Source organism: Rousettus aegyptiacus, unplaced genomic scaffold (genome assembly GCF_014176215.1).
Source record: "Rousettus aegyptiacus isolate mRouAeg1 unplaced genomic scaffold, mRouAeg1.p scaffold_m13_p_8, whole genome shotgun sequence".
NCBI lineage: Eukaryota > Metazoa > Chordata > Mammalia > Chiroptera > Pteropodidae > Rousettus > Rousettus aegyptiacus.
In genome coordinates, this window is record NW_023416311.1 from 87473939 (window position 1) to 87544854 (window position 70916).

General features: G+C 49.9%; 2 protein-coding genes and 3 long non-coding RNA genes across 6 annotated transcripts; 3 read left to right on the forward strand and 2 right to left on the reverse strand.

Annotated features, from left to right (window-relative positions):
- Positions 1–34471: 34471 nt before the first annotated feature.
- Positions 34472–36119, reverse strand: LOC118606770. The gene is made up of 2 exons (XR_004952607.1): positions 35458–36119; positions 34472–34862 (listed from the first exon to the last, which is right to left on the reverse strand). It is a non-coding gene; the product is annotated as an uncharacterized LOC118606770 (long non-coding RNA).
- A 4279-nt stretch (positions 36120–40398) lies between these two features.
- LOC118606911 (annexin-2 receptor-like) lies at positions 40399–40992 on the reverse strand. The gene has a single exon (XM_036226292.1). It carries the CDS (start codon positions 40990–40992, stop codon positions 40399–40401), a length of 594 nt encoding a protein of 197 aa, XP_036082185.1.
- Positions 40993–44226: 3234 nt separating this feature from the next.
- On the forward strand, positions 44227–44820 carry LOC118606912 (annexin-2 receptor-like). The gene has a single exon (XM_036226293.1). The coding sequence runs from the start codon at positions 44227–44229 to the stop codon at positions 44818–44820; it is 594 nt and encodes a 197-aa protein (XP_036082186.1).
- A 4291-nt stretch (positions 44821–49111) lies between these two features.
- LOC118606787 lies at positions 49112–50758 on the forward strand. Its single transcript, XR_004952620.1, has 2 exons — positions 49112–49773; positions 50369–50758. It is a non-coding gene; the product is annotated as an uncharacterized LOC118606787 (long non-coding RNA).
- A 3455-nt stretch (positions 50759–54213) lies between these two features.
- Positions 54214–56767, forward strand: LOC118606786. 2 transcript variants are annotated; one of them, XR_004952619.1, is made up of 3 exons: positions 54214–54255; positions 55591–55717; positions 55956–56767. It is a non-coding gene; the product is annotated as an uncharacterized LOC118606786 (long non-coding RNA). The 2 variants fall into 2 exon arrangements; XR_004952618.1 differs by lacking the exon at positions 54214–54255 and having other exon boundaries at positions 55373–55717.
- Positions 56768–70916: the final 14149 nt, after the last annotated feature.

Below are 70916 nucleotides of genomic sequence, written 5' to 3' on the forward strand. Positions count from 1 at the left end.
ACTCTGGCTCACTTACTTAGTCCAGGTCAAAACCCGAGTTATGCCTTAGCTCCTTCGGGACATGGCCAGGTGGACGCCTGAGGGGGTCTCCTCGCTAGAAAAGGCATCCACAGCTGTTTGTCTTTACGTCACCAACACAGGGTGGGATACACAGGGGGTGGGGCGGGGAGGGGGTAACAAGGGGTATGGGCTTGGGAGGTTGGCAATTAACCACTGATTTGGCTTAAGAATTGTGTCTCTCTCCAAAAGGTCCATTTAACATAGGGGCCCTCTGTTGAATTATTTTCTTGAAATTTTATGGTCTATTTTCCTCCTCCATTAGGAAGCTCCCTAGGGCACGTAGAGGGGAATGTTCCCCTGAACCAACTGTCTTGAATCGTATGTTGAAAATTTTTTAGAAAGGCTTCTCAGGGGGATTACAGGGTTAATTTGAGCCCAGGGAAATTCCATACCCTTTGTGAGCTTGAGTGGCCCACACCCAGAGTAGGATGCCCTTCGAAAGGTATCCTGGACCTCCCTGCTGTTAGAACTGTGTACTGAGGAGAAAACAAAGATTCTGTACTTCCTCAAGATAATTTCTGTGTTTTATGGTGCCTTAACCAGTTTTCTGAGACTTTTAGAGAATATACTAGCTATGGCCTGAAGTCTGAGGGCTGGAAACTCCTCTCTATACATTTCATAACTCGGTCTGCGCCCAATATTCAACGGAAGGTCCAAAAGTTGTGGCCTAGACCCAAAGCCCGCAGGCCGCCTTGATGCCAGAGGTCTTTAAGGTGTCTAAAACTGGGATGAGGCAGAGACAGAAGCAGAGTACAAAGAGGCACAAATGTTAGCTGCCAGAACACAGGGACCATCTCGAGGTGACTCTAGGCAATACAAAACTCGCAGGAATGGAGGGCCTCGATCTCGGTCGGCCACGATTGGCATCATCAGGACTGGGGCATGTTGCAAGCTCTAGGCCTAGAGCAATCCACCACAATCACAACAGTGGAGCCTCAGGACACCCTCGATATGGCAGGAAGGAAACACTGAATTTTTACTAGATGCTAGAGCTACTAGCTACTCTGTTCTGACCCATCCCATGGGCCTCTGTCCAACGCTGACTGCACCACACATAAGTGCAATCCCTCAGAACTGATTGTAACCCACCCGCTGAACTCCGTTGGAAGTCCAAGGAAGTACTAACCCTTGGCATTGACGGTTGGGGCCTATATCCCTTTGTTCAAATTCATATCAGAGGTCAAGTACTAGACCATCCACCTCGAGCCTTCCAGGTTGATAAGTCCGTCTCCGAGGAAGTAACTGAACCCCTCCCCCCACCACCACAATGGACTAAAACTTATTTCTCAAAATGGCTGAAGGAATAGCTCACTCCCTGAATGTCACTTCCTGTTATGTATGTGGGGGAACTCTGGTGTGGGATAACTAGTTCCCACCAAGACGATGCCAAACATAACGACCCCATGCCCCTGTGATGACAGTCAATGGATTTTAAAGCATACTATTAGAGGATGATACTGCACGGCTAGAGGTGGAGGAAATCTCACGGAGTCAGTCAGAAACTTAATTTGCCTCGGCCGACGGCATTATAATACCACCTCCAAACAGAGCGTGTGGTGGAGAAACAGGACAGAGAGAAATCCGTTAGCCAGATTCCCAGAGCTGACTGGAGCCTGGCGAGGCCCAGGCAGGGTCCGAGATTGGATCGTTCCACGTGAGCTTTACTGGATTTGTGGAAACAAGGCCACATCCACCTCCCCAGAATTGGGACAGGAGCTGTATAATTGGCGCGATAAGGACATCCTTCTTCCTCTTACCTCTGAAAACAGGGGAACTGCTTGTTTACCCAGCCCTTTAACCCTTACGACGGGTGAAAACAGAAGTCTCCATAGGGATGATGAGTGGCCCCCAGAGTGGGCAATCCAATACTATGGGCCTGCCAGTGGGCAGAAGATGGATCTTGGGTATACCATAGCCCCATTTACATGTTTGACCGCATTATCCGACTACAGGCAGTCTTAGAAATCATTACCAACGAGACTGGGAGAGCCCTGAGCCTCCTTGCACATCAACAGACTCAGATGAGATATGCCATCCAGCAAAACAGGTTGGCACTAGACTATCTGTTAGCAGCAGAGTGGGGCTTGTGTGGAAAATTGAATCTCACCAACTGTTGCCTACATATGGATCACTATGGCCAGGCAGTTGAGGACCCTGTCTAGAAGATGAGAAACATGGCACACGGACCTGTGCAAGTATGGCACAAGTGGAACCATAATAGCCTTTTTTGGGGATCGTTGTCAGCCTTCGGTGTGTTTAAAACTGTAATAGGAGCAGGTTTACTACTGCTAGGAATCTGCCCGATAGGGCCGTGTCTGCTGCCGCTGCTAATAAAATCTTACAGGGCACGGTGGAAGCCACAGTACAGCGGTGGGTATTTGACCCATCACTATCAGGAGATCCCCCAGAATGGTTTAGATGGAGAAGGTGAGACTCTAGCATAAAAACAAACAAACAAACAAACAAACAAACAAAAAGCAGAACGTCTAGAGTCTCAACGGGGAGAATAAGAGTGGAGAGGAAGCGTCTGAAAAATGCAAAGGGAAGGGCTCGCAGAAATGACTAACTCAGCCAGTTCTAGATTAACCACAACCTATAGATCTCTAAGCGGCCTTCTGGAAACTCTTGCCACACCAGTAAGACAAACGCTCTGTGAATAGATAGGACCAGTGGTCTGGGAATTCTTTTCCCCTTGCAGCCCCCACCCAAAACTCAGCAAGTGTGAGGAAAATTTCTATTATAACACCAGCAGAAAAATGCATCACATACATTTACTCGGTGTACTACTAACTGGTGTTTTAACATCTTAGATAATATGACCTTGAACTGCAGCTCCACTACTTCTGTAAGCTCTGCAAAGGCACATGTTAAATTACCTGCTGGATAGTTTCTCATTTATGGAAGAACTGTTTATTCTTACGTTCCCGCTAACAGTACTGGGGGACCTTGTTCCCTGGGAAGACTGACTGTATGTATGCCTCAAAAGTCTTCAACTAGGCACTGCGGGGAACTCACCCTCGCAGGAAATGATATGGGACATCTCTTGCGGAGTTCTTCATTTTTTTTAGTATACCTCGTTAACTTTTCTTCCCTCTTTTCTTTTCTTTGGGACAAAGGCCCTCTCCCCCAAAACCAGATAATCACCCTGAAACTGGTAACTCAGGATCATCATGAAAGAATGGCCCTAGGCCAGGCAGGGTCCTTACAGTCTGAGAGGGGAGGGGACTTTAGGCCAAAGGTCTTTTCACTCTTTAAGAAATATACAAACTGAGCCTATTTCCCTATACTTGCCGAATAGGCAGATCAATAATAGAAATGAACAGATACATGATTTGAACAATAGTTCGTATCTTCTCTTCCTTGTCTAGGGACTGAGGCAGCACTTCAGCAGAAAACCCAGGACCCCCGTCCTGATTAAGGCAGAAAGGGAAAGAGCTCCATGACACCCCAGTAGGCAGAGACTAAGACCATTCTCAGCAGGAAGCAGATAAGGAAGAAGAGATCTCCTGTCCCTCAACATCCATACTAATAACAAGGCGGTTCATGGCTCTTAGAAAAGCGTTCGGCAGGAAAATTAGAGGGGTTTCTGGGTCTGCCGGCAAAGACACTGAGGCCTTCCTATCTTAGAAGGGGTCCGTAGTAATCCATCAACAATTAGGTGAGTCGTGGAGATTCTGGTCCAGAATATGGTGTTGGGGATCCTCGGTCTCCCGCTTGCGGGTCCTGCCCTCAGTGCTCCTCATAGCTCTCTTATTCCCTCTGTCCCCCTCCACCCCCTTTATCCTGACCTGTCTTGTCAAATTTGTCTCCTCAGGCCTAGAATTCGTTAAGTTAAAAATGGTTGCTCTATCTGGACCATCCTCATGCCAGCCCCCTCCCCCCCCCGGTCAAGTGAATCAAGAGGTTGATGCCCTACAAGAATCTAAACGGGCATCAAAAGAGGGGAATGAAGAAGAATTTACAGTCAAAAGGCTAATTGGCTCTTTGTTCAGCTTCTGTAGATATGCTTGCTGCATCAGCAGTCTAGGAAATTAAGTAAAGGCTCATCTTCCCTCTTGCTTGTTCTGTCTAAGCAACAAATGGAACTGCTTACACCCGCTAGCAACTCCCGGGCTTGGCAACTCTTTGTAACTGCCTGCGACCCATAGCAACTGCCCAGATTCATAATCATTTATAATCATCTGAGGACAAATTAACCAATCAGCTCACGCCAAATAAGTTCTATATAAGGAATGTTGCCACTGAGCTCCTCGGGGACTGCCAGCGGCCAGCGGAAATAAGCCTGAGTTCTCCAACTCTCCGGGTGCTGCTTGGTTTCTCTCAGGTACGATTTCTGCAACTTTTCCGCAGCACTGGGACTATGAGACCATCCCGGGTTGGCACCCGTGTTAGGGCCGGGAGCAAAGACCAGGGCGGCTACCTAGACAACGACGTATGGCGACATTACGGTGCCCAAAAGAAATTTTAAAAAAGAAGACGAGACATGAAAGGAACAAAGCGAAAAGGAAGCAAGACAAAACACGAGGGCTCCCTGCTAATGCATAATTGCTGTGGGATCGCCGAGTCCGTGCACATCACGTCCTACGACCCCGAGAGTTCCGGCCCGGACCCTAACGGTGCTCGGATCCAGAAGGCCACGTAAGAGAACTCACAGACCCGGTCAACCCGAAACGTTCCCTCCTGCGTTAGGAGCAACGTCCCAGCAGCGAGACCGCTCAACAGGCTCTGCTGCTGCTGAAAGCGCTGATGAGAAACCGAGCAAAAGCTGATTCTGGGAAACGGCGGGATTGGAGGAGTAAACCGTCGCCACGGAGAAAAAACGTTGTTCTGGGAGACAGCAATCGCGCCAGCTGCGCGCAGCGAGCGAACGGGCTGAGCCGGGAAGTGCGGCTCGGCTCGGCGCCGGCCGCGTGGCGGTGGCCGCGGGACCGTTCTGCGAGAGCGGCGGTGCCGCGCCCGAGAAAACGCCCTTCGCCGCCACTCCGAGCTCCGATGACACAAACAGAGAAACGCACAAGGAAAGCAAAGAATACAGTCGCGATCGTCCCCAAGGCGAATTTGCTAAGGCATCGTCTGCTCGTTGTAGAGCACGGTTGGTTCTACGACCACGAGGACGCCTGCTAGGGAACCACCCGGGGCCGGGCCCAGAATGCGACATCGCAGAGAACGTGCGGACCCTGCCGCCCGTGAAACGATCTCCTGGGCGCCGGGAGGACGTCCACACCGAGTCGCCGGATGAATGTGCGCTGCTGGCGAAAGTGGCGATGAGAACACGAGACTCAGCCGGCTCTCGGAAACGCGCGCCGGGATCGAGTAGTGAACGGTGCTGCCGCCAAGGAAAACGCTCGGTACGCTGCCTGCGAACGTCCTTCTGGGACGGCAGCAGCACTAGATCCGCGCGACCAGCCGAAGCGCTGACTAGGGCAGCTGCGGCTGCGTGCTCTCATCGTTGCCCCGGGGAGGAACCAACGGTGCTGCGCCGCCCCACCCATCCGGGCACCCGAGAAAGCCGCTTTCGGTGCTATTTAGAGCTTTGAGTAAAAAAAAAAAAAAAAGGAGAAGAAGAAGTAGGAGGGGGAGGGAGGAGGAGGAGAGAAAGAAGAAGAAAGAAAAGAAAAGAAAAGAAAAACAAAAAGACGAACAAGCAATAGCAAACGAAACCAAAGAAAACTGGCGGGATCAGCGCTAATGCGAATTCGCTAAGGGCTCGCCCGGTGTTTGCAAAGCACGGTTCTTTCACCGCGGGACTATCCGTTGGGGGAACCGAATGGCGTCAGGAACCAGAAACGACACGACAGAGAACCTACAGACTTTGCCAACGGTCAACGTCCTATCTGGGTAAGCAGCAACGTCCTAACCTAGAAAACGCTGCATAGGCTCTGCGGGCCAAAGTGCTGGCGAGAAACCGAAAAACAGCTGGTTCGGAAACTCTGACGCCGGCTCCTCGAAGAAGCGCGAACGCTAACAAGGGGGAACCGGGGCTCCGTGCAGGCGCGGGATGCCGGACTGTGAGAGCAGTTCCAGGAAAACCGCCGTATGCGAACCCGGTCAGGAAAGGAGGACGTACGAGTTCTGCCACGGAGAGCTTCACTTGACCGAAACTACGAAGGAGAGATGAGGAACCGGCGGTTTCGTGCCACTAGCGCTGTTGCCCCGGAAGATGACGCGCCCGGAGCCAGTAGCGGCGAGGCCAGCGAGACACCGCCCAGCACCAGCGCGACCGGCGAGCGTAGCGTGCCAGCAGGCGCGTGGGCGATGCTCGCCAAACGCTGACGAATAGGCAGATGGAGCGGCACCACCTGACACCCATCCGAGACTCGCGCACAAAACGCTGTCCTCCGAGCTCTTAAAAGGACGGTTTGCCGCGAGCGCGGGTCAGAAGCAGCTAGCCATGCTGCAAGCGAGATGATTTCGCCTGAGAAAACGAGCCGCGGACAAACCGGTCAGGCGAGACGGAGATCACGGATAGATTTCGGGGTCCGAGGCTTCCCGGGGGAACGCGGAAACTGCCAGCAATAAGCGACCCGAAGGCAAAGAGAAACTCCAGGACAAAGAGAATCAAAAATCGACAAGGGACACCGACAGGACCCTTCACCTCTTTTGTAGTCCTTAAGGGAGTGAGTCGCTTTGCCCGGGAAAGTTCCCCAAAGACTCCCACTACCATCTCGGGGCTCTTCATCGCCAACGACGATCCGACGGCAGTCGCAGCTCAGGCAGTAGACAGCGCGACCGATCCACTGCCGGCAGCCTGAGAAGACACGGTGCTGGCGCCCCCACGCGGTCACCGGAGGTCCGCGGCGCTCCCAAGACAGCGCGGTCTCAAGGCTCGGTGGCCCTGCGATCCGATCGGTCTCGGTCGTCGGACCGCGAGGCCGCGGGAAGCTGCTGCCGGAACGCGGTCGCCTCTGCGGGCTCCGTCCCTCCTGCCGGTGCTTCAGGCGTCTTCTGCGTCCCCGGCCAGAGTCCCAGAGTCCCACTGCCCCCTAGCGCTCTGTGCCTGCAACCAACCGCATCGCGGAACAGAAACCTGAGTAATTAGCGGTGCAGAGACCGGTCAAGCACTGCTAGGAGGACTGCAGGCTCTTAATACGCAGCCATCCGCCGGTGGAGACATCTGCATGGACGAAACGATCCCCGGTGTTCCGAGACGCGCTGTGCCAGTACCGCGGGAAAAACCGCATTATCACTCCTCAGGTAATGCCAATATTTTTCTGAAACAATACAATTAATAAATGAGAACATGGAAATAAGAAATTTTAAAAATTTAAAAACGAGTCAATTTTTAAATATGAACAGTTAAACGTAAATGCTATTTTAAATTAAAATTTGGTAGCTCTTTTAATTTTTATTTTTACATATATAGTATATCGAATAATTATTAAACTACAAAATACTACAGTAATATAGAATTGATACACAACCGTATGTGATGCGTTACTGTTTTACAACAATGTATTTTAATGTTAATTTAACTTTAAGTTTTTATTTTTGTTTCATTCCATTATTGTTCTTTTTCAGTGTTTTAACATATGTCCGGAGACGCTGAAAGGTCAGAGGCACCGGCAGGAGAGACGGAGGCCACAGAGGCGACCGCGTTCCGGCAGCAGCTTGCCGCGGCCCCGCGGTCCGACGACCGAGACCGATCGGATCGCAGGACACCGAGCCTTGAGACCGCGCTGTCTTGAGAACGCCGCGGACCTCCGGTGACCGCGTGGGGGCGCCAGCACCGTGTCTTCTCAGGCTGCCGGCAGTGGATCGGTCGCGCTGTCTACTCCCTGAGCTGCGACTGCTGTCGTACATTCGTGTGCGAGGACGAGCCCGCCGGTCGCAGCGGCAGACTTTTGGAAAACCGCCCTTCCGTTTTAAATGTTTCGAGATTAACTGAACCCTGGGTTCAGTCAGTTTACATTTTCTTCTCTAATGTTTGATTTCTGTCAATTGCTGGCAGATAAAAATAAAACCTGGCATCGCCTCTATAGCGATCGTTGCGTCTTGCTTTCTTTCATGTCGTACAGAGATGGTGTTGCCTCGGCCGGGCCGCCTCTGGTCCTTTGGTCCACGGCTTTTGCCGCTGCAGGACCGCTACGTTGTGAGACCGAGGCGATAGCTCCCCTTCGGAAGCACGGTTGGCCATCGATTCCCCGTCCGTGAGCCGCTAAGGACTCCGGGTTTGCTGCAGCCATGTGGGCGGCGGCTCGGAGCTCGAGAGGGCGCCGGCGGGACGGCTGACTGCTCGCAGTGAGCGCCGCGCTGTCACCGCGGTCCCGGCACCGCCAGCCGCTGTCTGCGCTCTGCGGGGTTCGTACTGCAGAACTTGGGACAGCAGCGGCGGCCTTTTGGAAGTGTCCCCGGGCAAACACTCTCAGTTAAGCAATAAAAGTGCGTTAAAGTGTGTCCTCGCTGTCCCTTGTCGATGTTTGAGTATCTTTGTGCTGAAGTTTCTTCTTACAGTTCCGGTCGCTTAGTACTTGCCGTTTCCGCGATCAAATATGAGCTCTGGAAACTGCAACAGATCGGTGATCTCCGGCTCGCCCGGCGTTGGTCTGCATCGTCTTGTCAGTCGAACGCGTCTCGCCGGCAGCTCGGCTAGTGGCTTTCATGATTTTTACAGTCATTTACGAGAAATAAGTTAAGATTCGCTTTCGTGAGTCAGCTAGGGGGATTTTCAAGCCTGGTCTGCATTGTCCTTTAGTTCCTATTTCACTTTCTTGGAAGCCCTGCAGCTCGGGTCTTTCTCGGTGTCCGCTCTGCGTAATCCTCAGGGTCAGCAGTTTCTCGGCGGCCGCCCCCCGGCACGCGCCGAGCAGCCGTTTGCCTGTGGCCACAGCGCCGCCGTTGGCTCCGGGCCCGCGCGGCGTGCGGCCGGGCGCCGTCAGGCGTGCTCTCCGTGCCGGCCGCCAGGAAGCGCAGCCGCCGGCGTTTCTCGCTGAGCCGAGCTTGCGGCTCCTCGCTGCAGCGCGCCAGTGGTGCCGCCGAGACACGCGGCTTCTGGGTCGCAGCCGCGCTCCTCCCCCCCCCCCCAGCGCTGGCAGGCTGTGGCTGGCAGCAACGCTCCAGGGTGCCGGCTACGGGCTACTGGCCACACGCGTGGAGTCGATTTGGACTTGGCAAGTGCTGCTTTCGCTTGATTTCTCTCAGGTACAAATCCGCTACTCTGGGGAAAGCGGTTTTAGCGCTGCAAACCTTCCTGGTTAGCGGTGACAGTGATTTCTCAGTCCTAGAAGTCCCGGTTTAGGGCTAGCGACAGGCACCGGTTTCCACGTGACGGTGACAACCGAAGACCTGCACCCTCGGTGGTGTTCGCTGTTTCTTTCTGCAGGCGTAGCTTCACGGAATGGTTCGCTTTTTAAAGGCTAAGTCAGGCAGTTTAGGCTAATATGCCATCCAGGGCAATGGGAGCGGTGAGGGTCCTGGCGCTTCGAAGGGGAGGTGGACAATTTGCAGGCCAATAAGAACAGATACTGGTTCATTACTTGGCTGCCCTGCCAGTACAGATAGGTCACTCAGATAAAAAGGCATCTCTGGCAATGCCTCTCCTTTTTGAGCTAGGACCTTTATCTGAATTCTTTTAGGGAGATAAGGGAGAGGTCCGCTGGGACTTGCCTGCCTATGGCTCCAAATAGTCCACATGCAAAAGTGGTACATTCTGGGGAGGCTATTCAGACTCCATCGCTCCCCTGAGAAATGGCAAATGTTATCAAATTAATTGCTTAGCAAAAATACTGCTAAGCTCTGAGCTATTTTCAGGAGGTAAAAGGAGTACAGTGGCACCAAAGGTGGGAAACAAAGGAGTGGACACAGATGAACCTGTATGAAAGCTACCATGGCTCTCTTCCCCACTTCATGTCTTGGAAGGAGGTGTATATCTTAAAAGGAGTGGTTTCTTGCCATCGCGGCATAGTTTTCATTCCAGCCTTTTCCTCTCTCGGTGGTATAGAAAATCATGACGCATCTTGGCAATTAACTGCTTCTGAGATTGCAGGGATTATGATTCCAGACAACTGTTGAGGAAAAGCTGGTCTGTGTAGCTGTAGTGGCACATCTGGCTTAGCATCTCTCATGATCACTCAGAGTAATTCTAGAAGAAAGGGTCACGTTCTTTGAAAGAGGGGGAAAGGTATGTCTGGTCGTCGTCATAATGGAGAAATTAATTCCAGGAAAAAATGTGTAAAAAAGTGGAATAAATGTGAAAGAATTACAGATTAAAGACTCTGACCTCCAAAACAGCAGGATTGCTCAGGATTTAGATTGCCATATTAGCATGCCTGGTAGACCAAAAGACATGCAAACATCTCAAAACAGAACCCCTGGGGGTGGGGTGTTGAATCTGCATCCTAATGTCCTGCAAGTACTGTCTCAGGCAAGCCAAGGGAAACTCAGGTCACTGTCATTAACGTGCTTGTACTCCAATCTCTTTCCCTAAGCTCAGAGAGGAAAATGAGGAGAGGATGACAAGGGGTTCGGAATTGTAATCCAGGAGGATGACAGGAAGAATATGGTGGGAGGAGAAGTGGAGAAGAAAAATTTAGAATGTGATGGGGCAGAAAAGGAGGGCAGTGAAACACAGGACGTTCTAGTTTCCTGGCCTGTGATCAGTCTTCCCATTGGGCTTTCTCAGAGACACAGATGGTGAGAGCCCCTCCCACAGGCCCTCGGGACTCCTGTCTAGGTTCAGGATGCGGACATAAAGTTTGACACATTCCTCTGCCTTGGCCAGTCTAACTTACAGGACCCAGCTGGAGAACTTAAGAAGGGTAAAGGAGAAGATGGTTTTCTTCCTCCACATCATGAAAGGCTTGAAAAACTATGATACGTCTACCTGTATGTGTCCGAAGTGTGCTTGTTTGTGTAAAACAATGGCTACCTTTCAAAGTGAAATTTTGGACCCTTTAAAAATCTAAGTAAATGTAACAGTGACCGATACATCGATTTCCAGACCCCGTGCATTCCTGGGACGGTGCTTGGGAAGCAAGGTCCCAAGCTTCTAATGAGGACTTGGTCCTTTTGGTGACCAGATCTTCTCTGGGACTATACCGATTGTCACCTCATTAGAACAAAAGGTGCTCCTACGACTTAGGAAATGCCAAGGCACTTAGCAGCTCTGTGTGACACACTTGTATGACCCTGTCATTCAAAAATTACCAGGGTTTGGTCCCTCTATGTCAGGAACCTGGGGCAGAGACCAATGTATGTCTGTCTTAGTATTCCACAACAGAGATTTCTTCACAACTCAGTTACAATTCAAGGTCATCAGGCTCTTGGGTGCACTGCTACAAAAGCACCTTCCCAACGGACATGTCACACTTATTTTCAGATTCATTTCTACATGTGGAAATTACTGAAGAAGGGCTGTCTTTGCCTGGAAAAGAAAAAGAGCACCCAAGAGTTTCTAGGGAAGAGGAAGCCTTTTTTTAGCCAACCGATGGCATCTCATCCTGCCACTGGCTTAAATACAACCCAGGTAGAACACCCGCCTTGCAGGGCGTTTGCTGTTAAAGGAGGGCGTTGACTGGGAGCCAAGGGGATCCTGTAAACTGGGATGTGAACATATGGGAAGACCCTTAGGAAGTGGGGACATGGAGCCCCTAAGTTCCGATGAGCCATCTTTGCGGGGCGGAAGCAGCCTCCCGACCTGGAATGGACATTGACTCTGGATATGGATTTGCCTTTTAGGCGCCCAATGTTTCTTCCAGAATTATCATCTGTGTCCTTAAAAAATGCTTTACCCATGGTTATGGTATTCCACACAATATTCCTTCTGATCAAGGAGCTCCCATCACAAGAAAAGAAATGCAGAACAAGGGTCTTCTTAGCCTATCATCTCGAGCCAATTTTTCAAGAGAAATCTCTCTCTCTCTCTCTCTCTCTCTCTCTCTCTCTCTCTCTCTCTCTCTCTCTCTTCCTCCCCCTCCTTTTCTCGCTATATCCCTCCTTCTCCCTCCCTCCCCACCTCTCTTCCTCTCTCATTATTATTTTATTATTCTGTTGGTTCTCTGAAGGCACCTGGTGACCACTGAAGAACCAGATGAAGAAACCATCTGTGGAACTAGACAAAGCCTTAAATCAGGCAAACATACTGATAAACCACATGCCTGCATTTGACTTAACTTCTGAAAATTCAAGGCGCTGAATTTCGAACATGTACAGATAAGGACTTAAGTCAATTTCCTTCACCTTCAGTTATTGGTTGTGTGATACATAATCATGTTTCTCTAATAAATATATTACAGTATCCTTAATATGTAGATAGTACATTAGCAAGAGGTATAATCTCAATCTTAGGCTGTTTCCAGGTATGAAACTGCATAGTCATGCTGGACTAGAATACGCAGAAGTGCACTTTGCTCAGTGTAGTCCTAGAGGCATTGCAATATTTGACCCTCTACTTGGCTGTGGCAGGAAATTCTTTTCTGGATGAGATGGTGGTTGCCATCGCCTATAATCACACCTCGAGCAATGGGCTTTATGTGCTAGACTTTTAGGTCCCGAAGCTTGTGCAAGTGCGTAAGTCACCAGATAAGGTTTTCTTCTGAAAGAATTGTCTTCTGTGACATGGCTCCATCCAGAGGATGGACGGTATCTCCACTCATTAAGATCATCTTGTATGACATAAGTTAGGATTTTAATATTTACCCCACAGTATCACTTCCTAGATACAGGATAGAAACCTAATATATGTCAAATATAATGCACATCTCATTACAGGCATGTGTAACCCTCATAAATCCTGAGACTCAAACATATTAACATGTTTTCTCCATATGAAACTCAAAAACCACACAGCTACCAACTGTTAGAGGCATGGGGAAAAAAACTCAGATAGAAGCTAAATAGAGTAGTTGGTGAAAATAGAAAAATATTTTTTATTTATGTTTCTTGGGGTAACACTGGTTAATACGATTATATGAGAATATAAAAATATTTCAGGAAAGGGTTCACAAAACAGTAATTGGATGTTGCAACTAGTGCATTTTGGCCCAACATTTGCATTTACATTAAAAGTTGAATGCAGTTCTAGTCCATAAAAATAAAAATAAAAAAATCTTACCGTTTGTGACTACCTGGATAGTCCTAGAGAGACAGTATTACGCTAGGGTGAAATAAGTCAGGCAGAGAAAGACAAGTACCATATCATCTCGTTTACATGTAGAATCTGAAGAAGAAAATCAATGAACAAATGAAACAGAAAGAGACTCAGAGCTGCCGAGAACAAACGCACGATTGCAAGATGGGAGGGAGGATGGGGGCCGGGTGTCAAAGGTGAAGGGATTAAGAAGTACAGATTGGTACTTACAAAATAGTCACGGGAATGTGAAGTACAGTCAGCCTATTGTACTTCAATAATATTGTGATAACCAGGGATAATGCCGGGTGGGTTCTAGGCTCACTGGCGGCAGGTCACATTGTAAATTACATAAGTATTGAACCGCTGTGCCGTATACCTGAAAATAATATAAAATAACAATGAAGGTCGAGTGTAATTGAAAAATAAAAATACAAGAAATTCTTTAAGTAAAACAAATGTTGAATGTAATTCAAATTTCAGTTAGCTGTTCTCTCACTCTCACGTACAGTTTGTAGGGAATAAGACCCTATGACATCTAAACAGAATCCAAAGCAAGGAAAATTTAGTTACAGAACATATATTGAAAGCATGACAGGAATAATGTAGCATGAACGTCTTTTAAAATAGAATAAATCGATGCTCAAATTCTCACTAAATTAGAAAGTGAAACATTTTAAATCATACACACACATACATACACACAAGACCTAGCATGTTCAAAACAGATTTTAGTCAATTACACTAGTACTCATCCTATCGGAAGGCAGTATATCTTTTCATAAGATGCAAGTAAGACTACATTTGGTATTGTAATTTCAAGGGAAATTTAAAGATATCAATTGAGTTCATAATGTACATATTTTCAAAACCCAAAATTTAATGTGTTATATGCAGAAACAAAAATCCCAAAATGTTGAAGACGATCATAACCAAAACACAGATGTTTGGAAATATCTACCAATGAGATATTAGAAATAAACATTTTGATCCAAAAAGTCCTTATACTGGTAGACACAAGATTTAAGTGAAAACCAGCTCGTTACATAATATGTACATTATAATTCCATTTCCGTTTGACATCTCTATGGAACTAGAAAAGTTACAGAGGCACGAAATCTTCTCAGGAATTATGAGGACCAGATGTCAGTTGGAATTTAGAATGTGGGATATCATGAAGTGATAACAGGTACTTGCCCTAAAAGAGTGTAACCCTGCCTGTGAGGTGCTGGGGGTCTGTGAATACTTACGCTACTGGAAGTAGAATACACTCTGGCTCACTTTACTTAGTCCAGGTCAAAACCCGAGTTATGCCTTAGCTCCTTTGGGACATGGCCAGGTGGACACCTGAGGGGGTCTCCTCTCTAGAAAAGGCATCCACACCTGTTTGTCTTTACGTCACCGACACAGGGTGGGATACACAGGGGGGGGGGGGGGGGGGGGGGTAACAAGGGGTATGGGCTTGGGAGGTTGGCAATTAACCACTGATTTGGCTTAAGAATTGTGTCTCTCTCCAAAAGGTCCATTTAACATAGGGGCCCTCTGTTGAATTATTTTCTTGAAATTTTATGGTCTATTTTCCTCCTCCATCAGGAAGCTCCCTAGGGCACGTAGAGGGGAATGTTCCCCTGAACCAACTGTCTTGAATCGTATGTTGAAAATTTTTTAGAAAGGCTTCTCAGGGGGATTACAGGGTTAATTTGAGCCCAGGGAAATTCCATACCCTTTGTGAGCTTGAGTGGCCCACACCCAGAGTAGGATGCCCTTCGAAAGGTATCCTGGACCTCCCTGCTGTTAGAACTGTGTACTGAGGAGAAAACAAAGATTCTGTACTTCCTCAAGATAATTTCTGTGTTTTATGGTGCCTTAACCAGTTTTCTGAGACTTTTAGAGAATATACTAGCTATGGCCTGAAGTCTGAGGGCTGGAAACTCCTCTCTATACATTTCATAACTCGGTCCTGCGCCCAATATTCAACGGAAGGTCCAAAAGTTGTGGCCTAGACCCAAAGCCCGCAGGCCGCCTTGATGCCAGAGGTCTTAAAGGTGTCTAAAACTGGGATGAGGCAGAGACAGAAGCAGAGTACAAAGAGGCACAAATGTTAGCTGCCAGAACACAGGGACCATCTCGAGGTGACTCTAGGCAATACAAAACTTGCAGGAATGGAGGGCCTCGATCTCGGTCGGCCACGATTGGCATCATCAGGACTGGGGCATGTTGCAAGCTCTAGGCCTAGAGCAATCCACCACAATCACAACAGTGGAGCCTCAGGACACCCTCGATATGGCAGGAAGGAAACACAGAATTTTTACTAGATGCTAGAGCTACTAGCTACTCTGTCCTGACCCATCCCATGGGCCTCTCTCCAACGCTGACTGCACCACACATAAGTGCAATCCCTCAGAACTGATTGTAACCCACCCGCTGAACTCCGTTGGAAGTCCAAGGAAGTACTAACCCTTGGCATTGACGGTTGGGGGCCTATATCCCTTTGTTCAAATTCATATCAGAGGTCAAGTACTAGACCATCCACCTCGAGCCTTCCAGGTTGATAAGTCCGTCTCCGAGGAAGTAACTGAACCCCTCCCCCCACCACCACAATGGACTAAAACTTATTTCTCAAAATGGCTGAAGGAATAGCTCACTCCCTGAATGTCACTTCCTGTTATGTATGTGGGGGAACTCTGGTGTGGGATAACTAGTTCCCACCAAGACGATGCCAAACATAACGACCCCATGCCCCTGTGATGACAGTCAATGGATTTTAAAGCATACTATTAGAGGATGATACTGCACGGCTAGAGGTGGAGGAAAGCTCACAGAGTCAGTCAGAAACTTAATTTGCCTCGGCCGACGGCATTATAATACCACCTCCAAACAGAGCGTGTGGTGGAGAAACAGGACAGAGAGAAATCCGTTAGCCAGATTCCCAGAGCTGACTGGAGCCTGGCGAGGCCCAGGCAGGGTCCGAGATTGGATCGTTCCACGTGAGCTTTACTGGATTTGTGGAAACAAGGCCACATCCACCTCCCCAGAATTGGGACAGGAGCTGTATAATTGGCGCGATAAGGACCATCCTTCTTCCTCTTACCTCTGAAAACAGGGGAACTGCTTGTTTACCCAGCCCTTTAACCCTTACGACGGGTGAAAACAGAAGTCTCCATAGGGATGATGAGTGGCCCCCAGAGTGGGCAATCCAATACTATGGGCCTGCCAGTGGGCAGAAGATGGATCTTGGGTATACCATAGCCCCATTTACATGTTTGACCGCATTATCCGACTACAGGCAGTCTTAGAAATCATTACCAACGAGACTGGGAGAGCCCTGAGCCTCCTTGCACATCAACAGACTCAGATGAGATATGCCATCCAGCAAAACAGGTTGGCACTAGACTATCTGTTAGCAGCAGAGTGGGGCTTGTGTGGAAAATTGAATCTCACCAACTGTTGCCTACATATGGATCACTATGGCCAGGCAGTTGAGGACCCTGTCTAGAAGATGAGAAACATGGCACACGGACCTGTGCAAGTATGGCACAAGTGGAACCATAATAGCCTTTTTTGGGGATCGTCGTCAGCCTTCGGTGTGTTTAAAAACTGTAATAGGAGCAGGTTTACTACTGCTAGGAATCTGCCCGATAGGGCCGTGTCTGCTGCCGCTGCTAATAAAATCTTACAAGGGCACGGTGGAAGCCACAGTACAGCGGTGGGTATTTGACCCATCACTATCAGGAGATCCCCCAGAATGGTTTAGATGGAGAAGGTGAGACTCTAGCATAAAAACGAACAAACAAACAAACAAACAAACAAACAAAAAGCAGAACGTCTAGAGTCTCAACGGGGAGAATAAGAGTGGAGAGGAAGCGTCTGAAAAATGCAAAGGGAAGGGCTCGCAGAAATGACTAACTCAGCCAGTTCTAGATTAACCACAACCTATAGATCTCTAAGCGGCCTTCTGGAAACTCTTGCCACACCAGTAAGACAAACGCTCTGTGAATAGATAGGACCAGTGGTCTGGGAATTCTTTTCCCCTTGCAGCCCCCACCCAAAACTCAGCAAGTGTGAGGAAAATTTCTATTATAACACCAGCAGAAAAATGCATCACATACATTTACTCGGTGTACTACTAACTGGTGTTTTAACATCTTAGATAATATGACCTTGAACTGCAGCTCCACTACTTCTGTAAGCTCTGCAAAGGCACATGTTAAATTACCTGCTGGATAGTTTCTCATTTATGGAAGAACTGTTTATTCTTACGTTCCCGCTAACAGTACTGGGGGACCTTGTTCCCTGGGAAGACTGACTGTATGTATGCCTCAAAAGTCTTCAACTAGGCACTGCGGGGAACTCACCCTCGCAGGAAATGATATGGGACATCTCTTGCGGAGTTCTTCATTTTTTTTAGTATACCTCGTTAACTTTTCTTCCCTCTTTTCTTTTCTTTGGGACAAAGGCCCTCTCCCCCAAAACCAGATAATCACCCTGAAACTGGTAACTCAGGATCATCATGAAAGAATGGCCCTAGGCCAGGCAGGGTCCTTACAGTCTGAGAGGGGAGGGGACTTTAGGCCAAAGGTCTTTTCACTCTTTAAGAAATATACAAACTGAGCCTATTTCCCTATACTTGCTGAATAGGCAGATCAATAATAGAAATGAACAGATACATGATTTGAACAATAGTTCGTATCTTCTCTTCCTTGTCTAGGGACTGAGGCAGCACTTCAGCAGAAAACCCAGGACCCCGTCCTGATTAAGGCAGAAAGGGAAAGAGCTCCATGACACCCCAGTAGGCAGAGACTAAGACCATTCTCAGCAGGAAGCAGATAAGGAAGAAGAGATCTCCTGTCCCTCAACATCCATACTAATAACAAGGCGGTTCATGGCTCTTAGAAAAGCGTTCGGCAGGAAAATTAGAGGGGTTTCTGGGTCTGCCGGCAAAGACACTGAGGCCTTCCTATCTTAGAAGGGGTCCGTAGTAATCCATCAACAATTAGGTGAGTCGTGGGGATTCTGGTTCAGAATATGGTGTTGGGGATCCTCGGTCTCCCGCTTGCGGGTCCTGCCCTCATGCTCCTCATAGCTCTCTTATTCCCTCTGTCCCCCTCCACCCCCTTTATCCTGACCTGTCTTGTCAAATTTGTCTCCTCAGGCCTAGAATTCGTTAAGTTAAAAATGGTTGCTCTATCTGGACCATCCTCATGCCAGCCCCCTCCCCCCCCAGGTCAAGTGAATCAAGAGGTTGATGCCCTACAAGAATCTAAACGGGCATCAAAAGAGGGGAATGAAGAAGAATTTACAGTCAAAAGGCTAATGGGCTCTTTGTTCAGCTTCTGTAGATATGCTTGCTGCATCAGCAGTCTAGGAAATTAAGTAAAGGCTCATCTTCCCTCTTGCTTGTTCTGTCTAAGCAACAAATGGAACTGCTTACACCCGCTAGCAACTCCCGGGCTTGGCAACTCTTTGTAACTGCCTGCGACCCATAGCAACTGCCCAGATTCATAATCATTTATAATCATCTGAGGACAAATTAACCAATCAGCTCACGCCAAATAAGTTCTATATAAGGAATGTTGCCACTGAGCTCCTCGGGGACTGCCAGCGGCCAGCGGAAATAAGCCTGAGTTCTCCAACTCTCCGGGTGCTGCTTGGTTTCTCTCAGGTACGATTTCTGCAACTTTTCCGCAGCACTGGGACTATGAGACCATCCCGGGTTGGCACCCGTGTTAGGGCCGGGAGCAAAGACCAGGGCAGCTACCTAGACAACGACGTATGGCGACATTACGGTGCCCAAAAGAAATTTTAAAAAAGAAGATGAGACAGGAAAGGAACAAAGCCAAAAGGAAGCAAGACAAAACACGAGGGCTCCCTGCTAATGCATAATTGCTGTGGGATCGCCGAGTCCGTGTACATCACGTCCTACGACCCCGAGAGTTCCGGCCCGGACCCTAACGGTGCTCGGATCCAGAAGGCCACGTAAGAGAACTCACAGACCCGGTCAACCCGAAACGTTCCCTCCTGCGTTAGGAGCAACGTCCCAGCAGCGAGACCGCTCAACAGGCTCTGCTGCTGCTGAAAGCGCTGATGAGAAACCGAGCAAAAGCTGATTCTGGGAAACGGCGGGATTGGAGGAGTAAACCGTCGCCACGGAGAAAAACGTTGTTCTGGGAGACAGCAATCGCGCCAGCTGCGCGCAGCGAAGCGAACGTGCTGAGCCGGGAAGTGCGGCTCGGCTCGGCGCCGGCCGCGTGGCGGTGGCCGCGGGACCGTCCTGCGAGAGCGGCGGTGCCGCGCCCGAGAAAACGCCCTTCGCCGCCACTCCGAGCTCCGATGACACAAACAGAGAAACGCACAAGGAAAGCAAAGAATACAGTCGCGATCGTCCCCAAGGCGAATTTGCTAAGGCATCGTCTGCTCGTTGTAGAGCACGGTTGGTTCTACGACCACGAGGACGCCTGCTAGGGAACCACCCGGGGCCGGGCCCAGAATGCGACATCGCAGAGAACGTGCGGACCCTGCCGACCGTGAAACGATCTCCTGGGCGCCGGGAGGACGTCCACACCGAGTCGCCGGATGAATGTGCGCTGCTGGCGAAAGTGGCGATGAGAACACGAGACTCAGCCGGCTCTCGGAAACGCGCGCCGGGATCGAGTAGTGAACGGTGCTGCCGCCAAGGAAAACGCTCGGTACGCTGCCTGCGAACGTCCTTCTGGGACGGCAGCAGCACTAGATCCGCGCGACCAGCCGAAGCGCTGACAAGGGCAGCTGCGGCTGCGTGCTCTCATCGTTGCCCCGGGGAGGAACCAACGGTGCTGCGCCGCCCCACCCATCCGGGCACCCGAGAAAGCCGCTTTCGGTGCTATTTAGAGCTTTGAGTAAAAAAAAAAAAAAAAAAAAAAAGGAGAAGAAGAAGTAGGAGGGGGGGCGGAGGAGCAGGAGAAAAAGAAGAAGAAAGAAAAGAAAAGAAAAACAAAAAGACGAACAAGCAATAGCAAACGAAACCAAAGAAAACTGGCGGGATCAGCGCTAATGCGAATTCGCTAAGGGCTCGCCCGGTGTTTGCAAAGCACGGTTCTTTCACCGCGGGACTATCCGTTGGGGGAACCGAAATGGCGTCAGGAACCAGAAACGACACAACAGGGAACCTACAGACTTTGCCAACGGTCAACGTCCTGTCTGGGTAAGCAGCAACGTCCTAACCTAGAAAACGCTGAATAGGCTCTGCGGGCCAAAGTGCTGGCGAGAAACCGAAAAACAGCTGGTTCGGAAACTCTGACGCCGGCTCCTCGAAGAAGCGCGAACGCTAACAAGGGGGAACCGGGGCTCCGTGCAGGCGCGGGATGCCGGACTGTGAGAGCAGTTCCAGGAAAACCGCCGTATGCGAACCCGGTCAGGAAAGGAGGACGTACGAGTTCTGCCACGGAGAGCTTCACTTGACCGAAACTACGAAGGAGAGATGAGGAACCGGCGGTTTCGTGCCACTAGCGCTGTTGCCCCGGAAGATGACGCGCCCGGAGCCAGTAGCGGCGAGGCCAGCGAGACACCGCCCAGCACCAGCGCGACCGGCGAGCGTAGCGTGCCAGCAGGCGCGTGGGCGATGCTCGCCAAACGCTGACGAATAGGCAGATGGAGCGGCACCACCTGACACCCATCCGAGACTCGCGCACAAAACGCTGTCCTCCGAGCTCTTAAAAGGACGGTTTGCCGCGAGCGCGGGTCAGAAGCAGCCAGCCATGCTGCAAGCGAGATGATTTCGGCTGAGAAAACGAGCCGCGGACAAACGGTCAGGCGAGACGGAGATCACGGATAGATTTCGGGGTCCGAGGCTTCCCGGGGGAACGCGGAAACTGCCAGCAATAAGCGACCCGAAGGCAAAGAGAAACTCCAGGACAAAGAGAATCAAAAATCGACAAGGGACACCGACAGGACCCTTCACCTCTTTTGTAGTCCTTAAGGGAGTGAGTCGCTTTGCCCGGGAAAGTTCCCCAAAGACTCCCACTACCATCTCGGGGCTCTTCATCGCCAACGACGATCCGACGGCAGTCGCAGCTCAGGCAGTAGACAGCGCGACCGATCCACTGCCGGCAGCCTGAGAAGACACGGTGCTGGCGCCCCCACGCGGTCACCGGAGGTCCGCGGCGTTCCCAAGACAGCGCGGTCTCAAGGCTCGGTGGCCCGCGATCCGATCGGTCTCGGTCGTCGGACCGCGAGGCCGCGGGAAGCTGCTGCCGGAACGCGGTCGCCTCTGCGGGCTCCGTCCCTCCTGCCGGTGCTTCAGGCGTCTTCTGCGTCCCCGGCCAGAGTCCCAGAGTCCCACTGCCCCCTAGCGCTCTGTGCCTGCAACCAACCGCATCGCGGAACAGAAACCTGAGTAATTAGCGGTGCAGAGACCGGTCAAGCACTGCTAGGAGGACTGCAGGCTCTTAATACGCAGCCATCCGCCGGTGGAGACATCTGCATGGACGAAACGATCCCCGGTGTTCCGAGACGCGCTGTGCCAGTACCGCGGGAAAAACCGCATTATCACTCCTCAGGTAATGCCAATATTTTTCTGAAACAATACAATTAATAAATGAGAACATGGAAATAAGAAATTTTAAAAATTTAAAAACGAGTCAATTTTTAAATATGAACAGTTAAACGTAAATGCTATTTTAAATTAAAATTTGGTAGCTCTTTTAATTTTATTTTTACATATATAGTATATCGAATAATTATTAAACTACAAAATACTACAGTAATATAGAATTGATACACAACCGTATGTGATGCGTTACTGTTTTACAACAATGTATTTTAATGTTAATTTAACTTTAAGTTTTTATTTTTGTTTCATTCCATTATTGTTCTTTTTCAGTGTTTTAACATATGTCCGGAGACGCTGAAAGGTCAGAGGCACCGGCAGGAGAGACGGAGGCCACAGAGGCGACCGCGTTCCGGCAGCAGCTTGCCCGCGGCCCCGCGGTCCGACGACCGAGACCGATCGGATCGCAGGACACCGAGCCTTGAGACCGCGCTGTCTTGAGAGCGCCGCGGACCTCCGGTGACCGCGTGGGGGCGCCAGCACCGTGTCTTCTCAGGCTGCCGGCAGTGGATCGGTCGCGCTGTCTACTCCCTGAGCTGCGACTGCTGTCGTACATTCGTGTGCGAGGACGAGCCCGCCGGTCGCAGCGGCAGACTTTTGGAAAACCGCCCTTCCGTTTTAAATGTTTCGAGATTAACTGAACCCTGGGTTCAGTTAGTTTACATTTTCTTCTCTAATGTTTGATTTCTGTCAATTGCTGGCAGATAAAAATAAAACCTGGCATCGCCTCTATAGCGATCGTTGCGTTTTGCTTTCTTTCATGTCGTACAGAGATGGTGTTGCCTCGGCCGGGCCGCCTCTGGTCCTTTGGTCCACGGCTTTTGCCGCTGCAGGACCGCTACGTTGTAAGACCGAGGCGATAGCTCCCCTTCGTAAGCACGGTTGGCCATCGATTCCCCGTCCGTGAGCCGCTAAGGACTCCGGGTTTGCTGCAGCCATGCGGGCGGCGGCTCGGAGCTCTAGAGGGCGCCGGCGGGACGGCTGACTGCTCGCAGTGAGCGCCGCGCTGTCACCGCGGTCCCGGCACCGCCAGCCGCTGTCTGCGCTCTGCGGGGTTCGTACTGCAGAACTTGGGACAGCAGCGGCGGCCTTTTGGAAGTGTCCCCGGGCAAACACTCTCAGTTAAGCAATAAAAGTGCGTTAAAGTGTGTCCTCGCTGTCCCTTGTCGATGTTTGAGTATCTTCGTCCTGAAGTTTCTTCTTACAGTTCCGGTCGCTTAGTACTTGCCGTTTCCGCGATCAAATATGAGCTCTGGAAACTGCAACAGATCGGTGATGTCCGGCTCGCCCGGCGTTGGTCTGCATCGTCTTGTCAGTCGCAGCTCGGCTAGTGGCTTTCATGATTTTTACAGTCATTTACGAGAAATAAGTTAAGATTCGCTTTCGTGAGTCAGCTAGGGGGATTTTCAAGCCTGGTCTGCATTGTCCTTTAGTTCCTATTTCACTTTCTTGGAAGCCCTGCAGCTCGGGTCTTTCTCGGTGTCCGCTCTGCGTAATCCTCAGGGTCAGCAGTTTGTCGGCGGCCGCCCCCCGGCACGCGCCGAGCAGCCGTTTGCCTGTGGCCACAGCGCCGCCGTTGGCTCCGGGCCCGCGCGGCGTGCGGCCGGGCGCCGTCAGGCGTGTTCTCCGTGCCGGCCGCCAGGAAGCGCAGCCGCCGGCGTTTCTCGCTGAGCCGAGCTTGCGGCTCCTCGCTGCAGCGCGCCAGTGGTGCCGCCGAGACACGCGGCTTCTGGGTCGCAGCCGCGCTGCCTCCCCCAGCGCTGGCAGGCTGTGGCTGGCAGCAACGCTCCAGGGTGCCGGCTACGGGCTACTGGCCACACGCGTGGAGTCGATTTGGACTGGGTAAGTGCTGCTCTCGCTTGATTTCTCTCAGGTACAAATCCGCTACTCTGGGGAAAGCGGTTTTAGCGCTGCAAACCTTCCTGGTTAGCGGTGACAGTGATTTCTCAGTCCTAGAAGTCCCGGTTTAGGGCTAGCGACAGGCACCGGTTTCCACGTGACGGTGACAACCGAAGACCTGCACCCTCGGTGGTGTTCGCTGTTTCTTTCTGCAGGCGTAGCTTCACGGCATTCCTTTTTAAAGGCTAAGTCAGGCAGTTTAGGCTAATATGCCATCCAGGGCTATGGGAGCGGTGAGGGTCCTGGCGCTTAGAAGTGGAGGTGGACAATTTGCGGGCCAATAAGAACAGATACTGGTTGATTACGTGGCTGCCCTGCCAGTACAGATAGGTCTCTCAGATAAAAAGGCATCTCTGCAATGCCTCTCCTTTTTGAGCTAGGACCTTTATCTGAATTCGTTTAGGGAGATAAGGGAGAGGTCCTCTGGGACTTGCCTGCCTATGGCTCCAAATAGTCCACATGCAAAAGTGGTACATTCTCTGGAGGGTCTTCGGACTCCATCGCTCCCCTGAGAAATGGCAAATGTTATCAAATTAATTGCTTAGCAAAAATACTGGTAAGCTCTGAGCTATTTTCAGGAGGTAACAGAGTACAGTGGCACCAAAGGTGGGAAACAAAGGAGTGGACACAGATGAACCTGTATGAAAGCTACCATGGCTCTCTTCCCCACTTCATGTCTTGGAAGGAGGTGTATATCTTAAAAGGAGTGGTTTCTTGCCATCGCGGCATAGTTCTCATTCCAGTCTTTTCCTCTCTCGGTGGTATAGAAAATCATGACGCATCTTGGCAATTAACTGCTGAGATTGCAGGGATTATGATTCCAGACAACTGTTGAGGAAAAGCTGGTCTGTGTAGCTGTAGTGGGACATCTGGCTTAGCATCTCTCATGATCACTCAGAGTAATTCTAGAAGAAAGGGTCACGTTCTTTGAAAGAGGGGGAAAGGTATGTCTGGTCGTCGTCATAATGGAGAAATTAATTCCAAGATAAAATGTGTAAAAAAGTGGAATAAATGTGAAAGAATTACAGATAAAGACTCTGACCTCCAAAACAGCAGGATTGCTCAGGATTTAGATTGCCATATTAGCATGCCTGGTAGACCAAAAGACATGCAAACATCTCAAAACAGAACCCCTGGGGGTGGGGTGTTGAATCTGCATCCTAATGTCCTGCAAGTACTGTCTCAGGCAAGCCAAGGGAAACTCAGGTCACTGTCATTAACGTGCTTGTACTCCAATCTCTTTCCCTAAGCTCAGAGAGGAAAATGAGGAGAGGATGACAAGGGGTTCGGAATTGTAATCCAGGAGGATGACAGGAAGAATATGGTGGGAGGAGAAGTGGAGAAGAAAAATTTAGAATGTGATGGGGCAGAAAAGGAGGGCAGTGAAACACAGGACGTTCTAGTTTCCTGGCCTGTGATCAGTCTTCCCATTGGGCTTTCTAAGAGACACAGATGGTGAGAGCCCTTCCCACAGGCCCTCGGGACTCCTGTCTAGGTTCAGGATGCGGACATAAAGTTTGACACATTCCTCTGCCTTGGCCAGTCTAACTTACAGGACCCAGCTGGAGAACTTAAGAAGGGTAAAGGAGAAGATGGTTTTCTTCCTCCACATCATGAAAGGCTTGAAAAACTATGATACGTCTACCTGTATGTGTCCGAAGTGTGCTTGTTTGTGTAAAACAATGGCTACCTTTCAAAGTGAAATTTTGGACCCTTTAAAAATCTAAGTAAATGTAACAGTGACCGATAAATCGATTTCCAGACCCCGTGCATTCCTGGGACGGTGCTTGGGAAGCAAGGTCCCAAGCTTCTAATGAGGACTTGGTCCTTTTGGTGACCAGATCTTCTCTGGGACTGTACCGATTGTCACCTCATTAGAACAAAAGGTGCTCCTACGACTTAGGAAATGCCAAGGCACTTAGCAGCTCTGTGTGACACACTTGTATGACCCTGTCATTCAAAAATTACCAGGGTTTGGTCCCTCTGTGTCAGGAACCTGGGGCAGAGACCAACGTATGTATGTCTTAGTATTCCACAACAGAGATTTCTTCACAACTCAGTTACAATTCAAGGTCATCAGGCTCTTGGGTGCACTGCTACAAAAGCAGCTTCCCAATGGACATGTCACACTTATTTTCAGATTCATTTCTACATGTGGAAATTACTGAAGAAGGGCTGTCTTTGACTGGAAAAGAAAAAGAGCACCCAAGAGTTTCTAGGAAAGAGGAAGGCTTTTTTTCTAGCCAACCGATGGCATCTCATCCCGCAACTGGCTTAACTACAACCCAGGTAGAACACCCCACCTTGCAAGGCGTTTACTGTTAAAGGAGGGCGTTGACTGGGAGCCAAGGGGATCCTGTAAACTGGGATGTGAACATATGGGAAGACCCTTAGGAAGTTGGGACATGGAGCCCCTAAGTTCCGATGAGCCTTCTTTGCGGGGCGGAAGCAGCCTCCAGACCCTCCATTCTGTGTGCTACTCTCTCCACCTCCCCCTGAGGGTGGAAAATATAATGAGGCGGTTGGCCTGCGAGACAATGTTGAGTCCCCTCAGGACTCACCCCACCACCCGTCTTTGCTTGGAGAACTTTCACTGGACTCCAGTTCCAGCAAGCCCCGGCCTAAAGATGACACCCCAAGTGGGACCACGAGGAGGTGCACTGCTGTCCAGAAGAACTGTTTTGTGTTTCTAACTTACACAGTCAGAAATTCGTGAATGGATACTAAGGGTGTGGAATACTGGGGGAAGGAACATAAAGTTGGAGCAGGCCGAATTTATTGACATGGGCTCGCAAAACAGAGATTCTGCGCTTCGCGTTGAAATGAAGGGAGTTAGAAAGGGCTCTGGCAGCCTGTGTGGTTGCTGAAACCCAGACCCAAAGAAGGCCCTCAGGGAGCAAAGTAGAAATGCCAAACCTGCCTTGATGTAGAGGAAGGGATGCAGCCTGAGGAGACTGGAAACGTAGAGTGTACTTGTCATTTAAGACCTACTCACCCACACTGGGGAGGGCAGGAGGAGGAGAAGCGAGAAAACGTCCCTTTCACCAGTGCTATGAGACCCAAATTTGGGAGCTCTGGCACCCTTAAAGAGCTCTGTGATTACTCTTCTCTGTAGGCCAGCTACTGCACTGGGATCTGCAGTCGCGCAACAGGGAAACCTAAATGCGATGGAGTCACTGAATCTCAGGGTGGCAGGGGCCAAGTGATGGCACCCAACTGCCAAATCAAGGTGGGCATTGCCATCGTTACGGACAGCAGAGTCCGGACCGCAATCGGAGTGGTCTGACCCGCACAGAACTGTGGCACCGGCTAGTTGATTGCTGTGTTCCTAGAAGCCTACTACATTCGTAATTGATCTGTATAAGCAGTGACGTTCCAGGTCAAGTGAACAGAAGTTTAGCATGAATCATAAAAACAGAGTCGTGGCCCTTCAGTCAATGCCCAGGCATGAGCCACTTTCCAGATCCTAAATGCCCTCAGAGAACAAGAATCTGGGTCCTCTTGGGGAAGGACTCTAGTAACTCCCCAAACTTATACCGTTTATATTTCGTTCAGACGTTTCTAAAGGGACCTTCGGCCTTTTGCCGGGGCCAAAGGATATGATGTGGCGATTCTCAATTCCTATCCCGTTAACTCTATCTGGCCTATGCAGAAGACAGAGGGATCTTGGAGAATGACTGTAAATTATCATAAGCTTACTGGGTGCTAGCTCCAATTACAGCCGCTGTGCCGATGTGGTTTCACTGCTTGAGCAAAGTAACACTATCTGCTGGGACCTGGTTTGCAGGTTTGGATCAGGCAAACACTTTTTGTCTTCATCCCTGTTAGGAAAGGCCAGTGGAAGCAGTTCGCTTTCAGCTGACAAGGCCAGCAATACTCCTTCACAGTCCCACCTCAAGGGTATTGATCAGCTCTCCAGCCCTATGTCATAACTGGGGTCACCGAGATCTTGGTCACCCTCTATCTACTACACATCATAATAGTTCATTGCACTGATGATATCATGCTCCTCACACCTAATCGGTAGGAAACCCTAATCAATAAGAAGTAGCGACTGCTCTAGACTTATTGCTGAGGCATGTGCATGTCCGAGGGTAGGATTAAGACCCTTGACAAAAATTCAAGGGTCTTCTATTGGTGAAATTTCTAGGGGTTCAGTGGTGTGGACATGCTATGATATCCCTTCTAAGGTGAAGGCTATGTTGTTACGTCTGCCCTCAATACCCCGAACAGAGGAGAGTCATGAGGCCTAGTGGGCCGCTCCAGGTCTTGGGGGCAACACATTTCCTTTTGGGGTGTGTTACTCTGGCCCACTTTCTCAGTGAAAAGAATAGCTGCTGGGCTTGCGTGGACATCAGAAGAAGAGAAGGTTCTGCAAAATATTCAGCCTGCTGTGTAAACTCGTCTGCCACTTGGGCCATATGATCCAGCGGACCCAAGGTACTTAAAGTGGCAGCGGCAGATAGGGATGCCGTTTGGAGCCCTCCACAGATCATCGTGAGTAGGTGGCAGCACAGGCCCTTAGCGCTTTGGAGCGGGGCCCTGCCATCCTCCTCAGACAACTATACTTCTTTCGAGAGACAGCTTTTGACCTGCTGCCGGGCCTTAAGAGTGATTAAACACTTAGCCATGGGCCACCAAGTTACTGTGCTACTGCCGCGACCTGCATGGCTAAGTGTTGATGTACTTGATGGGGGGGGGCAGGCAGAGGATGAAGAAAAGCACAAGGACATAATACAGAAAAAGCTGGGGCCAGGTGGGACGCCTCACTCTGATGGACACACGGTGACCCCGACTCAAGCCCAGCGCGTTTATTATATACAGCTAAGGTTAAGGAGGGGATGGGAGTCTTCTCAGAGCTTGAAACTTGCTGGCAACAGCAATCTCCCGAAGGCCGGTTTGTACCCAGACATCTGTGCTAAATTACAAGCAGCCATGTGCTCTTTATTTGCTTCTCTGCCCTTGGCAGATTGCGACTCAGACAACCGTGGCTTGGCCGATGCTTTCCACTATAGGGCCTGCCTCAGGTTTGGCCACGAGTCCGGGTCAGATCCAGCTCTCTCCTCTACAGGAGCTGCACATCGTCAACTGGGCAGCTATCTGACCCACCGAGCCAGAAAACTCGGTCTTCACAACTGCACTTCATCATCAAGTGCAAGGGGTATACAGTGATCGTGCCTAAGCAGGTCCTCAAGGCACGGGTAAGTTTCATGAAGATTTGGTCCAGATGTCCATAGTCCCCAGTCCTGCTACATTGTCTTCTTTCTCCCAGCCTGCACCTATGGCGTCACGGGCAGTTCCCTAAGTTCAATTCACAGAGGAAGGGAAAACGCGGGCTTCACTTAAAATGGTTCTGCACAATGCGCACGCACCACCAGCACATGGACAGCTGAAGCGATACAGCCCCTCACTCGGTCAGCCCTGAATGACCGCGGTGAGGGGAAATCTTCCCAGTGAGCAGAACTTCCGGCGGTGCTCCTGGCTGTTTGCTTTGCCTCAAAGGAGAAATAGCCAGATGTGCGATCACGTACTGGTTTATGGGCCTCGGACAATGGTTTGGCCAGTTGGTCAGCGACTTGGAAGGCACATGATAGGCACGTCGTCCTCACTGAATGAGCAAGAAATGCAAAGATATTAATTAGTGTCTCATGTGAATGCTCCCCAAAGAGTAACATCAGAAGAGGAGGGTTTTATTAATGAAGTGGATAGAAGGACCTGTTCTGTCAAGTCTCTTTCCTCAGCCATCCCTGTCAACCAATGACTCATGGACAAAGAGGCCATGGTGACAGGAATGAAGGTTATGCATTACTCAGCAATATGGATTTCCACTCACCAAGGTCGACCTACCTAAGGCTGGGGCTGAGTGCCCAGTCTTCCACCGGCAGACACTGACACTGACTTCCACAGATGACGCCACTCTCCAGGGCGATCTGGAGAGTGGCAGAGCTACCTCAGAGAAGGGGCAGCTTTTTATTCTTCCTGGAATAGACATTGACTCTGGATGTGGATTTTCCTTTTAGGCACCCGATGTTTCTTCCAGAATTATCATCTGTGTCCTTAAAGAATGCTTAACCATGGTTATGGTATTCCACACAATATTCCTTCTGATCGAGGAACTCCCATCACAAGAAAAGAAGTGCAGAACAAGGGACTTCTTAGCCTAAAATCATGAGCCAATTTCTCACCAGATATCTCTCCTCCACCCTCTCTCTCTCTCTCTCCCTCTTTCCCTGTATCTCTCCCTCTCCCTCCCTCCCCACCTCTCTTCCTCTCTCATTATTATTTTATTATTCTATTGGTTCTCTGAAGGCACCTGATGACCACTGAAGGACCAGATGAAGAAACCATCTGTGGAACTAGACAAAGCCTTAAATCAGGCAAACATACTGATAAACCACATGCCTGTATTTGACTTAACTTCTGAAAATTCAAGGTGCTGAATTTTGAACATGTACAGATAAGGACTTAAGTCAATTTCCTTCACCTTCAGTTATTGGTCGTGTGATACCTAATCATGTTTCTCTAATAAATATATTACAGTATCTTTAATATGTAGATAGTACATTAGCAAGAGGTATAATCTCAATCTTAGGCTGTTTCCAGGTAGGAAACTGCATAGTTATGCTGGACTAGAATACGCAGAAGTGCACTTTGCTCAGTGTAGTCCTAGAGGCATTGCAATATTTGACCCTCCAATTGGCTGTGGCAGGAAATTCTTTTCTGGATGAGATGGTGGTTGCCATCGCCTATAATCACACCTCGAGCAATGGGCTTTATGTGCTAGACTTTTAGGTCCCGAAGCTTGTGCAAGTGCGTAAGCCACCAGATAAGGTTTTCTTCTGAAAGAATTGTCTTCTATGACATGGCCCCATCCAGAGGATGGAAGGTATCTCCATTTATTAAGATCATCTTGTATGACATAAGTTAGGATTTTAATATTTATCCCACAGTATCACTTCCTAGATACAGGATAGAAACCTAATATATGCCAAATATAATGCAAGACACATTACAGACATGTGTAACCCTCATAAACCCTGGGTCTCATACATATTACCATCTTTTCTCCACATGAACCTCAAAACCACGCAGGTACCAACTGTTCAGGGGCCCGGAAGAATACCCAGATAGAAGCAAAATATAGTGGTGGGTGAGAATATAAAAATATTTTTTAATTAAGTTTCTTGGAGTAACATTGGTTAATACAATTATATGAGAATATAAAAATATTTGAGGAAAGCGTTCACAAAACAGTAATTGGATGTTGTAACTAGTGGATTTTGGCCCAACATTTGCATTGACATTAAAAGTTGAATGCAGTTCTAGCCCATAAAAATAAAAAAAAAGAAATCTTACCATTTGTGACAACATGGATGGTCCTAGACAGACAGTATTCCGCTAAATGAAATAAGTCAGGCAGACAAAGACAAATACCGTATCATCTTGCTTACATGTAGAATCTGAAGAACAAAATCAATGAACAAATGAAACAGAGAGAGACTCAGAGCTGCCGAGAACAAACGCACGATTGCAAGATGGGAGGGAGGATGGGGGCCGGGTGTCAAAGGTGAAGGGTTTAAGAAGTACAGATTGGTACTTACAAAATAGTCACGGGAATGTGAAGTACAGCAAAATGTACTTCAGTAATATTGTATAACCGGGCATAATGCCAGGTGAGTACTAGACTCGTTGGGGAGGATCACACTGTAAATTACATAAGTATCGAACCACTGTGCTGGATACCTAAAACTAATATACAATAACATTGAAGGTCAACTGTAATTGAAAAATAAAAATACGATAAATTCTTTAAGTAAAATAAAAGTCGAATGTAATTCACATTTCAGTTAGCCGTTCTCTCACTCTCACCTACAGTTTGTAGGGAATAGCACCCTATGACATCTAAACAGAATCCAGAAAAGCAAGGAAAATTTAGTTACAGAACATATATTGAAAGCCTGATAGGAATAATGTAGCATGAACGTCTTTTAAAATAGAATAAATCGATGTTCGAATTCTCACCAAATAAGAAAGTGAAAAATTTTGAATGACACGCACACACAAGGCCTAGCATGTTCAACACAGATTTTAGTTGATTACACCAGAAATCATCCCATCACAGGGCAATACACACTTTCATATACTGCAAGTAAGACTACATTTGGTACGGTAATTTCAAGGGAAATTTAAAGATATCAATTAAGTTCATAATATACATACTGTACATAGTCTCAAAACCCAAAAGTTAACTTTTGGTCAATGTGTTATACACAGAAACAAAAATCCCACAAGTTGAAGATGCTCATAGATAAAACACAGATGTTCGGAAATATCTAAGAATGAGATATTAGAAATAAACATTTTGAATCCAAAATGTACTATATAGACTTAACAATGAAAGTCCTTATACGGTAGACACAAGATTTTAAGTGAAAACAAGCTAGTTATATAATATATACATTATGATTCCATTTCTGTCTGACATTTCTATGTAACTAGAAACATTACAGATGCACGAAATCTTCTCAGGAATTATGAGGACCAGATGTCAGTTAGAATTTAGAACGTGGGAGATTACGGAGTGATAACAGGCACTTGCCTTGAAAGAAAGTAACCCTGCCTGAGGGGTGTAGGTGGGTCTGTGAACACTTACGCTAACTGGATACAGGGTACGCTCTAGCTCACCTTACTTAGTCCAGGTCAAAACCCGAGTTCTGCCTAAGCTCCTTCGGGACATGGCCAGATGGGCGCCTGAGGGGTCTCCTCTCTAGAGGAGGCACCCATCCTTGTTTGTCTTTATGTCACCAACACAGGTTGGGATACCCGGGGGGGGGGGGGGTTTGAGGAGGGGTGGGGGTTGGGGGGTTGGCAATTAACCACTGATTCGGCTTAAGAATTGTCTCTCCAAATGGCTCTTTTGACATAGGAGCCCTCTGTCCAATTATTTTCTTGAAATTTTAAGGTCTATGTTCCTCCTCCATTAGGAAGCTCCCTAAGGCAAATATAGGGAAAGGTCCCCTGAGCCAAATGTCTTAAATCGTATGTTGAAAAATTTTAAGAATGGCTTCTCACGGCATTCCAGAGTCAAGTTGACCCCAGGGAAACTCGATACTCTTTGTGAGCTTGAGCGGCCCACCTCCAGGGTAGGATGCCCTTCGAAAGGATCCTGGACCTCCCCTCTGTTAGAACTGTGTATAGGGGAGTGACAGGGTCCCCTAGACACACAGCACAGTCTCCATCCATAGACACAAATCCTACTGTAGTGCCCCCTTGGGCCCGTATCTGTGCAAAGAGGCGGGGACAGGATAAGGTACTTGTGGCCCGACCGACTCTGGGAAAGAACGAGGAATACAAAAGCCATGAACTGTGAGAAGCTTAGAACCGTTACTCAAGAAAAAGATGAGAACCTAGTAGCTTTTGCAGCTGGCCGGAAGAATCCTTTAGGCGGCATACTAATGGAGACCTTACTTCCATTGCAGAGTAAGCTTTGTTAGGCCGGCATTTCATTAGCCAGTCAGCCCCCGATATGAGACGCAAGCTTCAAAAACTGCAAATGGGGCCACAGACTAACCAAAATCAATTACTACATATGGCCTTCATGGTCTGTAACACTTGAGATCCTGAAGAGGTGAAAGGAGAACATAATTAAAAAAGAAAATGACAATCCAGGATTATGGCTGTTGCAATTGGCCAGGCCCTTGGTACCCAACAAGCGTCCCTTAAGAGACTGGGGAATGAGAAATACATACACTGGCCACTGCCCCAGGTTCCTGATACAGAGGGACCAAACCCTGCTATTTTTTCTGAACGATGGGGTGATACTAGCGTCTTACACAGAGCTGCCAAGTGACTTGGCATTTCCTAAGTTGTAGGAGCACCTTTTGATCTAATGAGGTGACAATCGGTAGACTCCTGGATGAGATCTTGTCACCAAAAGGACCAAGTCCTGATTAGAAGCTCGGGACCTTGCTTCCCAAGCACCCTCCCAGGAATGCACAGGGTCTGGAGATGGATTTCATTGTCCAGCATGCCTATGCGGTGAAGCCATCAACTGCCAGTCTCAGGGAGCTTCTAGGCTGGTCGGTGAACCCCTGCAGCTGCTGAGGTTGGCACACCCGAAACAGCTCCCTGCCCCTTCCCGATCCCTTGCCTTACGCATCCCTTCCATTTGGCTCTTCCTGAGTTGTATCCTTCACAGTGAACCGGTATTTGTACAAATAAAGTGCCATCCTGCATTCTGCGAACCATCCTTGCAAACCGTTGAGGCTGAGGTTGCCTTGTGGAATGCCTGATTAACAGGCATCCACTAGGAAATGTGGAACTCTGCAACTTGGGACTGGCATCTGACGTGGGGGCAGTCTGGTGAGAATGAGCCTTCAATTCGTGGGGTCTGATGCTAACTCTGGATGTACGGTGACAGAATCGAGTGGAATTATAGGACACCGGTTGACGTCCAGAACACCGGAGAATCGTTTGGTGTGGAAAATGCAGACATCTGGTATCAGAAGTGTTTGGAGTAGGGTAAAACAAGTTGCTTTCTTTTATCCGTAAGACAGGCCTGAATGAAAGCAGCTATGGTTTTTACTGTTCTCATGTCTGCAGAATGATCTGAAGAGGAATACTTGTTATCATGGGGAAGTGTCTTTACACAAAATCATCGACTCCTTCAAGGAGGCAGCATAAAATCTTAAGACCGGGTGACAATTATTGAGTCCTTTACCTTTTTGCTCAGCTCAGAAACTGTGGAAGCTGTGGTGGGGGGCAGGAACTGATTTCCTATTTTCCACCTCTTGAGATAGAGCCCCAAGTGCTGTCCCCAGGAATCAATGAGAGAACAAGCGGCACTGACTTTCGTGCCGGGCAAAATGCCTAGGGCCCCACTATACTCTTCAGGACCCAGAAAATTATTTTAACATCTTTTTGATCACCAGAGGAAAATCAAATCCTAGGTCAAAGAAATGGTTTCGTGTATAATAATGATAGATTGCCTTGAAATCAAAACAGTCACACGACTTTTTTTTTTTTTTTTTTTTTTATGTAACAAGGTGCTCACGAAGACCAAGTGTGCCTAGGGGTAATAAAGGGTATAACATAGTCATGCTAAGGGTGGAGACACTGTTCAACATCCTTACCTCGGAACTGCTAGGACACCAGAGGCCCAGGACAGGAGGGAGCCAAGGGCTTGAGTGTGAGCCGGCCCCATTCAGAAGACATCAGAGGGAGGAGCAGGACCTTTGCCTGTGCCCCTGCTGCCCGCTTAAGCCACGGTGTGGAGGAAAGAGTGAAGGTAGGAAATATGTCAATCGAAAGCATGTGAACCGCGCTGCTCAAATTGCTAACATAACGAAGGTCAGGGCATAAGAAAGGCTCCTCTTTGTGGCACTAGCCTGGAAACTGAAAAGTTTGAACTTTCCAGTCCTGTATCAATGCCCGGATATACATCTGGACATGGATCAAAATTCCAGAGAACCCGCCGATTACTCCCGTGAGGGCTCACGTCTCCAGTCCACCTGATGTCCACCCGGCACCCATTATCCAGACCACCGGACATGACCAGACCTCCTGGCGTCCATCTTCTGGACCACCGGGCATCTGTTGTCCTGAGTGCCTGACATCATCCTGAGCTGGTCCGAGGGCTCACCATGTAGGACTGATGCTTCTCAAGAGTGTACTTTTCACTATAAAAACACTTCACTCTTCTTTCTTCTTTGGAACACTTCTGGGTTTTTTTCTAGCTGTGTCCCGAGATGGTCAATTCTAAGACCCTTGAATAAATCTTTATCATTTATTTCTAGCAAAGCCTCCAACACTGTCTGAGTTCAGCAGAGAATATCAGACCTAGACTTAATACCTGGCTTAACTGCAGTTTTGACCTTCACCAGAAATGTAATCTTAATCAACCAGTCGGGAATTTTCTTGTCCACACCAATGAAGTAATCTATCCGGTGGGCCCTCTGCATCCCCCACTGGCGCGCTGCAGAGAGAAACCGCAAGCTCCGCTCTGTTGCCAAGGCCGGCAGCTGCGCTTCCTGGCCGCCGGCACAGAGGACACGCCTAACGGCGCCCCGCCCCAAGCAGAGCGGGCCCGGAGCAAACAGCGGCGCTGTGGCCACAGGCAAACGGCTGCTGTGGCCACAGGCAAACGGCTGCCTGAAGGGTCCCCGGGGGCTGCCGCCCAGAAACTACTGACGCGGAGAATTGCATCGAGCTAACACTGAGACAGACCCGAGCTACAGGGCTTAAAATGAAATAGGGGAAGAAAAGTACAGTGTAGAGCAGGCTTGGAAATCCCCCTAGCTGACTAACGGAAGTGAAACTTAACTTATTTCTCCTAAATGACGTTGAGAATCATGAAAGAAACTGAAGCGGTCTTCCTTAAATGGCATGAATCAGTCACTTTGCACCAGTCCCCTGCCTTCTGGAAATCCGCGCTGCAGTAGCCAGGTCCTCCTTTTCTCTTGACAAGCTGCTCTGCACTGTGGAGCCTCCGCGCTTCAGACTCCTTTCCAGTTATCAGTCTCCCTGTTTGCCAACGGGTAGTTTCTCTCTCGGTAGCATATTGCTGTCAAGGAAGGCTCTCGGAAAGTTCTCGAAACGGTTATTGTCTCCAGAAGTGGGATGCGAAGGAGACTCCTGATGAAACCCGGAGCTGCTGAGAAACTAACTGGTGCTGGTCGCCACTGAGCCCGTTGCACTGGCTGCTTTCCGTGGGGAATCCTGGACGTCCAAGGTAAATCTCAGGTCAGAGCTCAACTCCCTTTGTTTGGGGCTCTCTGATTTTATTGAGCCATCTTTGTTGAGGCTTTTCTGGTAAGTCCCCCTATTCTGTTGAAAATGAGGGACATGCAGGATTCCCTACGTGTTGGAAGAGATGTTGAAAAAAGAGGTCCCTCAGAGTTTAGCTGCTTTAGAAAATCTCAAGGTACCGATGGGCCAAAACTGGGACCAGAATATCATGCCATCTGGGAAAATGGGTGAACGTTTGGATAATTTGGAATGTATTCTCCACTATGAGGAACCCTTAACTCACATAAGATAGTCCACCTTAAGGGTGCCCCTAAAAAAGAGAGGATCCGTGATCTTCTGGGGGGCAAGAGGGTGTACTACTTTAATTGGTGCGATGAAACTTTTAAAAGATAAAATGACTCCAAAAAAGCTTCTCTAAAAGAATCCTATGGTGCATAAATAACAACAACAACCACAACGAATTCTTTAATGGACAGCTTTAACCACCTGAGCAGGTAACCTTAGCTAACTCCCTCTCCCAGAAACCCACTTTGACTCCAGCTTTTCTTTTGAGCTTTGTATTACTACTGTACCTGGCACTGGCTGACCTTTTTATTTTATTCTTTTTTTCTTTTTTTAAATATAGTCTATTGGGGGTAACATTGGTTAATACAATTATATAATTTCAGGTGTACATTAGTATTTGACATCTGTATATTCTATTGTGTGTTTACCACCCAAAGTCCAGTTTTCTTCAGCTACCATATATTGGATCCCCTTTACCCACTTCACCCTCCCCCTACCCCCCTATATTTGACCTTCTTTACTCTGCCTATCTCCCCCCTCCTCCCCCAACCCTCTGGTAACCACTAGTCCATTCTCCATGTCCATGTCCTGTTCATTTGTTGCTTTCAGGGTTATATCCCACATATAAGTGATATCATGTGACTTTCAACCTTTTCTGTCTGGCTTATTTCACTTAGCATGATTATCTCGAGGTCCATCGATGTTGTCCCAAATGGCAGTATTTCATCTCTTCTCATGGCTGAGTAATATTCCATCGTATATATGTGCCGCAGCTTCTTTAGCCAATCGTCTATCGTAGGGACACTTCGGTTGCTTCCATGTCCTGGCTACTGTGAATAATGCCGCTATGAACATCGGTGTGCAAATATCTTTTCGGCTATGGGTTTTTTAAGTCTTTGGGGTAAATACCCAGTAGAGGGATTGGTGGATCATCTAGTAGATCACTTCTGTTTTCCATCCTGGCTGTACCAATTTGCAGTCCCACCAGCAGTGTCTGAGGGTTCCTTTTCCTCTGCAACCTCTCCAACACTTGTTATATAGTTGTCCTATTATACGAGATGGTATCTCATTGTGGTTCTGGTTTGCACTTCCCTAATAGCTAGCAACGTGGAGCCGCTTTTCATATATTTGTTGGCCATTTGTATGTCCTCTGGGGAGAAGTGTCTGTTCGGGCCCTCTGCCCATTTTTTGATTGGATTGTTTGGGTTTTGTTGTTACTGAGTCATAAGAGTTCTTTGTCTATTTTGGATATTAGACCCTTATTGGAGAGGTTGCTTGCAAATATAGTTTCCCATTCGATTGGTTGTGTTTTTGCCTTGTCGACGTTTTCTTTGGCTGAGCAGAAGCTTTGTAGTTTGATGTAGTCCCATTTATTTATTTTTGCTTTTACTCCCCTTGCCTTGGAGGTCAAATTCATAAAATCCTCTTGAAGTCCAAGGTCCTTGAGTTTAGTTTCTGTGTTTTAATCTATGCATTTTTCTTATTTCAGGTCTTATATTCAGGTCCTTACTCCATTTTGAGTTAATTTTGGTGTGTGGTGATAGACAACAGTCTAGTTTGATTCTTCTGCAGGTGGCTTTCCAGTTTTCCAGCACTATTTATTAAAGAGGCTTTCCTTTCTCCACTGTATGTTTTTGACGTTTTTGTAGAAAATTATTTGCCATATAAACATGGGTTTGCTTTTGGACTCTCGATTCTGTTCCACTTCTCTGTGTGTCTGTTTTGCTGCCAATACCATGCCATTTTGATTACTGTCGCTTTGAAGTTGGGCAGAGTGATGCCTCCAGCCTCATTCTTTTTTCTCAGGACGGCTTTGGCAATTCGGGGTCTTTGGCTTCCATACGGAGCTGATGATTTTTTTGTTCTATGTCTTTAAAACATGGTGATGGGGTTTCGATGAGGGTTGCATTAAACCTGTGTAATGCTTTAGATAATATGGTCTTTTTTAACTATGTCGATGCCTCCAATCCAAGACCACGGAATATTTTTCCATTTCCTTGTATCTTCTTCAATTTCTTTTGGTAGGGTCATGTAGTTTTCGTTAGATAAGTCCTTCACGTGTTCTGTTAAATTTATTCCTAGGCATTTTATTTATTTTTGTTGCAATAGCAAAAGGAATGATTTTTTCTACTTCTCTTTCTGACACTTCATTATTAGATTATAGGAACGCTATGGATTTTTGAACATCGCTTTTGTATCCAGAAACTTTACTGTATTTGCGTATTGCTTTTAGTAGCGGTCTTTTGTAGTCTTCGGGGTATTCTATATAGAGAATCATTTCATCCGCAAATAGTGACAGTTTGACTTCTTCATTTCGTACTTGGATGTCATCCGAGCTCCGACCGACCAAACCCTGACTCCGAAAACGCGAAAACGCCGTGTTGCCGGGTCCAAGCGGGGCCGGAAAAGGGGCGAAGGGTGGCGCGGGGCTGGAGAAACGGTCCGCTCTGAGAATGCGTGTTTTAGAGGAGCGAACGGTGTTGTCACTGAGAAAACGCCCCAGGCTGAAAGCAAACGCTGTTCCCCGACACCAATAGCGCCAGCCCCACTCACAAATCCAAGTGCCACACCCGCAGCAGGGGCCCGGCGCCCGCAGCGCTGCTGGGCATTTGAGACCAGTCCCGGGAAACCAGCGGTATGCGGACCCTGTTAGGACCGGAGAACCTAGGGGTTCTCCACTGGGAGCTTTGCCTTGACCCGCACTGTGAAGGAGAGATGAGGAACCCGCGGTTTCGTGCCACTAGCGCTGTTGCTCTGGAAAATGTCTCACCCCGAGCAAGTAGCCGCGAGTCCAGTGAGAAACCGCTCCGCACCGGCGCGACCAAGAAACGCAGCGTTCGACCCAACGCGTGGGCTGGGCCCCCGACGCTGGCGGTCAGGCGGAGAGCCGGCCGAAACTTACACCCATCAGAGACACACGACAAAATGCAGTCCTCCTAGCTCTAGAAGGAACGAATTCAACAAATGCAGTCAAGGGCAACTAGCCAAGCTGCCGGCGAGACACGTTCGGGTGACAAAACGATCCAGAAAAACGCCGGGCGAGACGGAGATCACGGATCTACTGCAGCGTCCAGAGCTCATATTTGAACGCGGAAACGGCAAGTACTAAGCGACGGGAACTGTAAGAAGAAACTTCAGGTCAAAGATACCCGAACATCGACAAAGAACTCCGAGGACACACTAAAGCACTTTTATGACTTAACTGAGAGTGTTTGCCCGGGGATACGTCCAAAAGGCCGCCGCTGCTGTCCCAGGGTTGCAAAATGAACCCTGCAGAGCGCAGGGAGCGGCTGGCGGCGCTGGGACCGCGACGACAGCGCGGCGCTCACTGCGAGCAGTCAGCCGTCCCTCCAGCGCCCTCTAGAGCTCCGAGCCGCCGCCCACATGACTGTAGCAAATCCGGACTCGTTGACGCACACGGACCGGGCAAGCGCCCGAACGCGGTCAAGGGCGCTGCACCTGCTCCGTTGACTGGCGGCCGGCCGTGCTTCCGAAGCGGAGCTCACTCCCGGCTCTTAAAACGTAGCGGTGCTGCTGCAGACAGGCCGTGGACCTGGGGAACGAAGGCGCCCGAGCCGAGGCAACGCCATCTCCGTACGACATGAAAAACGCAGAAGGCAACGATCGCTATGGAGGCGATGCCAAATTTTATTTTTATATACCACAAACTGATAGAAATCAAACATTAGAGAAGAAAATTCAAACTAACTGAACCCGATTAGTTAAATCTCCAAACATTTAAAAATGGATGAGCGGTCGTCTAAAAGTCTGCCGCTGCGATCCGCGGGGCTCGTCCTCGCGCACGGAGGTCCGACAGCAGCAGCCGCAACGTGTGGACGGCGCGACCAATCCACTGCAGGCAGCCTGCGAAGACACGGTGCTGGCGCCCCGACGCGGTCACCGGAGGTCCGCCGGGCTCTGAAGCGTGCGCGCGGTCCCAAGGCTCGGTGTCCTGCCGTCCGTCTCGGTCGTCGGACCGCGTGGCCGCGGGAAGCTGCTGCAGGAACGCCGTTTCCTCTGCGGGCTCCGTCTCTCCCGCCGGTGCCTCTGGCGTCTTCTGCGTCCGCGGCCAGAGGCTCGGACTGCCCTGGGCTGGGCTTGGTTCCCCAGTGCTCAGGTCTGCCATCAATAATCTGTATCGCTCATAGACCGAGGGCAGCTGCCAGCAAGGACTGGAAAGCAGATTCCCGTCGTAGTCACCGCGGTGGCACGAGAATTCTCCCAGGACCGGGTACAGAGGGAGCGGCCACGGCCCCGAATCGTCGGAGGTCAGGATCGACGGAGGCCGGGCCTCTGGCGCCACGTCTGCGGAGTCCCAAGCCTTCTTCGCAGCGTCGAGAGAACACTGCTCCATCGCGGACACCTCGGACCAGCAGGACAGCAGCGATCGCACTGATGCCGGAGGCAAAGTGTGCAGCAGGACCAGCAACCGGCGTATATATGCCGTCCCCGGGCATGGGCGGATGCCACCAGAGGCCTCAAACGGGCTGATTCAAAAACGGAGTTCCCCGCCCACAACGGCGCCCAGAGCGGGGCTCCCAGGAACACGATAGAGGAAATCGTCAGGCGCGACGAAATACGGAAACTCCTCGAGACCGAGACCGAGACCGAGACCGAGACCGAAACCGTAGCGCACCGGATACCCTTCCGGATACACACACGTAGCGGGGACAAACAAGCCGACGAGCAACCGGACGTTCAGCGAACCGCGTAGAGCGCGAACGCTGCAGAGCGCAGGGAGCGGCTGGCGGTGCCGGGACCGCGCCGACAGCGCGGCGCTCACTGCGAGCAGTCAGCCGTCCCGCCGGCGCCCTCTCGACCTCTGACCCGCCGCCCACATTGCTGTAGCAAATCCGGACTCGTTGCCGCACACGGACCGGGCAAGCGCCCGAACGCGGTCAAGGGCGCTGCACCTGCTCCGTTTGCGGGCGGCCGGCCGTGCTTCCGAAGCGGAGCTCACTCCCGGCTCTTAAAACGTAGCGGTGCTGCTGCGGACAGGCCGTGGACCTGGGGAACGAAGGCGCCCGAGCCGAGGCAACGCCATCTCCGTACGACATGAAAAACGCAGAAGGCAACGATCGCTTCAGCGGCGAGAGAAACGTGGCCCGCAGAGGACACCGCGTACTGGCTCGTTCTCGCGCACGCAGGTCCGACAGCCGCCGCAGCAACGTGTGGACGGCGGGACCAAACTGCGGGCCGCCCGAGAAGACACGGCGCTGGCGTCCCCACGCGTTCACCTCAGGTAGGGTCCGCCGCGCTGACGAGTGCGTGCGGTCCCAAAGCTGGTGTCCTGCCGTCCTTCTGGATCGTCGGACCGAGTGACCGTGGGAAGCTGCTGCAAGAACGGCGTTTCCTCTGCGGAGTCTGTCTCTCCCGCATCGCCTGCCTCTATAACGAACGTTGCGTTTTGCGGTTTTCATGTCGTACGGAGATGGCGTTGCCTCGGCTCGGGCGCCTTCGTTCCCCAGGTCCACGGCCTGTCCGCAGCAGCACCGCTACGTTTTAAGAGCCGGGAGTGAGCTCCGCTTCGGAAGCACGGCCGGCCGCCCGCAAACGGAGCAGGTGCAGCGCCCTTGACCGCGTTCGGGCGCTTGCCCGGTCCGTGTGCGGCAACGAGTCCGGATTTGCTACAGCAATGTGGGCGGCGGGTCAGAGGTCGAGAGGGCGCCGGCGGGACGGCTGACTGCTCGCAGTGAGCGCCGCGCTGTCGGCGCGGTCCCGGCACCGCCAGCCGCTCCCTGCGCTCTGCAGCGTTCGCGCTCTACGCGGTTCGCTGAACGTTCGGTTGCTCGTCGGCTTGTTTGTCCCCGCTACGTGTGTGTATCCGGAAGGGTATCCGGTGCGCTACGGTTTCGGTCTCGGTCTCGGTCTCGGTCTCGGTCTCGGTCTCGAGGAGTTTCCGTATTTCGTCGCGCCTGACGATTTCCTCTATCGTGTTCCTGGGAGCCCCGCTCTGGGCGCCGTTGTGGGCGGGGAACTCCGTTTTTGAATCAGCCCGTTTGAGGCCTCTGGTGGCATCCGCCCATGCCCGGGGACGGCATATATACGCCGGTTGCTGGTCCTGCTGCACACTTTGCCTCCGGCATCAGTGCGATCGCTGCTGTCCTGCTGGTCCGAGGTGTCCGCGATGGAGCAGTGTTCTCTCGACGCTGCGAAGAAGGCTTGGGACTCCGCAGACGTGGCGCCAGAGGCCCGGCCTCCGTCGATCCTGACCTCCGACGATTCGGGGCCGTGGCCGCTCCCTCTGTACCCTGTCCTGGGAGAATTCTCGTGCCACCGCGGTGACTATGACGGGAAACTGCTTTCCACTCCTGGCTGGCGGCTGCCCTCGGTCTATTGAGCGATACAGATTATTGATGGCAGACCTGAGCACTGGGGAACCAAGCCCAGCCCAGGGCAGTCCGAGCCTCTGGCCGCGGACGCAGAAGACGCCAGAGGCACCGGCGGGAGAGACGGAGCCCGCAGAGGAAACGGCGTTCCTGCAGCAGCTTCCCGCGGCCACGCGGTCCGACGACCGAGACGGACGGCAGGACACCGAGCCTTGGGACCGCGCGCACGCTTCAGAGCCCGGCGGACCTCCGGTGACCGCGTCGGGGCGCCAGCACCGTGTCTTCGCAGGCTGCCTGCAGTGGATTGGTCGCGCCGTCCACACGTTGCGGCTGCTGCTGTCGGACCTCCGTGCGCGAGGACGAGCCCCGCGGATCGCAGCGGCAGACTTTTAGACGACCGCTCATCCATTTTTAAATGTTTGGAGATTTAACTAATCGGGTTCAGTTAGTTTGAATTTTCTTCTCTAATGTTTGATTTCTATCAGTTTGTGGTATATAAAAATAAAATTTGGCATCGCCTCCATAGCGATCGTTGCCTTCTGCGTTTTTCATGTCGTACGGAGATGGCGTTGCCTCGGCTCGGGCGCCTTCGTTCCCCAGGTCCACGGCCTGTCCGCAGCAGCACCGCTACGTTTTAAGAGCCGGGAGTGAGCTCCGCTTCGGAAGCACGGCCGGCCGCCCGCAAACGGAGCAGGTGCAGCGCCCTTGACCGCGTTCGGGCGCTTGCCCGGTCCGTGTGCGGCAACGAGTCCGGATTTGCTACAGCAATGTGGGCGGCGGGTCAGAGGTCGAGAGGGCGCCGGCGGGACGGCTGACTGCTCGCAGTGAGCGCCGCGCTGTCGGCGCGGTCCCGGCACCGCCAGCCGCTCCCTGCGCTCTGCAGCGTTCGCGCTCTACGCGGTTCGCTGAACGTCCGGTTGCTCGTCGGCTTGTTTGTCCCCGCTACGTGTGTGTATCCGGAAGGGTATCCGGTGCGCTACGGTTTCGGTCTCGGTCTCGGTCTCGGTCTCGGTCTCGGTCTCGAGGAGTTTCCGTATTTCGTCGCGCCTGACGATTTCCTCTATCGTGTTCCTGGGAGCCCCGCTCTGGGCGCCGTTGTGGGCGGGGAACTCCGTTTTTGAATCAGCCCGTTTGAGGCCTCTGGTGGCATCCGCCCATGCCCGGGGACGGCATATATACGCCGGTTGCTGGTCCTGCTGCACACTTTGCCTCCGGCATCAGTGCGATCGCTGCTGTCCTGCTGGTCCGAGGTGTCCGCGATGGAGCAGCGTTTGCTCGACGCTGCGAAGAAGGCTTGGGACTCCGCAGACGTGGCGCCAGAGGCCCGGCCTCCGTCGATCCTGACCTCCGACGATTCGGGGCCGTGGCCGCTCCCTCTGTACCCGGTCCTGGGAGAATTCTCGTGCCACCGCGGTGACTACGACGGGAATCTGCTTTCCAGTCCTTGCTGGCAGCTGCCCTCGGTCTTTGAGCGATACAGATTATTGATGGCAGACCTGAGCACTGGGGAACCAAGCCCAGCCCAGGGCGGTCCGAGCCTCTGGCCGCGGACGCAGAAGACGCCAGAGGCACCGGCGGGAGAGACGGAGCCCGCAGAGGAAACGGCGTTCCTGCAGCAGCTTCCCGCGGCCACGCGGTCCGACGACCGAGACGGACGGCAGGACACCGAGCCTTGGGACCGCGCGCACGCTTCAGAGCCCGGCGGACCTCCGGTGACCGCGTCGGGGCGCCAGCACCGTGTCTTCGCAGGCTGCCTGCAGTGGATTGGTCGCGCCGTCCACACGTTGCGGCTGCTGCTGTCGGACCTCCGTGCGCGAGGACGAGCCCCGCGGATCGCAGCGGCAGACTTTTAGACGACCGCTCATCCATTTTTAAATGTTTGGAGATTTAACTAATCGGGTTCAGTTAGTTTGAATTTTCTTCTCTAATGTTTGATTTCTATCAGTTTGTGGTATATAAAAATAAAATTTGGCATCGCCTCCATAGCGATCGTTGCCTTCTGCGTTTTTCATGTCGTACGGAGATGGCGTTGCCTCGGCTCGGGCGCCTTCGTTCCCCAGGTCCACGGCCTGTCTGCAGCAGCACCGCTACGTTTTAAGAGCCGGGAGTGAGCTCCGCTTCGGAAGCACGGCCGGCCGCCAGTCAACGGAGCAGGTGCAGCGCCCTTGACCGCGTTCGGGCGCTTGCCCGGTCCGTGTGCGTCAACGAGTCCGGATTTGCTACAGTCATGTGGGCGGCGGCTCGGAGCTCTAGAGGGCGCTGGAGGGACGGCTGACTGCTCGCAGTGAGCGCCGCGCTGTCGTCGCGGTCCCAGCGCCGCCAGCCGCTCCCTGCGCTCTGCAGGGTTCATTTTGCAACCCTGGGACAGCAGCGGCGGCCTTTTGGACGTATCCCCGGGCAAACACTCTCAGTTAAGTCATAAAAGTGCTTTAGTGTGTCCTCGGAGTTCTTTGTCGATGTTCGGGTATCTTTGACCTGAAGTTTCTTCTTACAGTTCCCGTCGCTTAGTACTTGCCGTTTCCGCGTTCAAATATGAGCTCTGGACGCTGCAGTAGATCCGTGATCTCCGTCTCGCCCGGCGTTTTTCTGGATCGTTTTGTCACCCGAACGTGTCTCGCCGGCAGCTTGGCTAGTTGCCCTTGACTGCATTTGTTGAATTCGTTCCTTCTAGAGCTAGGAGGACTGCATTTTGTCGTGTGTCTCTGATGGGTGTAAGTTTCGGCCGGCTCTCCGCCTGACCGCCAGCGTCGGGGGCCCAGCCCACGCGTTGGGTCGAACGCTGCGTTTCTTGGTCGCGCCGGTGCGGAGCGGTTTCTCACTGGACTCGCGGCTACTTGCTCGGGGTGAGACATTTTCCAGAGCAACAGCGCTAGTGGCACGAAACCGCGGGTTCCTCATCTCTCCTTCACAGTGCGGGTCAAGGCAAAGCTCCCAGTGGAGAACCCCTAGGTTCTCCGGTCCTAACAGGGTCCGCATACCGCTGGTTTCCCGGGACTGGTCTCAAATGCCCAGCAGCGCTGCGGGCGCCGGGCCCCTGCTGCGGGTGTGGCACTTGGATTTGTGAGTGGGGCTGGCGCTATTGGTGTCGGGGAACAGCGTTTGCTTTCAGCCTGGGGCGTTTTCTCAGTGACAACACCGTTCGCTCCTCTAAAACACGCATTCTCAGAGCGGACCGTTTCTCCAGCCCCGCGCCACCCTTCGCCCCTTTTCCGGCCCCGCTTGGACCCGGCAACACGGCGTTTTCGCGTTTTCGGCGTCAGGGTTTGGTCGGTCGGAGCTCGGATGACATCCAAGTACGAAATGAAGAAGTCAAACTGTCACTATTTGCGGATGAAATGATTCTCTATATAGAATACCCCGAAGACTACAAAAGACCGCTACTAAAAGCAATACGCAAATACAGTAAAGTTTCTGGATACAAAAGCGATGTTCAAAAATCCATAGCGTTCCTATAATCTAATAATGAAGTGTCAGAAAGAGAAGTAGAAAAAATCATTCCTTTTGCTATTGCAACAAAAATAAATAAAATGCCTAGGAATAAATTTAACGGAACACGTGAAGGACTTATCTAACGAAAACTACATGACCCTACCAAAAGAAATTGAAGAAGATACAAGGAAATGGAAAAATATTCCGTGGTCTTGGATTGGAGGCATCAACATAGTTAAAAAAGACCATATTATCTAAAGCATTACACAGGTTTAATGCAACCCTCATCGAAACCCCATCACCATGTTTTAAAGACATAGAACAAAAAAATCATCAGCTCCGTATGGAAGCCAAAGACCCCGAATTGCCAAAGCCGTCCTGAGAAAAAAGAATGAGGCTGGAGGCATCACTCTGCCCAACTTCAAAGCGACAGTAATCAAAATGGCATGGTATTGGCAGCAAAACAGACACACAGAGAAGTGGAACAGAATCGAGAGTCCAAAAGCAAACCCATGTTTATATGGCAAATAATTTTCTACAAAAACGTCAAAAACATACAGTGGAGAAAGGAAAGCCTCTTTAATAAATAGTGCTGGAAAACTGGAAAGCCACCTGCAGAAGAATCAAACTAGACTGTTGTCTATCACCACACACCAAAATTAACTCAAAATGGAGTAAGGACCTGAATATAAGACCTGAAATAAGAAAAATGCATAGATTAAAACACAGAAACTAAACTCAAGGACCTTGGACTTCAAGAGGATTTTATGAATTTGACCTCCAAGGCAAGGGGAGTAAAAGCAAAAATAAATAAATGGGACTACATCAAACTACAAAGCTTCTGCTCAGCCAAAGAAAACGTCGACAAGGCAAAAACACAGCCAACCGAATGGGAAACTATATTTGCAAGCAACCTCTCCAATAAGGGTCTAATATCCAAAATAGACAAAGAACTCTTATGACTCAGTAACAACAAAACCCAAACAATCCAATCAAAAAATGGGCAGAGGGCCCGAACAGACACTTCTCCCCAGAGGACATACAAATGGCCAACAAATATATGAAAAGCGGCTCCACGTTGCTAGCTATTAGGGAAGTGCAAACCAGAACCACAATGAGATACCATCTCGTATAATAGGACAACTATATAACAAGTGTTGGAGAGGTTGCAGAGGAAAAGGAACCCTCAGACACTGCTGGTGGGACTGCAAATTGGTACAGCCAGGATGGAAAACAGAAGTGATCTACTAGATGATCCACCAATCCCTCTACTGGGTATTTACCCCAAAGACTTAAAAAACCCATAGCCGAAAAGATATTTGCACACCGATGTTCATAGCGGCATTATTCACAGTAGCCAGGACATGGAAGCAACCGAAGTGTCCCTACGATAGACGATTGGCTAAAGAAGCTGCGGCACATATATACGATGGAATATTACTCAGCCATGAGAAGAGATGAAATACGGCCATTTGGGACAACATCGATGGACCTCGAGATAATCATGCTAAGTGAAATAAGCCAGACAGAAAAGGTTGAAAGTCACATGATATCACTTATATGTGGGATATAACCCTGAAAGCAACAAATGAACAGGACAAACAGAGACTCATGGACATGGAGAATGGACTAGTGGTTACCAGAGGGTTGGGGGAGGAGGGGGGAGATAGGCAGAGTAAAGAAGGTCAAATATAGGGGGGTAGGGGGAGGGTGAAGTGGGTAAAGGGGATCCAATATATGGTAGCTGAAGAAAACTGGACTTTGGGTGGTAAACACACAATAGAATATACAGATGTCAAATACTAATGTACACCTGAAATTATATAATTGTATTAACCAATGTTACCCCCAATAGACTATATTTTAAAAAAGAAAAAAAGAATAAAATAAAAAGGTCAACCAGTGCCCGGTACAGTAGTAATACAAAGCTCAAAAGAAAAGCTGGAGTCAAAGTGGGTTTCTGGGAGAGGGAGTTAGCTAAAGTTACCTGCTCAGGTGGTTAAAGCTGTCCATTAAAGAATTCGTTGTGGTTGTTGTTGTTATTTATGCACCATAGGATTCTTTTAGAGAAGCTTTTTTGGAGTCATTTTATCTTTTAAAAGTTTCATCGCACCAATTAAAGTAGTACACCCTCTTGCCCCCCAGAAGATCACGGATCCTCTCTTTTTTAGGGGCACCCTTAAGGTGGACTATCTTATGTGAGTTAAGGGTTCCTCATAGTGGAGACTACATTCCAAATTATCCAAACGTTCACCCATTTTCCCAGATGGCATGATATTCTGGTCCCAGTTTTGGCCCATCGGTACCTTGAGATTTTCTAAAGCAGCTAAACTCTGAGGGACCTCTTTTTTCAACATCTCTTCCAACATGTAGGGAATCCTGCATGTCCCTCATTTTCAACAGAATAGGGGGACTTACCAGAAAAGCCTCAACAAAGATGGCTCAATAAAATCAGAGAGCCCCAAACAAAGAGAGTTGAGCTCTGACCTGAGATTTACCTTGGACGTCCAGGATTCTCCACGGAAAGCAGCCAGTGCAACGGGCTCAGTGGCGACCAGCACCAGTTAGTTTCTCAGCAGCTCCGGGTTTCATCAGGAGTCTCCTTCGCATCCCACTTCTGGAGACAATAACCGTTTCGAGAACTTTCCGAGAGCCTTCCTTGACAGCAATATGCTACCGAGAGAGAAACTACCCGTTGGCAAACAGGGAGACTGATAACTGGAAAGGAGTCTGAAGCGCGGAGGCTCCACAGTGCAGAGCAGCTTGTCAAGAGAAAAGGAGGACCTGGCTACTGCAGCGCGGATTTCCAGAAGGCAGGGGACTGGTGCAAAGTGACTGATTCATGCCATTTAAGGAAGACCGCTTCAGTTTCTTTCATGATTCTCAACGTCATTTAGGAGAAATAAGTTAAGTTTCACTTCCGTTAGTCAGCTAGGGGGATTTCCAAGCCTGCTCTACACTGTACTTTTCTTCCCCTATTTCATTTTAAGCCCTGTAGCTCGGGTCTGTCTCAGTGTTAGCTCGATGCAATTCTCCGCGTCAGTAGTTTCTGGGCGGCAGCCCCCGGGGACCCTTCAGGCAGCCGTTTGCCTGTGGCCACAGCAGCCGTTTGCCTGTGGCCACAGCGCCGCTGTTTGCTCCGGGCCCGCTCTGCTTGGGGCGGGGCGCCGTTAGGCGTGTCCTCTGTGCCGGCGGCCAGGAAGCGCAGCTGCCGGCCTTGGCAACAGAGCGGAGCTTGCGGTTTCTCTCTGCAGCGCGCCAGTGGGGGATGCAGAGGGCCCACCGGATAGATTACTTCATTGGTGTGGACAAGAAAATTCCCGACTGGTTGATTAAGATTACATTTCTGGTGAAGGTCAAAACTGCAGTTAAGCCAGGTATTAAGTCTAGGTCTGATACTCTCTGCTGAACTCAGACAGTGTTGGAGGCTTTGCTAGAAATAAATGATAAAGATTTATTCAAGGGTCTTAGAATTGACCATCTCGGGACACAGCTAGAAAAAAACCCAGAAGTGTTCCAAAGAAGAAAGAAGAGTGAAGTGTTTTTATAGTGAAAAGTACACTCTTGAGAAGCATCAGTCCTACATGGTGAGCCCTCGGACCAGCTCAGGATGATGTCAGGCACTCAGGACAACAGATGCCCGGTGGTCCAGAAGATGGACGCCAGGAGGTCTGGTCATGTCCGGTGGTCTGGATAATGGGTGCCGGGTGGACATCAGGTGGACTGGAGACGTGAGCCCTCACGGGAGTAATCGGCGGGTTCTCTGGAATTTTGATCCATGTCCAGATGTATATCCGGGCATTGATACAGGACTGGAAAGTTCAAACTTTTCAGTTTCCAGGCTAGTGCCACAAAGAGGAGCCTTTCTTATGCCCTGACCTTCGTTATGTTAGCAATTTGAGCAGCGCGGTTCACATGCTTTCGATTGACATATTTCCTACCTTCACTCTTTCCTCCACACCGTGGCTTAAGCGGGCAGCAGGGGCACAGGCAAAGGTCCTGCTCCTCCCTCTGATGTCTTCTGAATGGGGCCGGCTCACACTCAAGCCCTTGGCTCCCTCCTGTCCTGGGCCTCTGGTGTCCTAGCAGTTCCGAGGTAAGGATGTTGAACAGTGTCTCCACCCTTAGCATGACTATGTTATACCCTTTATTACCCCTAGGCACACTTGGTCTTCGTGAGCACCTTGTTACATAAAAAAAAAAAAAAAAAAAAAGTCGTGTGACTGTTTTGATTTCAAGGCAATCTATCATTATTATACACGAAACCATTTCTTTGACCTAGGATTTGATTTTCCTCTGGTGATCAAAAAGATGTTAAAATAATTTTCTGGGTCCTGAAGAGTATAGTGGGGCCCTAGGCATTTTGCCCGGCATGAAAGTCAGTGCCGCTTGTTCTCTCATTGATTCCTGGGGACAGCACTTGGGGCTCTATCTCAAGAGGTGGAAAATAGGAAATCAGTTCCTGCCCCCCACCACAGCTTCCACAGTTTCTGAGCTGAGCAAAAAGGTAAAGGACTCAATAATTGTCACCCGGTCTTAAGATTTTATGCTGCCTCCTTGAAGGAGTCGATGATTTTGTGTAAAGACACTTCCCCATGATAACAAGTATTCCTCTTCAGATCATTCTGCAGACATGAGAACAGTAAAAACCATAGCTGCTTTCATTCAGGCCTGTCTTACGGATAAAAGAAAGCAACTTGTTTTACCCTACTCCAAACACTTCTGATACCAGATGTCTGCATTTTCCACACCAAACGATTCTCCGGTGTTCTGGACGTCAACCGGTGTCCTATAATTCCACTCGATTCTGTCACCGTACATCCAGAGTTAGCATCAGACCCCACGAATTGAAGGCTCATTCTCACCAGACTGCCCCCACGTCAGATGCCAGTCCCAAGTTGCAGAGTTCCACATTTCCTAGTGGATGCCTGTTAATCAGGCATTCCACAAGGCAACCTCAGCCTCAACGGTTTGCAAGGATGGTTCGCAGAATGCAGGATGGCACTTTATTTGTACAAATACCGGTTCACTGTGAAGGATACAACTCAGGAAGAGCCAAATGGAAGGGATGCGTAAGGCAAGGGATCGGGAAGGGGCAGGGAGCTGTTTCGGGTGTGCCAACCTCAGCAGCTGCAGGGGTTCACCGACCAGCCTAGAAGCTCCCTGAGACTGGCGGTTGATGGCTTCACCGCATAGGCATGCTGGACAATGAAATCCATCTCCAGACCCTGTGCATTCCTGGGAGGGTGCTTGGGAAGCAAGGTCCCGAGCTTCTAATCAGGACTTGGTCCTTTTGGTGACAAGATCTCATCCAGGAGTCTACCGATTGTCACCTCATTAGATCAAAAGGTGCTCCTACAACTTAGGAAATGCCAAGTCACTTGGCAGCTCTGTGTAAGACGCTAGTATCACCCCATCGTTCAGAAAAAATAGCAGGATTTGGTCCCTCTGTATCAGGAACCTGGGGCAGTGGCCAGTGTATGTATTTCTCATTCCCCAGTCTCTTAAGGGACGCTTGTTGGGTACCAAGGGCCTGGCCAATTGCAACAGCCATAATCCTGGATTGTCATTTTCTTTTTTAATTATGTTCTCCTTTCACCTCTTCAGGATCTCAAGTGTTACAGACCATGAAGGCCATATGTAGTAATTGATTTTGGTTAGTCTGTGGCCCCATTTGCAGTTTTTGAAGCTTGCGTCTCATATCGGGGGCTGACTGGCTAATGAAATGCCGGCCTAACAAAGCTTACTCTGCAATGGAAGTAAGGTCTCCATTAGTATGCCGCCTAAAGGATTCTTCCGGCCAGCTGCAAAAGCTACTAGGTTCTCATCTTTTTCTTGAGTAACGGTTCTAAGCTTCTCACAGTTCATGGCTTTTGTATTCCTCGTTCTTTCCCAGAGTCGGTCGGGCCACAAGTACCTTATCCTGTCCCCGCCTCTTTGCACAGATACGGGCCCAAGGGGGCACTACAGTAGGATTTGTGTCTATGTATGGAGACTGTGCTGTGTGTCTAGGGGACCCTGTCACTCCCCTATACACAGTTCTAACAGAGGGGAGGTCCAGGATCCTTTCGAAGGGCATCCTACCCTGGAGGTGGGCCGCTCAAGCTCACAAAGAGTATCGAGTTTCCCTGGGGTCAACTTGACTCTGGAATGCCGTGAGAAGCCATTCTTAAAATTTTTCAACATACGATTTAAGACATTTGGCTCAGGGGACCTTTCCCTATATTTGCCTTAGGGAGCTTCCTAATGGAGGAGGAACATAGACCTTAAAATTTCAAGAAAATAATTGGACAGAGGGCTCCTATGTCAAAAGAGCCATTTGGAGAGACAATTCTTAAGCCGAATCAGTGGTTAATTGCCAACCCCCCAACCCCCACCCCTCCTCAAACCCCCCCCCCCCCGGGTATCCCAACCTGTGTTGGTGACATAAAGACAAACAAGGATGGGTGCCTCCTCTAGAGAGGAGACCCCTCAGGCGCCCATCTGGCCATGTCCCGAAGGAGCTTAGGCAGAACTCGGGTTTTGACCTGGACTAAGTAAGGTGAGCTAGAGCGTACCCTGTATCCAGTTAGCGTAAGTGTTCACAGACCCACCTACACCCCTCAGGCAGGGTTACTTTCTTTCAAGGCAAGTGCCTGTTATCACTCCGTAATCTCCCACGTTCTAAATTCTAACTGACATCTGGTCCTCATAATTCCTGAGAAGATTTCGTGCATCTGTAATGTTTCTAGTTACATAGAAATGTCAGACAGAAATGGAATCATAATGTATATATTATATAACTAGCTTGTTTTCACTTAAAATCTTGTGTCTACCGTATAAGGACTTTCATTGTTAAGTCTATATAGTACATTTTGGATTCAAAATGTTTATTTCTAATATCTCATTCTTAGATATTTCCGAACATCTGTGTTTTATCTATGAGCATCTTCAACTTGTGGGATTTTTGTTTCTGTGTATAACACATTGACCAAAAGTTAACTTTTGGGTTTTGAGACTATGTACAGTATGTATATTATGAACTTAATTGATATCTTTAAATTTCCCTTGAAATTACCGTACCAAATGTAGTCTTACTTGCAGTATATGAAAGTGTGTATTGCCCTGTGATGGGATGATTTCTGGTGTAATCAACTAAAATCTGTGTTGAACATGCTAGGCCTTGTGTGTGCGTGTCATTCAAAATTTTTCACTTTCTTATTTGGTGAGAATTCGAACATCGATTTATTCTATTTTAAAAGACGTTCATGCTACATTATTCCTGTCATGCTTTCAATATATGTTCTGTAACTAAATTTTCCTTGCTTTTCTGGATTCTGTTTAGATGTCATAGGGTGCTATTCCCTACAAACTGTACGTGAGAGTGAGAGAACGGCTAACTGAAATGTGAATTACATTCGACTTTTATTTTACTTAAAGAATTTATCGTATTTTTATTTTTCAATTACAGTTGACCTTCAATGTTATTTTATATTAGTTTTAGGTATCCAGCACAGTGGTTCGATACTTATGTAATTTACAGTGTGATCCTCCCCAACGAGTCTAGTACTCACCTGGCATTATACAATATTACTGAAGTACATTTTGCTGTACTTCACATTCCCGTGACTATTTTGTAACTACCAATCTGTACTTCTTAATCCCTTCACCTTTGACACCCGGCCCCCAACCTCCCTCCCATCTTGCAATCGTGCGTTTGTTCTCGGCAGCTCTAGTCTCTTTCTGTTTCATTTGTTCATTGATTTTGTTCTTCAGATTCTACATGTAAGCAAGATGATACGGTATTTGTCTTTGTCTGCCTGACTTATTTCATTTAGCGGAATACTGTCTGTCTAGGACCATCCATGTTGTCACAAATGGTAAGATTTCTTTTTTTTTATTTTTATGGGCTAGAACTGCATTCAACTTTTAATGTCAATGCAAATGTTGGGCCAAAATCCACTAGTTACAACATCCAATTACTGTTTTGTGAACCCTTTCCTCAAATATTTTTATATTCTCATATAATTGTATTACCCAGTGTTACTCCAAGAAACTTAATTAAAAAATATTTTTATATTCTCACCCACCACTATATTTTGCTTCTATCTGGGTATTCTTCCGGGCCCCTGACAGTTGGTACCTGCGTGGTTTTGAGGTTCATGAGGGTTACACATGCCTGTAATGTGTCTTGCATTATATTTGGCATATATTAGGTTTCTATCCTGTATCTAGGAAGTGATACTGTGGGGTAAATATTAAAATCCTAACTTATGTCATACAAGATGATCTTAATAAGTGGAGATACCGTCCATCCTCTGGATGGGGCCATGTCATAGAAGATAATTCTTTCAGAAGAAAACCTTATCTGGTGGCTTACGCACTTGCACAAGCTTCGGGACCTAAAAGTCTAGCGCATAAAGCCCATTGCTCGAGGTGTGATTATAGGCGATGGCAACCACCGTCTCATCCAGAAAAGAATTTCCTGCCACAGCCAATTGGAGGGTCAAATATTGCAATGCCTGTAGGACTACACTGAGCAAAGTGCGCTTCTGCGTATTCTAGTCCAGCATGACTATGCAGTTTCATACCTGGAAACAGCCTAAGATTGAGATTATACCTCTTGCTAATGTACTATCTACATATTAAGGATACTGTAATATATTTATTAGAGAAACATGATTATGTATCACACGACCAATAACTGAAGGTGAAGGAAATTGACTTAAGTCCTTATCTGTACATGTTCGAAATTCAGCACCTTGAATTTTCAGAAGTTAAGTCAAATGCAGGCGTGTGGTTTATCAGTATGTTTGCCTGATTTAAGGCTTTGTCTAGTTCCACAGATGGTTTCTTCATCTGGTCCTTCAGTGGTCACCAGGTGCCTTCAGAGAACCAATAGAATAATAAAATTATAATGAGAGAGGAAGAGAGGTGGGGAGGGAGGGAGAGGGAGGGATACAGGGAAAGAGGGAGAGAGAGAGAGAGAGGGTGGAGGAGAGATATCTGGTGAGAAATTGGCTCATGATTTTAGGCTAAGAAGTCCCTTGTTCTGCACTTCTTTTCTTGTGATGGGAGTTCCTCGATCAGAAGGAATATTGTGTGGAATACCATAACCATGGTTAAGCATTCTTTAAGGACACAGATGATAATTCTGGAAGAAACATCGGGTGCCTAAAAGGAAAATCCACATCCAGAGTCAATGTCTATTCCAGGAAGAATAAAAAGCTGCCCCTTCTCTGAGGTAGCTGTCTAGCCGATCGCCCTGGAGAGTGGCGTCATCTGTGGAAGTCAGTGTCAGTGTCTGCCGGTGGAAGACTGGGCACTCAGCAGCAGCCTTAGGTAGGTCGACCTTGGTGAGTGGAAATCCATATTGCTGAGTAATGCATAACCTTCATTCCTGTCACCATGGCCTCTTTGTCCATGAGTCATTGGTTGACAGGGATGGCTGAGGAAAGAGACTGACAGAACAGGTCCTTCCATCCACTTCATTAATAAAATCCTCCTCTTCTGATGTTACTCTTTGGGGAGCATTCACATGAGACACTAATTAATATCTTTGCATTTCTTGCTCATTCAGTGAGGACGACGTGCCTATCATGTGCCTTCCAAGTCGCTGACCAACCGGCCAAACCATTGTCCGAGGCCCATAAACCAGTACGTGATCGCACATCTGGCTATTTCTCCTTTGAGGCCAAGCAAACAGCCAGGAGCACTGCCGGAAGTTCTGCTCACTGGGAAGATTTCCCCTCACCGCGGTCATTCAGGGCTGACCGAGTGAGGGGCTGTATCGCTTCAGCTGTCCACGTGCTGGTGGTGCGTGCGCATTGTGCGGAACCATTTTAAGTGAAGCCCGCGTTTTCCCTTCCTCTGTGAATTGAACTTAGGGAACTGCCCGTGACGCCATAGGTGCAGGCTGGGAGAAAGAAGACAATGTAGCAGGACTGGGGACTATGGACATCTGGACCAAATCTTCATGAAACTTACCCGTGCCTTGAGGACCTGCTTAGGCACGATCACTGTATACCCCTTGCACTTGATGATGAAGTGCAGTTGTGAAGACCGAGTTTTCTGGCTCGGTGGGTCAGATAGCTGCCCAGTTGACGATGTGCAGCTCCTGTAGAGGAGAGAGCTGGATCTGACCCGGACTCGTGGCCAAACCTGAGGCAGGCCCTATGGTGGAAAGCATCGGCCAAGCCACGGTTGTCTGAGTCGCAATCTGCCAAGGGCAGAGAAGCAAATAAAGAGCACATGGCTGCTTGTAATTTAGCACAGATGTCTGGGTACAAACCGGCCTTCGGGAGATTGCTGTTGCCAGCAAGTTTCAAGCTCTGAGAAGACTCCCATCCCTTCCTTAACCTTAGCTGTATATAATAAACGCGCTGGGCTTGAGTCGGGGTCACCGTGTGTCCATCAGAGTGAGGCGTCCCACCTGGCCCCAGCTTTTTCTGTATTATGTCCTTGTGCTTTTCTTCATCCTCTGCCTGCCCCCTCTCCCCCGTCAAGTACATCAACACTTAGCCATGCAGGTCGCGGCAGTAGCACAGTAACTTGGTGGCCCATGGCTAAGTGTTTAATCACTCTTAAGGCCCGGCAGCAGGTCAAAAGCTGTCTCTCGAAAGAAGTATAGTTGTCTGAGGAGGATGGCAGGGCCCCGCTCCAAAGCGCTAAGGGCCTGTGCTGCCACCTACTCACGATGATCTGTGGAGGGCTCCAAACGGCATCCCTATCTGCCGCTGCCACTTTAAGTACCTTGGGTCCGCTGGATCATATGGCCCAAGTGGCAGACGAGTTTACACAGCAGGCTGAATATTTTGCAGAACCTTCTCTTCTTCTGATGTCCACGCAAGCCCAGCAGCTATTCTTTTCACTGAGAAAGTGGGCCAGAGTAACACACCCCAACAGGAAATGTGTTGCCCCCAAGACCTGGAGCGGCCCACTAGGCCTCGTGACTCTCCTCTCTTTGTTCAGGGTAGTGAGGGCAGACGTAACAACATAGCCTTCACCTTAGAAGGGATATCATAGCATGTCCACACCACTGAACCCCTAGAAATTTCACCGACAGAAGACCCTTGAATTTTTGTCAAGGGTCTTAATCCCACCCTCGGACATGCACATGCCTTAGCAATAAGTCTAGAGCAGTCGCTACTTCTTATTGATTAGGGTTTCCTACCGATTAGGTGTGAGGAGCATGATATCATCAGTGCAATGAACTATTATGATGTGTAGTAGATAGAGGGTGACCAAGATCTCGGTGACCCCAGTTATGACATAGGGCTGGAGAGCTGATCAATACCCTTGAGGTGGGACTGTGAAGGAGTATTGCTGGCCTTGTCAGCTGAAAGCGAACTGCTTCCACTGGCCTTTCCTAACAGGGATGAAGACAAAAAGTGTTTGCCTGATCCAAACCTGCAAACCAGGTCCCAGCAGATAGTGTTACTTTGCTCAAGCAGTGAAACCACATCGGCACAGCGGCTGTAATTGGAGCTAGCACCCAGTAAGCTTATGATAATTTACAGTCATTCTCCAAGATCCCTCTGTCTTCTGCATAGGCCAGATAGCGTTAACGGGATAGGAATTGGGAATCGCCACATCATATCCTTTGGCCCCGGCAAAAGGCCCAAGGTCCCTTTAGAAACGTCTGAACGAAAAATAAACGGTATAAGTTTGGGGAGTTACTAGAGTCCTTCCCCAAGAGGACCCAGATTCTTGTTCTCTGAGGGCATTTAGGATCTGGAAAGTGGCTCATGCCTGGGCATTGACTGAAGGGCCACGACTCTGTTTTTATGATTCATGCTAAACTTCTGTTCACTTGACCTGGAACGTCACTGCTTATACAGATCAATTACGAATGTAGTAGGCTTCTAGGAACACAGCAATCAACTAGCCGGTGCCACAGTTCTGTGCGGGTCAGACCACTCCGATTGCGGTCCGGACTCTGCTGTCCGTAACGATGGCAATGCCCACCTTGATTTGGCAGTTGGGTGCCATCACTTGGCCCCTGCCACCCTGAGATTCAGTGACTCCATCGCATTTAGGTTTCCCTGTTGCGCGACTGCAGATCCCAGTGCAGTAGCTGGCCTACAGAGAAGCGTAATCACAGAGCTCTTTAAGGGTGCCAGAGCTCCCAAATTTGGGTCTCATAGCACTGGTGAAAGGGACGTTTTCTCGCTTCTCCTCCTCCTGCCCTCCCCAGTGTGGGTGAGTAGGTCTTAAATGACAAGTACACTCTACGTTTCCAGTCTCCTCAGGCTGCATCCCTTCCTCTACATCAAGGAAGGTTTGGCATTTCTACTTTGCTCCCTGAGGGCCTTCTTTGGGTCTGGGTTTCAGCAACCACACAGGCTGCCAGAGCCCTTTCTAACTCCCTTCATTTCACGCGAAGCGCAGAATCTCTGTTTTGCGAGCCCATGTCAATAAATTCGGCCTGCTCCAACTTTATGTTCCTTCCCCCAGTATTCCACACCCTTAGTATCCATTCACGAATTTCTGACTGTGTAAGTTAGAAACACAAAACAGTTCTTCTGGACAGCAGGGCACCTCCTTGTGGTCCCACTTGGGGTGTCATCTTTAGGCTGGGGCTTGCTGGAACTGGAGTCCAGTGAAAGCTCTCCAAGCAAAGACGGGTGGTGGGGTGAGTCCTGAGGGGACTCAACATTGTCTCGCAGGCCAACCGCCTCATTATATTTTCCACCCTCAGGGGGAGGTGGAGAGAGTAGCACACAGAATGGAGGGTCTGGAGGCTGCTTCTGCCCCGCAAAGAAGGCTCATCGAAACTTAGGGGCTCCATGTCCCAACTTCCTAAGGGTCTTCCCATATGTTCACATCCCAGTTTACAGGATCCCCTTGGCTCCCAGTCAACGCCCTCCTTTAACAGTAAACGCCTTGCAAGGTGGGGTGTTCTACCTGGGTTGTAGTTAAGCCAGTTGCGGGATGAGATGCCATCGGTTGGCTAGAAAAAAAGCCTTCCTCTTTCCTAGAAACTCTTGGGTGCTCTTTTTCTTTTCCAGGCAAAGACAGCCCTTCTTCAGTAATTTCCACATGTAGAAATGAATCTGAAAATAAGTGTGACATGTCCATTGGGAAGCTGCTTTTGTAGCAGTGCACCCAAGAGCCTGATGACCTTGAATTGTAACTGAGTTGTGAAGAAATCTCTGTTGTGGAATACTAAGACATACATACGTTGGTCTCTGCCCCAGGTTCCTGACACAGAGGGACCAAACCCTGGTAATTTTTGAATGACAGGGTCATACAAGTGTGTCACACAGAGCTGCTAAGTGCCTTGGCATTTCCTAAGTCGTAGGAGCACCTTTTGTTCTAATGAGGTGACAATCGGTACAGTCCCAGAGAAGATCTGGTCACCAAAAGGACCAAGTCCTCATTAGAAGCTTGGGACCTTGCTTCCCAAGCACCGTCCCAGGAATGCACGGGGTCTGGAAATCGATTTATCGGTCACTGTTACATTTACTTAGATTTTTAAAGGGTCCAAAATTTCACTTTGAAAGGTAGCCATTGTTTTACACAGACAAGCACACTTCGGACACATACAGGTAGACGTATCATAGTTTTTCAAGCCTTTCATGATGTGGAGGAAGAAAACCATCTTCTCCTTTACCCTTCTTAAGTTCTCCAGCTGGGTCCTGTAAGTTAGACTGGCCAAGGCAGAGGAATGTGTCAAACTCTATGTCCGCATCCTGAACCTAGACAGGAGTCCCGAGGGCCTGTGGGAGGGGCTCTCACACCTGTGTCTCTGAGAAAGCCCAATGGGAAGATTGATCACAGGCCAGGAAACTAGAACGTCCTGTGTTTCACTGCCCTCCTTTTCTGCCCCATCACATTCTAAATTTTTCTTCTCCACTTCTCCTCCCACCATATTCTTCCTTTCATCCTCCTGGATTACAATTCCGAACCCCTTGTCATCCTCTCCTTATTTTCCTCTCTGAGCTTAGGGAAAGAGATTGGAGTACAAGCACGTTAATGACAGTGACCTGAGTTTCCCTTGGCTTGCCTGAGACAGTACTTGCAGGACATTAGGATGCAGATTCAACACCCCACCCCCAGGGGTTCCGTTTTGAGATGTTTGCATGTCTTTTGGTCGACCAGGCATGCTAATATGGCAGTCTAAATCTTGAGCAATCCTGCTGTTTTGGAGGTCAGAGTCTTTAATCTGTAATTCTTTCGCATTTATTCCACTTTTTTACACGTTTTTTCTTGGAATTAATTTCTCCATTATGATGACGACCAGACATACCTTTCCCCCTCTTTCAAAGAACGTGACCCTTTTTTCTAGAATTACTCTGAGTGATCATGAGAGATGCTAAGCCAGATGTCCCACTACGGCTACACAGACCAGCTTTTCCTCAACAGTTGTCTGGAATCATAATCCCTGCAATCTCAGAAGCAGTTAATTGCCAAGATGCGTCATGATTTTCTATACCACCGAGAGAGGAAAAGACTGGAATGAAAACTATGCCGCGATGGCAAGGAACCACTCCTTTTAAGATATACACCTCCTTCCAAGACATGAAGTGGGGAAGAGAGCCAGGGTAGCTTTCATACAGGTTCATCTGTGTCCACTCCTTTGTTTCCCACCTTTGGTGCCACTGTACTCTGTTTACCTCCTGAAAGTAGCTCAGAGCTTAGCAGTATTTTTGCTAAGCAATTAATTTGATAACATTTGCCATTTCTCAGGGGAGCGATGGAGTCTGAATAGCCTCCCCAGAATGTACCACTTTTGCATGTGGACTATTTGGAGCCATAGGCAGGCAAGTCCCAGCGGACCTCTCCCTTATCTCCCTAAAAGAATTCAGATAAAGGTCCTAGCTCAAAAAGGAGAGGCATTGCCAGAGATGCCTTTTTATCTGAGTGACCTATCTGTACTGGCAGGGCAGCCATGTAATGAACCAGTATCTGTTCTTATTGGCCTGCAAATTGTCCACCTCCCCTTCGAAGCGCCAGGACCCTCACCGCTCCCATAGCCCTGGATGGCATATTAGCCTAAACTGCCTGACTTACCCTTTAAAAAGCGAACCATTCCGTGAAGCTACGCCTGCAGAAAGAAACAGCGAACACCACCGAGGGTGCAGGTCTTCGGTTGTCACCGTCACGTGGAAACCGGTGCCTGTCGCTAGCCCTAAACCGGGACTTCTAGGACTGAGAAATCACTGTCACCGCTAACCAGGAAGGTTTGCAGCGCTAAAACCGCTTTCCCCAGAGTAGCGGATTTGTACCTGAGACAAATCAAGCGAAAGCAGCACTTGCCCAGTCCAAATCGACTCCACGCGTGTGGCCAGTAGCCCGTAGCCGGCACCCTGGAGCGTTGCTGCCAGCCACAGCCTGCCAGCGCTGGGGGGGGGGGGGGAGGAGCGCGGCTGCGACCCAGAAGCCGCGTGTCTCCGCGGCACCACTGGCGCGCTGCAGCGAGGAGCCGCAAGCTCGGCTCAGCGAGAAACGCCGGCGGCTGCGCTTCCTGGCGGCCGGCACGGAGAACACGCCTGACGGCGCCCGGCCGCACGCCGCGCGGGCCCGGAGCCAACGGCGGCGCTGTGGCCACAGGCAAACGGCTGCTCGGCGCGTGCCGGGGGGCGGCCGCCGACAAACTGCTGACCCTGAGGATTACGCAGAGCGGACACCGAGAAAGACCCGAGCTGCAGGGCTTCCAAGAAAGTGAAATAGGAACTAAAGGACAATGTAGACCAGGCTTGAAAATCCCCCTAGCTGACTCACGAAGCGAATCTTAACTTATTTCTCCTAAATGACTGTAAAAATCATGAAAGCAACTAGCCGAGCTGCCGGCGAGACGCGTTCGACTGACAAGACGATCCAGACCAACGCCGGGCGAGCCGGAGATCACCGATCTGTTGCAGTTTCCAGAGCTCATATTTGATCGCGGAAACGGCAAGTACTAAGCGACCGGAACTGTAAGAAGAAACTTCAGGACGAAGATACTCAAACATCGACAAGGGACAGCGAGGACACACTTTAACGCACTTTTATTGCTTAACTGAGAGTGTTTGCCCGGGGACACTTCCAAAAGGCCGCCGCTGCTGTCCCAAGTTCTGCAGTACGAACCCCGCAGAGCGCAGACAGCGGCTGGCGGTGCCGGGACCGCGGTGACAGCGCGGCGCTCACTGCGAGCAGTCAGCCGTCCCGCCAGCGCCCTCTAGAGCTCCGAGCCGCCGCCCGCATGGCTGCAGCAAACCCGGAGTCCTTAGCGGCTCACGGACGGGGAATCGATGGCCAACCGTGCTTACGAAGGGGAGCTATCGCCTCGGTCTTACAACGTAGCGGTCCTGCAGCGGCAAAAGCCGTGGACCAAAGGACCAGAGGCGGCCCGGCCGAGGCAACACCATCTCTGTACGACATGAAAGAAAGCAAGACGCAACGATCGCTATAGAGGCGATGCCAGGTTTTATTTTTATCTGCCAGCAATTGACAGAAATCAAACATTAGAGAAGAAAATTCAAACTGACTGAACCCAGGGTTCAGTTAATCTCGAAACATTTAAAACGGAAGGGCGGTTTTCCAAAAGTCTGCCGCTGCGACCGGTGGGCTCGTCCTCGCACACGAATGTACGACAGCAGTCGCAGCTCAGGGAGTAGACAGCGCGACCGATCCACTGCCGGCAGCCTGAGAAGACACGGTGCTGGCGCCCCCACGCGGTCACCGGAGGTCCGCGGCGCTCTCAAGACAGCGCGGTCTCAAGGCTCGGTGTCCTGCGATCCGATCGGTCTCGGTCGTCGGACCGCGTGGCCGCGGGAAGCTGCTGCCGGAACGCGGTCGCCTCTGTGGCCTCCGTCTCTCCTGCCGGTGCCTCTGACCTTTCAGCGTCTCCGGACATATGTTAAAACACTGAAAAAGAACAATAATGGAATGAAACAAAAATAAAAACTTAAAGTTAAATTAACATTAAAATACATTGTTGTAAAACAGTAACGCATCACATATGGTTGTGTATCAATTCTATATTACTGTAGTATTTTGTAGTTTAATAATTATTCGATATACTATATATGTAAAAATAAAAATTAAAAGAGCTACCAAATTTTAATTTAAAATAGCATTTACGTTTAACTGTTCATATTTAAAAATTGAATTTTTAAATTTTTAAAATTTCTTATTTCCATGTTCTCATTTATTAATTGTATTGTTTCAGAAAAATATTGGCATTACCTGAGGAGTGATAATTCTTTTTTTTCCCGCGGTACTGGCACAGCGCGTCTCGGAACACCGGGGATCGTTTCGTCCATGCAGATGTCTCCACCGGCGGATGGCTGCGTATTAAGAGCCTGCAGTCCTCCTAGCAGTGCTTGACCGGTCTCTGCACCGCTAATTGCTCGGGTTTCTGTTCCGCGATGCGGTTGGTTGCAGGCACAGAGCGCTAGGGGGCAGTGGGACTCTGGGACTCTGGCCGGGGACGCAGAAGACGCCTGAAGCACCGGCAGGAGGGACGGAGCCCGCAGAGGCGACCGCGTTCCAGCAGCAGCTTCCCGCGGCCTCGCGGTCCGACGACCGAGACCGATCGGATCGCAGGCCACCGAGCCTTGAGACCGCGCTGTCTTGGGAACGCCGCGGACCTCCGGTGACCGCGTGGGGGCGCCAGCACCGTGTCTTCTCAGGCTGCCGGCAGTGGATCGGTCGCGCTGTCTACTGCCTGAGCTGCGACTGCCGTCGGATCGTCGTTGGCGATGAAGAGCCCCGAGATGGTAGTGGGAGTCTTTGGGGAACTTTCCCGGGCAAAGCGACTCACTCCCTTAAGGACTACAAAAGAGGTGAAGGGTCCTGTCGGTGTCCCTTGTCGATTTTTGATTCTCTTTGTCCTGGAGTTTCTCTTTGCCTTCGGGTCGCTTATTGCTGGCAGTTTCCGCGTTCCCCCGGGAAGCCTCGGACCCCGAAATCTATCCGTGATCTCCGTCTCGCCTGACCGTTTGTCCGCGGCTCGTTTTCTCAGGCGAAATCATCTCGCTTGCAGCATGGCTGGCTGCTTCTGACCCGCGCTCGCGGCAAACCGTCCTTTTAAGAGCTCGGAGGACAGCGTTTTGTGCGCGAGTCTCGGATGGGTGTCAGGTGGTGCCGCTCCATCTGCCTATTCGTCAGCGTTTGGCGAGCATCGCCCACGCGCCTGCTGGCACGCTACGCTCGCCGGTCGCGCTGGTGCTGGGCGGTGTCTCGCTGGCCTCGCCGCTACTGGCTCCGGGCGCGTCATCTTCCGGGGCAACAGCGCTAGTGGCACGAAACCGCCGGTTCCTCATCTCTCCTTCGTAGTTTCGGTCAAGTGAAGCTCTCCGTGGCAGAACTCGTACGTCCTGCTTTCCTGACCGGGTTCGCATACGGCGGTTTTCCTGGAACTGCTCTCACAGTCCGGCATCCCGCGCCTGCACGGAGCCCCGGTTCCCCCTTGTTAGCGTTCGCGCTTCTTCGAGGAGCCGGCGTCAGAGTTTCCGAACCAGCTGTTTTTCGGTTTCTCGCCAGCACTTTGGCCCGCAGAGCCTATTCAGCGTTTTCTAGGTCAGGACGTTGCTGCTTACCCAGACAGGACGTTGACCGTTGGCAAAGTCTGTAGGTTCCCTGTTGTGTCGTTTCTGGTTCCTGACGCCATTCGGTTCCCCCAACGGATAGTCCCGCGGTGAAAGAACCGTGCTTTGCAAACACCGGGCGAGCCCTTAGCGAATTCGCATTAGCGCTGATCCCGCCAGTTTTCTTTGGTTTCGTTTGCTATTGCTTGTTCGTCTTTTTGTTTTTCTTTTCTTTTCTTTCTTTCTTCTTCTTTCTCTCCTCCTCCTCCCTCCCCCCTCCTACTTCTTCTTCTCCTTTTTTTTTTTTTTTTTACTCAAAGCTCTAAATAGCACCGAAAGCGGCTTTCTCGGGTGCCCGGATGGGTGGGGCGGCGCAGCACCGTTGGTTCCTCCCCGGGGCAACGATGAGAGCACGCAGCCGCAGCTGCCCTTGTCAGCGCTTCGGCTGGTCGCGCGGATCTAGTGCTGCTGCCGTCCCAGAAGGACGTTCGCAGGCAGCGTACCGAGCGTTTTCCTTGGCGGCAGCACCGTTCACTACTCGATCCCGGCGCGCGTTTCCGAGAGCCGGCTGAGTCTCGTGTTCTCATCGCCACTTTCGCCAGCAGCGCACATTCATCCGGCGACTCGGTGTGGACGTCCTCCCGGCGCCCAGGAGATCGTTTCACGGGCGGCAGGGTCCGCACGTTCTCTGCGATGTCGCATTCTGGGCCCGGCCCCGGGTGGTTCCCTAGCAGGCGTCCTCGTGGTCGTAGAACCAACCGTGCTCTACAACGAGCAGACGATGCCTTAGCAAATTCGCCTTGGGGACGATCGCGACTGTATTCTTTGCTTTCCTTGTGCGTTTCTGTTTGTTTGTTTCATCGGAGCTCGGAGTGGCGGCGAAGGGCGTTTTCTCGGGCGCGGCACCGCCGCTCTCGCAGGACGGTCCCGCGGCCACAGCCACGCAGCCGGCGCCGAGCCGAGCCGCACTTCCCGGCTCAGCACGTTCGCTCGCTGCGCGCAGCTGGCGCGATTGCTGTCTCCCAGAACAACGTTTTTCTCCGTGGCGACGGTTTACTCCTCCAATCCCGCCGTTTCCCAGAATCAGCTTTTGCTCGGTTTCTCATCAGCGCTTTCAGCAGCAGCAGAGCCTGTTGAGCGGTCTCGCTGCTGGGACGTTGCTCCTAACGCAGAAGGGAACGTTTCGGGTTGACCGGGTCTGTGAGTTCTCTTACGTGGCCTTCTGGATCCGAGCACCGTTAGGGTCCGGGCCGGAACTCTCGGGGTCGTAGGACGTGATGTGCACGGACTCGGCGATCCCACAGCAATTATGCATTAGCAGGAAGCCCTCGTGTTTTGTCTTGCTTCCTTTTTGCTTTGTTCCTTTCCTGTCTCATCTTCTTTTTTAAAATTTCTTTTGGGCACCGTAATGTCGCCATACGTCGTTGTCTAGGTAGCCGCCCTGGTCTTTGCTCCCGGCCCTAACACGGGTGCCAACCCGGGATGGTCTCATAGTCCCAGTGCTGCGGAAAAGTTGCAGAAATCGTACCTGAGAGAAACCAAGCAGCACCCGGAGAGTTGGAGAACTCAGGCTTATTTCCGCTGGCCGCTGGCAGTCCCCGAGGAGCTCAGTGGCAACATTCCTTATATAGAACTTATTTGGCGTGAGCTGATTGGTTAATTTGTCCTCAGATGATTATAAATGATTATGAATCTGGGCAGTTGCTATGGGTCGCAGGCAGTTACAAAGAGTTGCCAAGCCCGGGAGTTGCTAGCGGGTGTAAGCAGTTCCATTTGTTGCTTAGACAGAACAAGCAAGAGGGAAGATGAGCCTTTACTTAATTTCCTAGACTGCTGATGCAGCAAGCATATCTACAGAAGCTGAACAAAGAGCCCATTAGCCTTTTGACTGTAAATTCTTCTTCATTCCCCTCTTTTGATGCCCGTTTAGATTCTTGTAGGGCATCAACCTCTTGATTCACTTGACCTGGGGGGGGAGGGGGCTGGCATGAGGATGGTCCAGATAGAGCAACCATTTTTAACTTAACGAATTCTAGGCCTGAGGAGACAAATTTGACAAGACAGGTCAGGATAAAGGGGGTGGAGGGGGACAGAGGGAATAAGAGAGCTATGAGGAGCACGAGGGCAGGACCCGCAAGCGGGAGACCGAGGATCCCCAACACCATATTCTGGACCGGAATCCCCACGACTCATCTAATTGTTGATGGATTACTACGGACCCCTTCTAAGATAGGAAGGCCTCAGTGTCTTTGCCGGCAGACCCAGAAACCCCTCTAATTTTCCTGCCGAACGCTTTTCTAAGAGCCATGAACCGCCTTGTTATTAGTATGGATGTTGAGGGACAGGAGATCTCTTCTTCCTTATCTGCTTCCTGCTGAGAATGGTCTTAGTCTCTGCCTACTGGGGTGTCATGGAGCTCTTTCCCTTTCTGCCTTAATCAGGACGGGGTCCTGGGTTTTCTGCTGAAGTGCTGCCTCAGTCCCTAGACAAGGAAGAGAAGATACGAACTGTTGTTCAAATCATGTATCTGTTCATTTCTATTATTGATCTGCCTATTCGGCAAGTATAGGGAAATAGGCTCAGTTTGTATATTTCTTAAAGAGTGAAAAGACCTTTGGCCTAAAGTCCCCTCCCCTCTCAGACTGTAAGGACCCTGCCTGGCCTAGGGCCATTCTTTCATGATGATCCTGAGTTACCAGTTTCAGGGTGATTATCTGGTTTTGGGGGAGAGGGCCTTTGTCCCAAAGAAAAGAAAAGAGGGAAGAAAAGTTAACGAGGTATACTAAAAAAAATGAAGAACTCCGCAAGAGATGTCCCATATCATTTCCTGCGAGGGTGAGTTCCCCGCAGTGCCTAGTTGAAGACTTTTGAGGCATACATACAGTCAGTCTTCCCAGGGAACAAGGTCCCCCAGTACTGTTAGCGGGAACGTAAGAATAAACAGTTCTTCCATAAATGAGAAACTATCCAGCAGGTAATTTAACATGTGTCTTTGCAGAGCTTACAGAAGTAGTGGAGCTGCAGTTCAAGGTCATATTATCTAAGATGTTAAAACACCAGTTAGTAGTACACCGAGTAAATGTATGTGATGCATTTTTCTGCTGGTGTTATAATAGAAATTTTCCTCACACTTGCTGAGTTTTGGGTGGGGGCTGCAAGGGGAAAAGAATTCCCAGACCACTGGTCCTATCTATTCACAGAGCGTTTGTCTTACTGGTGTGGCAAGAGTTTCCAGAAGGCCGCTTAGAGATCTATAGGTTGTGGTTAATCTAGAACTGGCTGAGTTAGTCATTTCTGCGAGCCCTTCCCTTTGCATTTTTCAGACGCTTCCTCTCCACTCTTATTCTCCCCGTTGAGACTCTAGACGTTCAGCTTTTTGTTTGATTGTTTCTTTGTTTGTTGGTTTGTTTGTTTGTTTTTATGCTAGAGTCTCACCTTCTCCATCTAAACCATTCTGGGGGATCTCCTGATAGTGATGGGTCAAATACCCACCGCTGTACTGTGGCTTCCACCATGCTTTGTAAGATTTTATTAGCAGCGGCAGCAGACACGGCCCTATCGGGCAGATTCCTAGCAGTAGTAAACCTGCTCCTATTACAGTTTTAAACACACCGAAGGCTGACAACGATCCCCAAAAAAGGCTATTATGGTTCCACTTGTGCCATACTTGCACAGGTCCGTGTGCCATGTTTCTCATCTTCTAGACAGGGTCCTCAACTGCCTGGCCATAGTAATCCATATGTAGGCAACAGTTGGTGAGATTCAATTTTCCACACAAGCCCCACTCTGCTGCTAACAGATAGTCTAGTGCCAACCTGTTTTGCTGGATGGCATATCTCATCTGAGTCTGTTGATGTGCAAGGAGGCTCAGGGCTCTCCCAGTCTCGTTGGTAATGATTTCTAAGACTGCCTGTAGTCGGATAATGCGGTCAAACATGTAAATGGGGCTATGGTATACCCAAGATCCATCTTCTGCCCACTGGCAGGCCCATAGTATTGGATTGCCCACTCTGGGGGCCACTCATCATCCCTATGGAGACTTCTGTTTTCACCCGTCGTAAGGGTTAAAGGGCTGGGTAAACAAGCAGTTCCCCTGTTTTCAGAGGTAAGAGGAAGAAGGATGTCCTTATCGCGCCAATTATACAGCTCCTGTCCCAATTCTGGGGAGGTGGATGTGGCCTTGTTTCCACAAATCCAGTAAAGCTCACGTGGAACGATCCAATCTCGGACCCTGCCTGGGCCTCGCCAGGCTCCAGTCAGCTCTGGGAATCTAGCTAACGGATTTCTCTCTGTCCTGTTTCTCCACCACACGCTCTGTTTGGAGGTGGTATTATAATGCCGTCGGCCGAGGCAAATTAAGTTTCTGACTGACTCCGTGAGCTTTCCTCCACCTCTAGCCGTGCAGTATCATCCTCTAATAGTATGCTTTAAAATCCATTGACTGTCATCACAGGGGCATGGGGTCGTTATGTTTGGCATCGTCTTGGTGGGAACTAGTTATCCCTCACCAGAGTTCCCCCACATACATAACAGGAAGTGACATTCAGGGAGTGAGCTATTCCTTCAGCCATTTTGAGAAATAAGTTTTAGTCCATTGTGGTGGTGGGGGGAGGGGTTCAGTTACTTCCTTGGAGACGGACTTATCAACCTGGAAGGCTCGAGGTGGATGGTCTAGTACTTGACCTCTGATATGAATTTGAACAAAGGGATATAGGCCCCAACCGTCAATGCCAAGGGTTAGTACTTCCTTGGACTTCCAACGGGGCTCAGCGGGTGGGTTACAATCAGTTCTGAGGGATTGCACTTATGTGTGGTGCAGTCAGCGTTGGAGAGAGGCCCATGGGATGGGTCAGGACAGAGTAGCTAGTAGCTCTAGCATCTAGTAAAAATTCAGTGTTTCCTTCCTGCCATATCGAGGGTGTCCTGAGGCTCCACTGTTGTGATTGTGGTGGATTGCTCTAGGCCTAGTGCTTGCAACATGCCCCAGTCCTGATGATGCTAATCGTGGCCGACCGAGATCGAGGCCCTCCATTCCTGCAAGTTTTGTATTGCCTAGAGTCACCTCGAGATGGTCCCTGTATTCTGGCAGCTAACAGTTGTGCCTCTTTGTACTCTGCTCTGTCTCTGCCTCATCCCAGTTTTAGACACCTTAAAGACCTCTGGCATCAAGGCGGCCTGCGGGCTTTGGGTCTAGGCCACAACTTTTGGACCTTCCGTTGAATATTGGGCGCAGACCGAGTTATGAAATGTATAGAGAGGAGTTTCCAGCCCTCAGACTTCAGGCCATAGCTAGTATATTCTCTAAAAGTCTCAGAAAACTGGTTAAGGCACCATAAAACACAGAAATTATCTTGAGGAAGTACAGAATCTTTGTTTTCTCCTCAGTACACAGTTCTAACAGCAGGGAGGTCCAGGATACCTTTCGAAGGGCATCCTACTCTGGGTGTGGGCCACTCAAGCTCACAAAGGGTATGGAATTTCCCTGGGCTCAAATTAACCCTGTAATCCCCCTGAGAAGCCTTTCTAAAAAATTTTCAACATACGATTCAAGACAGTTGGTTCAGGGGAACATTCCCCTCTACGTGCCCTAGGGAGCTTCCTGATGGAGGAGGAAAATAGACCATAAAATTTCAAGAAAATAATTCAACAGAGGGCCCCTATGTTAAATGGACCTTTTGGAGAGAGACACAATTCTTAAGCCAAATCAGTGGTTAATTGCCAACCTCCCAAGCCCATACCCCTTGTTACCCCCTCCCCGCCCCACCCCCTGTGTATCCCACCCTGTGTCGGTGATGTAAGACAAACAGGTGTGGATGCCTTTTCTAGAGAGGAGACCCCCTCAGGTGTCCACCTGGCCATGTCCCAAAGGAGCTAAGGCATAACTCGGGTTTTGACCTGGACTAAGTAAAGTGAGCCAGAGTGTATTCTACTTCCAGTAGCGTAAGTATTCACAGACCCCCAGCACCTCACAGGCAGGGTTACACTCTTTTAGGGCAAGTACCTGTTATCACTTCATGATATCCCAC

Excerpts from the sequence above, each read along its gene's own strand:
- LOC118606911 (XM_036226292.1), bottom strand. The coding sequence starts at position 40,992 with ATGGAGCAGTGTTCTCTCGACGCTGCGAAGAAGGCTTGGGACTCCGCA.
- LOC118606912 (XM_036226293.1), top strand. The coding sequence starts at position 44,227 with ATGGAGCAGCGTTTGCTCGACGCTGCGAAGAAGGCTTGGGACTCCGCA.